The sequence below is a fragment of the Miscanthus floridulus genome, chromosome 10 (genome assembly GCF_019320115.1).
Source record: "Miscanthus floridulus cultivar M001 chromosome 10, ASM1932011v1, whole genome shotgun sequence".
Taxonomy (NCBI): Eukaryota; Viridiplantae; Streptophyta; class Magnoliopsida; order Poales; family Poaceae; genus Miscanthus; species Miscanthus floridulus.
Window position 1 is genome coordinate 26,731,628 of NC_089589.1, and position 71,808 is coordinate 26,803,435.

The window sequence follows — 71,808 nt, forward strand, 5'->3', positions numbered from 1 at the left end:
TCACAAATTCTTGAATCTCATATAGACTTTCTAAAACTATGTCACACACTTGTGAAATTTGAACTACATTTTGTTCAAACTTTCTCAAATGAAAAAATGGCCTATATAAGGATTGTAGATCCTGATGAGCTGAACAAACTTGGTATTCAAAACTTTTCAATTTGAGACAATCTAGGGTTCCGAAAACTAGTTTGTAGGCGTCGAAATTTAAAAATCACAAATTTGAACCATCCAAACTTTCTCAAATGGAAAGTTAACCAAAACAACAATTGTAGATCTTGATGATTTTAACAAACTTGGTATTCAAAACTTTTCAATTTGAAGTCATTTAGAGTTTATAATACTAGAGTCAAAGTGTTGTTTTTTCATTTGACCAAATTTGACTTGGTCAAACTTGCTCAAATGAGACACTAAATGACCTCAGATGAAAAAACTCTGAATACCAAGTTTGATCATCTCAGCAAGATCTACAATTTTTACATAGCTCATTTTCTCATTTGAGAAAGTTTTATCAAACAATAGTCATAAATTCTTGAATCTCATATAGACTTTCTGAAACTATGTCACACACTTGTGAAATTTGAAACATATATTAAACATATTACAATGTGAAGTCATAACATATTACATAATATCCGTCTCTAAAACATAATATATTAAACATGCATCGTTGTATCATGCGGGCACAACAGTGAATTTCTTCTTGACGTATGACCCTTGGTTATGATCTTGTCGTAACCATGGAGTGTCTTCATTATTTAACATGATGCTTGGATCTTTCTTCACTATGAAGGGTGGAATTCGGACATTTATTTCATAATATTCTGACATGTCTGACTTGTCTTCAATTCCCACTATATTTATTTTCCCAGAAAGAACTATGCGGCGCTTTGGCTCATTGATCATTGAGTTGATGTCTTCGTTTTTTCCTATCTTTGATTTTGTAGACATGTCTTTCACATAGAACACCTGACTCACATCAGCAGCAAGGACGAATGGTTCGTCTTTGTACCCAATATTGTTGAGGTCCACTGTTGTCATTCCATACTCTTTGTCGACTGTTACCCCTCCTCCGGTCAGCTTCACCCATTGGCACCGGAACAAAGGGACTTTAAAATTAGGTGCGTAGTCTAGTTCCCATATCTCTTCTATGCGGCCATAATATGTTTGTATATTCCCATTTGGATCTATGCCATCTATGCGAATGCCATAATTTTGATTGGTGCTCCTTTTATCTTGGGCAACTATGTAAAATGTATTCCTATTTATCTTGTACCCTTGGTATGTGAGGATATGCCACGATGGTTGCCTAGACAACAAATACAGTTGCTCATCAATATTGTCATCGCCTTGACTTTCTTTTCGCAACCAACCACTGAAACTTTCCATGTGCTGACGCCTAATCCAAGCTTCAGTCTTCCCTGGAAACTTAGATCGTAAGAACTCCTTATGTATCTCGATGTACGGATGCACCAATGACGAGTTCTGAAGAACTGTGTAGTGTGCTTTATTGAAATAATCGTCTTCCATGCCGATATATGTTTCCTTCCCTAAAGTTCCTTTACCACTGAGTCTCCCCTCGTGTCGTGATTCGGGAACGCCAATCGGGGAAAGGTCAGGAATAAAGTCAACACATAACTCAATGACCTCCTCTGTTCCATAGCCCTAGGCGATGCTTCTTTCAGGCTTAGAACGGACTTTCACATATTTCTTCAAGACTCCCATAAACCTCTCGAAGGGGAACATGTTATGTAAGAACACAGGTCCAAGAATACTAATCTCCTTCACCAAATGATCTAGGAGGTGTGTCATGATATTAAAGAAGGATGGAGGGAACACCAACTCAAAGCTGACAAGACATTGAACCACATCATTCTGTAGAGTAGCTAGTTCCACTGGATTGATTGCCTTATGAGAAATTGCATTGAGGAATGCACATAGCTTCACGGTGGCTAGACATACATGTGGAGGTAGAATTCCTCTTAAAGCAACTGGAAGTAATTGCGTCATAAGCACGTAGCAGTCGTGGGACTTTAAGTTTAGGAATTTCTTCTCTGGCACATTTATTATACCCTTTATATTGGAGGAGAATCCCGATGGGACCTTGATGCTGCTTAGACATTTGAACATGTTGTCCCTCTCTTCTTTGCTAAGCGTGTAGCTAGCAGGACTTAAGTAATGACGTCCATCATCTATCTTCTCTGGGTGAAGGTTGTCTCGTTCTTTCATGCCCTGCAAGTCCTGGCATGCTTCAAGTGAATCATTTGGCTTCCCGTACACACCCATGAATCCTAACAGGTTCACACAAAGATTCTTTGTCAGGTGCATCACGTCGATTGCGTTGCGGACCTCTAGGACTTGCCAATAGGGTAGCTCCCAAAAGATGGACTTCTTCTTCCACATGGGTGCGTGTCCCTTAGCATCTTTGGGAATAGATTTGCTGCCTTGTCCCTTTCCAAATACTACTTTCACATCCTTGACCATTGCGAGTACATCTTCCCTAGTTCGGTTATGAGGCTTCTTCCGGTGGTCTGGCTTACCTTTAAAATGCTTCCCTTTCTTTCTTACTTGGTGATTCAAAGGGAGGAATCGACGATGGCCAAGGTACATGACCTTTCGACATCTTTTCAAATATATACTGTCAAGGTCATCAAAACAATGTGTGCATGCATTATATCCTTTGTTTGTCTGACCTGAAAGATTACTTAAAGCAGGCCAATCATTGATTGTTATGAACAACATTGCTCGTAGGTCAAAGTGTTCTTGTTTATACTCATCTCAGACACGTACACTTGGTTTGTTCCATAAAACTAGAAGTTCTTCAACTAATGGCTTCAGATAGACATCAATGTCGTTGCCAGGTTGCCTCGGACCTTGGATGAGGATCGGCATCATAATGAACTTCCGCTTCATGCATAACCATGGAGGAAGGTTGTAGATACATAGAGTAACTGGCCAAGTGCTATGACTAGTGCTCTGCTCCACAAAAGGATTCATACCATCTATACTTAAGGCGAACCTTAAGTTTCTAGCCTCATTTGCAAACTCTAGAAATTCCCTATCTATCGCTCTCCACTGGGACCCATCAGCTGGGTGTCTCAGCATATTGTCTATCTTACGGTCTTCTTTATGCCACCGCAACAACTTTGCATGGTCTTTATTTCTGAACAAACGTTTTAAGCGTGGTATTATAGGAGCATACCACAACCTTGGCAGGGATTTTCTTTCTAGGACGTTGTTCACCCTCGACGTCACCAGGATCATCGCGCCTGATCTTATACCGCGATGCTTTACATACCGGGCATTCATCCAAATTCTCATATTCATTGCCATGGTAGAGGATGCAGTCATTAGGACATGCATGTATCTTCTGGATTTTTAATCCCAAAGGGCAGACAGCCTTTTTTGCTTTGTACGTAGTGGTGGGCAATTCATTTGGCTTCGGAAGCATCTTCTTTATGAGGTTCAATAAATTCCCAAATGCCTTGTCGGATACACCATTCTTTGCCTTCCACTGTAGCAATTCCAGTGTTGTACCCAGCTTTTTTTGCCCCTCTTCGGCCATCGGGTATAGCAACTTCCTATGATCCTCAAGCATGCGCTCGAACTTAACTTTCTCTTTTTCACTTTCGCATTCTTGTTGTGCATCACGAATGGCATCGCCAAGAGCATCACCGAGATCATCTTCCGTCGCTACCTCTTCTTCATCTCCCCCCATTGTAGTATCATCAAAGGCACCATACTGAGCAATAATGTCATCAATGTCTAAATCTTCTCCTTCACCTTCTTCCATCATGACCCCGCTTTCTCCATGCTTAGTCCAACATATATAGTTTGACATGAAACCTGACTTAAGCAAATGTGAATGAAGACTCATTGAGCTTGAATATTCCTTTAAATTCTTACATAGGGCACATGGACAGCATATGAAACCATCCCGCTTATTTGCCTCGGCCACACCTAAGAAATAGTGCACGCCCTCAATAAAGTCTTGGGAGCGGCGATTGGCATTGTACATCCAATGGTGTGACATAATCTGCATTACACGATAAATTATGAAAACCTTGAACATAATTAAGTATTTTATTACACAATATAGATGACACACACACGGTTGATTAATTAACTAAGCCTGGCTACAACGTAAGCAATCCCAACTATCACTAAACAAACTAAAACTACAATGCACTTCAATAACATAATTATTTCGTGACCGTACACAACTAAAACAGACAAATCATTCGTCTGTTGAATATCAATAAGCTTCTCCTGCTGGCTCACTGCCTCATCAGCAGCAGCCGCTACCTCAAGCGCACCTGAATTCTACACGTATGTAGCATAATCTTCCTCCCAGTACCAACCATCGCATCCATTGCCCTCCCACTGAAATTAAAGCAAAAAAATATTTAGTCAAAAATATTCAAGAAAAGCAGGTCAATTAGCCATAATAATCAAATACGTAAGAAACTCACATCGCGATCCGGGCACTTGTAGAAAACACGATCCTTGTTGGTCCCTGTCTCTTGACTCGGTACTCCATCACAATCTTCTGCTTACACTTACCGCAGATAATGAGAGGGAGTTCTGGCCTCAGTCGTTTCGCAACCGAACGAGAGGCCGAGGATCCAGTACCAGTTGTCATCTACTTTCTATACTTATTTTTGCAAACTAGTGTAAATTTCACATTTTCTAAAAGAATATATTTAAACAAAACTAAAATTATTTATTTATCTAACTAAACCATGAAATATGTACTATGTATAATAGTAAAATACCAAACTATCAAGTGATTTTACTATTGTAAATCATCATGTGATTTTGAGCTAAAAATGACATAGAAATCATAATCAAATCCACCATATCAAGTTACTTTCTATACTTATTTTTGCAAACTATTGTAAATTTCTCATTTCTAAAGTAATATATTAAAAAAAATAAAAATATTTATTTATCTAACTAAACCATGAAATGTACTACATATACTAGCAATACTAAACTATCAAGTGATTTTGATGAATTAATTTAACTTTTGTTTATCTAAACATATATGCAAATCATCATGTGATTTTGAGCTAAAAATGACATAAAATCATAATAAAGTCCAACATATAAAGTTACACATGCATCTACATTGCAAAATGAGATAAGCTACTGATAAAACATAAGAGGGGGAGAGAGCAAGAACAACAGCAAGCTGAAGAATAGAGGCAGTAAGTTTGAATGGAATGGCTCGGGCTCGAGGAGGAAGAAATGAGCTGGTCTATAGGCCGGGATAATTAGTCCCGATTAGGGGGCCAAACCGGGACTAAAGATTAATCTTTATTCTCGGGGCATCACCCAAACCGGGACTAAAAGCTTTAGTCCCGGCTGGTATTACCAACCGGGACTAAAGGTCCCTGCCCCACGGACGACCGTTGGGTAGGAACCTTTAGTCCCGGGGGCAAAAAATGCCGAGGCTAATGCTAAATTGGGACATCATTCTAAAGTCTGTTATCTAGTAGTGTATGCTTCTAGATCAGCATATAAGTGCAGGTTTATATGGCGACACGTGACATGGATCGATTCATGCACGTGCAGGTTTTGAAGTGTGGGTTGAATGGATTGTAGAAGTTTCAAGGGATGTAGTGGAAGGGAGTATAGACACCAGATGTTTGTAGTTGCAACTGAAGTAATTTGGTTGGTTGGGGCTACAGGTGGTGTGTAAGACGTCAGGCGAGCCTGTCAACGGAAACGAAAAAGCAAGACTAATATGGCAATTTCTATATGTGACAGATAGGAGCTATGAGGTTGCAAATGTCAAGATCAAGTACTCCCTCCGTTTCAAATTATAAGATGCTTTGGCTTTTATAGATACATTGCTTTTGTTATGTATCTACACATAGTATATATATAAGTGCATAGCAAAAACTATGTATTTAAAAAAGCCAAAATGTCTTATAATTTGGAACGTAGGGAGTATCATATTGGATTCAGTTCCCTTGTGTGATACCTAAAAAACAGTCATATGTCAGGGTCGGAGAAGAATATATTTTTGCTTTTACAGAGACTGTTAAAAAAGAGAAGGATGCACAACCGCAAGTGGAGCATAGAGTTGCAGGGATAGTAGAAGCTCTTGTTCTAGTGGGGTCTGCAATGAGACTCATCAGAAAGCTCTTGTGGAGCAGCCAAAGCAACAACTCAAATCTAGTGGACATGAAGATTTACAAATGACAACTTCTAGCTGGAAACATATTCGTCAAGCTAGAGTTTATTAGATATGTGGCGAATATTATGCACGAGCCCAATTACATTTGGACTTTAAGTTCTATCTAGCAGTATAGGGTAGAGTTGGATTTGGACTCTTGTAACCTAGTCTCCACATAAATATGAGTGTCGGTGTTTTCGGACGACCGACGAGTAAATTTGTATTTGCGCGTCTGGCTCGAATGGTGTGCTCAGAGGACACAAGAGTTTATACTGATTCGGGCGGAACGTCCCTACGTCCAGTTTGCTGCTGCTTGTGTTACCGACACTTGGTTTGCAGTAGGGGTTACAAACAGGCGAGAGAGGGAAAGGATCACAAGTCTCTAGTGAAAGTAGTGAACGAGTGCTGAGAGCTCGATTGCTGCTCAGCCGTGTACTCGCGTCATGCTCTTGTGTTTTTATCTCGTGGTTCGGTCTCGTGCGGATCTAGATCCCCCTTTATGGGGCGGCCTGCTTCTCCTTTTATAAGCGAAGAGAAAGCGCGGGTTACAGCGGAGGAAAAGGAGAAGAACCAGAGAGAGAAGAAGGCTTCCAGGATCGCCGGGTCCTTCTTCTCCTTCATGCGGGTCCCGCCGATCCTGTAGATGTCAATAGGGACGGCTCCACGTCGTGGCCCTGTTCGTCACTGACGCCATGTGTAGGCGTCATCTGCCAATCATGGCGTTCCATTCTGTCCCAGTGGATGTGTGGTGAACTGACGCGCCTGTCAGCATTCGTACGAGGGTTAGGCAAAACAGCACCGGCACGCCCGACGCTGTTCTTGATGTGAATTCTCAGGTATGGCCCATCATGGCCACGGGTTACATCGAGGCATGCTAGTCTCTTCCCTGGTGTTAGAGTTTTGACCCAGGCCTATATGCTTGGACCTGGAGTGGTTGGCGGTGGTATGGGTCCCCGTCGGGCGAGACGGAGCCCGTGGCCTTGGGGTCAGGCGAGACAGAGTATGAACACAAGGGGTCGGGCGAGACAGAGCATGAACCCAAGGGGTCAGGCGAGATGGAGCCCATGGCCTCAAAGTCAGGCGAGACAGAGCACGAACCCAAGGGGTCAGGCGAGATGGAAACCGCGTCCTCAAGGTCGGGCGAGACGGAGCCCGCGGCGTCGAGGTCGGGCGAGACGGAGCGCGCGGCCTTGGGCAAGACCCCCGCGGCCTCGAGGTCAGGCGAGGCGGAGCCCGTGGCCTTGGGGTCGGGCGAGACTTTTTAATTCGTCTTGTTCCATCCGGGGAAGTCAGCGTGGGCGCTAACTTCTTTGCTTTGGGTATCCCTAATATCGATACCATGGGGGAGGCCGACGCCATGTTCCCGACCCGGGGCATCCCGTGATGCGGTCGGATGCGGGCTTCATCGAGCTACCGGTGGGGTTAGTATTTTGGGACTCCATCGCACTGCTGCCAGAGCATGCGGCCGTGAGGGCGGCAAATCATGCCACGGATGAACAATGGAAGAAGAAGGATGACGAGGAGAAGAAACGGTGGTTGAAGCAGCGAGCGAAGCTGCAGCGAGCGAAGCTACAGCGAGGGAAGCGGCATCAAGGCTCGTTCGAAGAAGAGGAGGAGGAAGAAGAGGAGGAGGAGGATGATGGCTCCATGTAACCCATCCCGTGGGATGATCTAGCCACCAGGGATGAGGACCCGCCTTCACCGTAGGCAAGGCCCTTCCCGTGGCATGTCGCGAGGCAGGAGGGGGAGGATGCGCCCTCAGAGCCGGCGGAGACGAACCACCCCGCCGCATCCGAACCTTCGACGGCGGCCTAAGAACCGGTGGAGCCAGGCCGCCTTGTCTCGCCTAGGCCTTCGATGGCGGCCTTGGAGCCAGCGGAAACAAGTCACCCACTCCGTTCGAGCCCTTGACGATGCCTGCAGAGGCGATGGGAGGCAGCCATTTTGATTCGTCCGAGCCCTCCGAGCCGAGGGAGGGCTCGAAGCGGCAACGTGCCGACGAGGAGTAGCCAGGGTCGGGCTCATGCATAATTTTTGTCATCCTTTTATCCTAACGAATTTCTACCATGAACTGACCGACATGTCCCTTGCAGCGTCGGAGGATGTGGGACTCTCACGTGGCTCGCTCCGAAAAAGATCCTCCTTGGGAAAATGCGCCAGGAGCCGGCTAGCGCCGTGTCGGTGGTGGCCACGGCGTCGACCGAGGAGGCACAGCTGATGGCTACATCGGGGGAGGGCGCCCGTGGCGGGCGTGGCGCGACCGATCGTGTCCTCAACGTTGTAGGTGGAGGCTGCGCGGCCAGAGCCGTTGTCCATGTAGGTGGCCGTGTCCGCGGCGGGGTAGACAGAAGGGGGTGCACCTGAGTCATCCTTCATGGATGTGGCGACAGGGAAGGCATCTGTGTCCACGTCACTCGCCCCCTCCATCGCCAGAGGAGCCGCTCTAGAGGAGCTGCCACCACCAGAGAGGTCGGCGTCGCTTGAGGTCGGCGCGAAGACGTCTCAGTCTCTAGTCCGGGTGGCTGCCCTTGATGAAGCGGCAGAGGAGAGGGAATGGGGGAGCGTCCACACGGAGATTGGGGACATGGTTCGTGCCCTGACCACCATGCTGAGCTCGATGCGCGACATTGTCGTCCTGGTTGGCCAGGTATGATATGACCTTGTTTCTGACCCTTATGTTCTCCTTCCGTGCCTCTAAGTCTTGTCTTCTTCATAGATCCTTATGGCCCGTAGCTGGGAGAAGTCCTAGTTTCTTGCTGAGGAGACGCAGCGGAGTGAGGGGCTGGCTGCACAGCTCGCTGTCGCCCGTCAGGAGGTGGCCGAGCTTGCCCCTACCGCCCGGGAGGTGGCCGACCTCTGAGTCAGGGAGAAGGATGCCCACGACAATGCCCATGAGGCCGAGGAGAAGCTCGCGGCCCTGATCGAGAGGGCACGCACGAACATCGTGGAGGCTGAATGGCTACGGAAGGAGCGAGATGATTTGCTCCAGGTCATGGAGGAGCTATGCACGGGGACTGAGCTGGCTCACCAGGAGCGCACCGTCGCTCAGCAGCGGATCGGCCACCTAGAGAATGAGCTTCGAAGGGAGAGGGACCTGAAGGTTGTAGCCGAGGGCGTGTCCATCGAGCTTGCCACTAAGGTTGGGTAGCGCCAAGAAGAGGTCTAGTGCCTAGAGGCTGAGGTGACCCGGCAGCGCGATGAGGTGCGCAAGCTTCAGGCAGATGTGGATGGAAAGTCCCCGGTTTCCCTTGTTGTCTTTCTTCCTAGAATCCGTGGTAAGCCTTTTGACACGGTCGGTACGTGACTTGGGTAGGTCTCGATGACAAGCTTAGGGCAGAGGTGGTGAAGAGCCATGACCTGAAGAAGGAGCTCGGCAAGGTGAAGGGCACCCTCCAGAAGGAGAGCAATGAATATGACAACCTGTGCGTCGCCGTCCAGTTGGTCTACGATGAGCTCAAGCTAGCCCCAGAGTAGGAGACATGCTCACTCGTCATTCATGCTATCCAGATCACGGACTAGGCATGTGATATGGCAAGGAGCGTGCTTCGCTTTGGTGTTCATCGATCGTTCGGAATCGCCCATTCTCATTACGAGAACATAGATCTAGTGACGATGAGCCAAGGCTTCACTCCCATCTATACCGACACTGAGCTAGATGACATCGAGAAGGAGGTGCCCCCCTAGTGTATGACCTTTTCGCCAAGATAGAGGATGAGATCATCCCACTGAGGGTCTAGTTTAGTCAGATAGGTCCGGTGGTGCACTTGTAATAAGCGGACAACTTCCGACCCTTCTATTTTGTCTAAACAAGCTTGTTTTTACGTTTGAACAAATTTGTTCTTTCTCCCTTTTTATGTGTAAAAGGGGTTAATGTGTTCTGACCTTCCTGTTGTTAAGACCATAGAGCTCGAGGTGTGGGCGGGAAACTCTAGTAACACTGGTAAGCAAGAGTGTTGTAGCCGCTGGGGCATAGGTTTCTTACAGTCCGACTAGTTTTTCTTTGGCGTTTGTTTCCGCAAAACCTTGCCTCTAGTTCTTTAACATGAGAAAGGGTCAGGCACGGCGACTGTTTCAGAAAGGGTATATGTATACCCTTATCAGCCCTCGAGTGAGACCTGACCCCTTGCCATTGCTGGGGTCGGGCTTCACTAAAGATTGATGAGACGATAGCAAAACTGGTAGGGGAAAGCATTTTTTTGTTTTAGAAACATTATTCTTAGTTTTTGTGCGTATCCCCTCCCTAGGATCCAAGCCATCATTCTACGACCATGTGTTTGGTCTTCTTGTGAGTCCAACTTCCCTCGGGCCCCCGTGCATTGTAGGGGTCCAGTCGAGGGGTCAGCTCATCTTTGTGATTGTCACCCCGTCTGCGGTTTTCGCAACCGGAGGGATTGAGCTAACGTCACTTACCTCGATGGCTCGAGTGTCGCGCTCGGTGAGCTCGCTAACGGGCATGTCCGAGTGGAATCTAGGTCCGTCGTTCGTAATGGGGTCGGCATAGCCCTCATGTGGCATTCCACTGCTCCTTAACCCGCCTCCCGGCAGATGCCTAAGTTGTTCTGAAGATCGATTCAGGTGGCCCACGGGCCTCTCCTCGATGGAGATTCTGTGGGCAAGGCTCGAGGTTAGGATCAAACGAGAAGGTCGAGATGACCCTGTCCGCTTTTGAGCAGGTCAGGCAAAGGCCGCTGGAGCTCATCTACGTTTTCTCCCCTAGCTCTGTTTGACGCGAGGCAGCCTCGATCCCTTTGTGGGTCGGCCTTCGAACCCCGGTCGGTTGTCGCTCATGTTGAATGAGATGACTGTTGCTTTGTGTCACGACATGAAGCGTTGTGATGCAATAATTGTATATGTGATGCTTGGATGTATGAGAATGGATGAAATGAATGCTCATGCACTGGAAAAGTAAAATGGGGGTTGGTAAAGTTACTTTGATAGCTCGAGTGATGGGTTCGGGGAGCTCTTATCAGATATGTTCGAGTAGAATCCGGGTTCATCTTTCATGACGGAGTCAGCATAACCCACATGGGGCATCCTACTGCTCCTTACCCATCTCTCGATAACGGCCTGAGCCATCTGATCGACTTAGGTGACCCGCTGGCATAGGACTTACCTCGATGGCTCGAGTGACGGGTTCGGGGAGCTCTTACCGGATATGTCCGAGTGGAATTCAGGTCCGCTGTTCATGACGGAGTCAGCATAACCCGCATGGGGCATTCTACTGCTCCTTACCCATCTTTCGATAGTGGCCCGAGCCGTTCGATCGACTTGGGTGACCCGCTGGCATAGGACTTACCTACGGAGATAGAGGATGAGATCACCCCCAAGAAATTAGTTAGGTAGATAAGCCAGGCGGCGAGCACATAATAAGTGGACAAGCTTTTAAATTTTGTTATGGCCAAACAGAGTTTTAGCCCTTCTCCCCTTTTTGTATAAAAAAGGTAATGTGTTTGACCCTTTTTGTTGTTAAGGCTGTAAAGCTCGGGGTGCAGGTGAACAAACTCTTATCACGCTGGTGAGCAAAAATGCCATAGCCATTGGGGGGTAGGTTTCTTGTAGTCCGACAAGTTTTACTCAGCGTTCATTTTTGTAACCCTTGCTTCTAGATCTTATCGTGAGACAGGGTCGGGCACAGAGAATGTTTGCCAGGTGGATATACTCTTAAATGCGTCCCGACTCTTTCCACAATTAAGGCTTAAGAAGCTTGGGGTATGGAAAAAACTCTGATCACACTAATGAGAAAAAACATCATAGCCACTGGGGCGTATGTTTCTTGCAATCCGACCAGTTTTACTCAGCGTTTGTTTGCTCGACCCTCGCTTCTAGGTCTTAACGTGAGAAAGAGTCATGCATAGAGAATGTCTACTGGATAGATATACTCTTATCAGCCCCCGAGTGAGGCCCGACCCCCTGCTGTTGCTGGGGTCGGGTGTCAGTAAAGATCGAGGAGTTGATAGCGAAACTGATAAGAGAAAGCATACGTAAATTAAGGATAAAAGCAACATAGATGTTTGATGTTCCAGGCATTGATGAAGACTTTGCCATCGATGGTCCTGAGCTTGTAGGTGCCTGATCGGAGCACTTCTACAATGACATATGGTCCCTCCCATGGTGGAGAGAGCTTGTGGTGGTTCTTGTTGCTCTGGACGAGGTGGAGCACCAGGTCCCCGACGTTGAAGGCCCGACCCCGCACTCAACAGCTGTGGTACTAGCGCCACGCTTGCTGGTACTTGCCTAAGCGAAGAAGGGCAACATTGCGCGCTTCATCTAGTTGGTCCATGGCATCCTCGAGGGACGCCTCGGCTCCCTGTTCGTCATACGCCCTAACCCTCGGTGCTTCATAATCGAGGTCGTCCTTAGGCTCCAGAGCACCATAGAACCGTAGACCACGAAGAATGGCGTGTAGCCGGTGGCCCGACTAGAGGTCGTCCTCAGGCTCCAGAGCACCACGGGAAGCTCCGTGACCCATCGATGGCCAAACTTGTTCAACCGGTTGAAGATCCTAGGCTTGAGCCTTGTAGGACCATGCTGTTTGTGCACTCGACCTGCCCGTTCATGCGGGGGTGTGCCACGACGGCCCAATCAACGCGGATGTTGTATTCATCGCAGAATCGGAGGAACTTCTTCTCGGTGAATTGCGTGTCGTTGTCCGTGATGATGGAGTTTAGGACCCTAAAGCGATGGATGATGTCAAGGAAGAACAGCACGGCTTGCTCAGACTTGATCGTGGAGATCGGACGAGCTTCTATACACTTTGTAAACTTGTCTACGACGACAAGCAAGTGCGTATAGCCCTCGGGTGCCCTCTTGAGAGGTCTGACCAGATCAAGCCCCTAGACCATGAACGGCCACGTGATGGGGATCGTTTGGAGTGCTTGGGCTAGTAGGTGGGTCTACCGAGCATAGTATTGACACTCTTGATAGGTGCGCACAATCTGTTCAGCATCGGCTACTACGGTCGGCCAGTAGAAGCCTTGTTGGAATGCGTTTCTGACTAGGGTCCTAGGTGTGGCATGGTGCTCGTAGGCCCTACCATGGATATCACTCATCAACTACTTCCCTCATTCAATGGGGATGTAGCGTTGTAGGATCCCGGTGTGGCTTCGCCTATAGAGCTTGCCCTCAATAAGGACAAAGGACTTGGCACGACGCGTGAGCCGCCGAGCCTCTGTTTTGTCTGTTGGCAGCGCCTCACAGAGGAGGTAGTCGAGGTAAGGCATCCTCCAGTCGGCTAGAGGGTCAGATGGAGCCACCGGCTGGTTAGCTCTCGAGCCTAGGGAAGGCGGCGCGTCATTGGTCTGTTCTGTCTCCTAGTAGCGGACTAAGGGCTTGTACTGATCACTGGCAAAGACGCCTGTCGGAACTGGCTCTAGGCCGGACGTTGTTTTTGCTAGTGCGTCGGCCACCTCGTTGAGATGCCTCAGGATATGATTGAGCTCGATACCATCGAACTTGTCCTCTAGCTGGTGGACTTCTCGACAATATGCAGCCATCTTGGCGTTGTGGCAGCTTGATTCCTTCATGACTTGGTCGATGACCAGCTGGGAGTCGCCTCGGACGTCGAGCCATCGGATACCCAACTCGATGGCAATGCGTAGGCCGTTGATGAGTGCCTCATACTCGGCCACATTGTTGGAGGAGGGAAAATGGATGCGAACCATGTACCTCATGCGTACCTCGAGGGGCAAAATGAAGACCAGCCCTGCGTCGGCGCCTTTCTTCATCAGCAATCCATCAAAGTACATTGTCCAGTACTCTTGGTCGATGACTGCTGGTGGCATTTGGACCTCGGTCCATTCTGCAATGAAATCAGCCAGCACTTGGGACTTGATGGCTGCCTGAGGGGCATATGAAATGCCTTGACCCATTAGCTCGAGTGCCCACTTCATGATTCTTCCTGTGGCATCCCGGTTTTCGATGACCTCTCCGAGAGGGAAGGACGTCACAACCGTCACTGGATGCGATTAAAAGTAGTGACGCAACTTCCTCTTAGCGATAAGGATGGCATATAGGAGTTTCTAGATTGGGGGTAGTGAGTCTTAGAATCGGACAAGACCTCGCTAATGAAGTACATGGGACGCTGCACTTTGAGGGCATGTCCCTCTTCTTCTCGCTCTACCACTAGGGCGGCGCTGACCACTTGTGTGGTGGCCGCAATATAGAGCAGAAGTGGTTCCCCGTTGGTCAGAGGGACTAGGATTAGGGCCTTCATCAGGAGTTGCCTAACCTTGTTAAGTGCCTCCTAGGCCTTGGGCATCCATTTGAAACGGTCGACCTTCTTCAGAAGCCAATAGAGGGGGAGACCTCATTCATCGAGGCGCGAGATAAAGCGTCTGAGCGCTACGAGGCACCCCGTAACTTGTTGTACCTCCTTTATGTTCTGAATCAGGCCCATTCTCGTGATGGCTGAGATCTTCTCTGAGATGGCTTTGATACCACGCTCGGAGACGATAAAACCCAGTAGCATACCCCTTGGAACACCGAAAATGCACTTCTCGGGGTTGAGCTTAATGTCGTTTGCTCAGAGTTTCACGAAGGTCTCCTCTAGGTCGGCCACGACCTGGTCAGACCATTTGGACTTGACCACGATGTCATCTATGTAGGCCTCAACAGTTCACCCGATGAGATTCCCTAAACACTTGAGCATGCAGCGTTGGTACGTAGCCCCCACATTCTTTAGACCGAACGGCATTGTGATGTAGCAGAATGATCCAAACAGGGTGATGAAAGACGTCGCGAGCTGGTCAGACTCTTTCATCGTGATTTAATAGTACTTGGAGTACGCATCAAGGAAGCAAAGGATTTCGCACCCCGATGTCGAGTCGACTACTTGGTCTATGCGTGGCAAAAGAAACGGATCCTTTGGACACGCTTTGTTGAGACCCGTGTAGTCAACACACATTCTCCATTTCCTACTCTTTTTTCGTACAAGAATGGGATTGGCTAACCACTCAGGGTGGTATACTTCCTTGATGAACCCGGCCGCCAAAAGCTTCACAATCTCTTCGCTGATCACCCTGTGTTTCTCCTTGTCAAAGCGACGTAGGCGCTGCTTTACCGGCTTGGAGCCTGGCCTAATCTTCAAGGCGTGCTCGGCGACTTCTCTCGGAATGCCTGGCATGTCCGAAGGTCTCCACGCAAAGATGTCTCTGTTGGCACGGAGGAAGTCGGCGAGCGTGCTTTCCTATTTGGAGGAAAGCATGGTACCAATACGCACCACTTTGCCCTTGGGGTCGCTGGGGTCTATGAGGTCCTCCTTGGTGCCCTTTACTAGCTCGAAAGACCCGGCCGACCGCTTGGGGTTGGGTGCTTCTTTGACAACCACCACCCTGATGGCCGCAAGCTCTTTGGAGGTGACAATTGCTATGGCATGTTCACAGCACTCGACCTCGCACTCATAGGCACGCTAGAAGGAGGTGCCGATGGTGATGACCCCGCATGGACCCGACATCTTCAACTTTAGATAGGTGTAGTTGGGGACAACCATGAACTTTGCGTAGCATAGACGTCCTAGGATGACATGGTAGGTTCCATGGAACCCAACCACCTTGAAGGTAAGGGTCTCCATCCTGTAATTGGTCGAATCCCCGAAGGTGATGGGCAGATCGATCTGCCCAAGTGGCATGGCCTGCTTTCCTGGCACGACGTCATGGAAAGGCACCCTAGTCAGCCGGATGCGTGCTCGGTCGAGGCCCATGGCGTCGAGCGTTTTAGTGTACATGATGTTGAGGCCGCTGCCTCCATCCATTAGCACCTTGGTGAGTCACTTCGTGTCGATGATCGGGTCAACCACGAACGGATATCTTCCTAGCTGTGGGACGCTTTTTGGGTGGTTGGTCCGATCAAAGGTTATGGCGAACTCCGACCATTGGAGGAAGGTAGGTGTGGCCAGCTTGGCTGTATAGACCTCGCGGCACGCAAGCTTCTGGCGACACTTGGAGTCATAGGCTGCCGACCCTTTGAATATCATGAGGCAGCCATCCAGCATCGGAAAGCCGCCATCCTTCCCCTCAGCGTCATCTACGGTCGGCTTGGGCTCCTTCCTATGCCCCCCCTTGTTGGAGCCTCTAGACAAGAACCGCTTCATAAGGACGTAGTCCTTATATAGGTGCTTGACGGGGAAAGCATGGTTCGGGCATGGCCCTTCGAGCAGCTTCTCAAAGTGGTCCGAGGTACCCTTGGCAGGCTTCCGACCCTCCTTGCGGTCGGCGGTGGCCATGAGCGAGCCCTCACGCCGCTGCTTATTCTTCTTCTTGTTGGGACGATTGGAGGTGCCTTCGCCTTCGCCTACATCCTCATCCCGCTTTGCCTTGCCTTTGAGGCGGTCGAAAATTGCCCCGACCGCCTCTTCGCCCGAGGCGTGGCTACTGGTGATGTCGAGGAGCTCCTTACGTCCTAGCTTATGAACCAGGGACTCACAGGTGGTCCCAGATAGGAAAGCTCCTATGACATCGGCATCGGTGACGTTGGGCAGCTTGTTGCACTATCGGTGACGTTGGGCGTCGGTGACGTTGCGGATAATAAAATCATCATTATCCGCTCCACTGGCTTGGCAAGCAAGCCAATAATCCTTGAGCCACATTCTGGGGTTCGTTTCTCTAGAGTATTTTGGGATGTTGGTCGGCGGTCGGTACCGCGGTGGGAAGACGGCGTTGAGGATGTGTCGGCCAAAGGCTTGAGGTCCCGGCAAGTCAGGGTTCGGGCTTCGGTCCTCGCCCCTGTCGTAGCGTCTGCCATGATGAGGGTGGTAGCCGTGGCTAGCCTCCTCCCTTGCATCACCACAGGTACGCCTGCGGGCGTCGCGCTTGTCACCGTGGAGGCCGAGACACTCATGCACCGGGACCACAACATGTGGCCTGCCATCTTGCTGCGTTTGGTGGACTGACACGTCCCTGTTGGGTCGCTCTAAGGGCGTGCGCTAGCTGGCATCGAGCTCGCGTCGTTGGGACAGCGAGCTCTCAACCTGCTGGGCCACCGCACGCTCTCGCTATGGGCCCGTCGGTCCTCAGGTGTCGTGGGCCTCGGAAGCCCCCGGAGCAAGGCCACCGCAGCAGCGATGTTCTGGCTTGCCTGGGTGAAGTGTGGGAGGGATTCATCATCCTCGATGATCCTTCGATTCATGTCACGGGCCATGGCGCGCGCGCCCACCGTCTCCATGGCGCTTGATCTCTCGCTCGAGCTCCGCACGTTCTTGCTCGAGCTAGAGTCGTGCTTTCTCGATCTCTTGGTGCCGGGCCCTCAGCTACTCTACCCGTAGGCGAGGTGGGGCCCCTGCATCCCCCTCGACCTCGTCGTCGAGGTCATTTGTTGGGGTAGCCTCTCCCTCATGGATGCTTTCAACATATCCCTCGAGGGAACCTGCCATGAAACATTCACGCGAGGGGTGATGGCTCCCCCTGTTGGAGTCATAGTCGGAGGGCGACTCCGATTCTCCCGCGAGGAGGTCATGTAAAGATTCCATGACATATTCGGTCATCCCCACGAACACATCGTTCGTAGGGGATGAGGGCGTGCGTTGCGCCGCGAGGTGGCCAACAGTCTCCGTGGCGTTGCGTAGACCGAACAGGAGCGCTGTTGGGGCGCTCCGGATGAGGAATTCTAGGGAGAGCGGCTCTCCTCCAGCAAGCTACGTCATGACATTGGCGAACGAGAACGTGATGCGACCCAGGTCCTCCTAGGACGGTCGGCGTCCTAGGAAGACGCCGAGCTAGAGCTCTAGTCTGCCGTAATCGAAGCCGAGGAGCTAGTCGCTCTCGGGGGCGCGGGCCTCCGATGCGTGCATCTGCAGCTCCTCAAGTGCCTCGGCGATCGTGTCAAGGTTGGCGGAGTGGAGAGGTTGGACGTTGGCGGGAACCTACGCCAACTCTCTCTCCATCGTAACGACGAAGTCCAGGTTCCCGAAGCGCACGTGCGCGCCCAGGACCCTGCTGACACCGTGACTAGCCATCCGAGGCCTGATGTGGATGTCGAGACGCGCAAAAAGCCCCTTCCTGGCGCGCCATCTGTCGGTGTTTTCGGACCACCGACGAGTAAATTTGTATTTATGCGTCTGGCTCGGATGGCGTGTTCGGAGGACACAAGGGTTTATACTGGTTCGGGCGGAATATTTCTACGTCCAGTTTGCTGCTGCTCGTGTTACCGACACTTGGTTTGTAGTAGGGGTTATAGACAAGCGAGAGATGGAAAGGATCCCAAGTCTCTGGTGAAAGTAGTGAACAGGTGCCGAGAGCTCGATCGCTGCTCAGCCGTGTGCTCGTGTTGTGCTCTTGTGTTTTTATCTCGTGGTTTGGTCTCGTGCGGATCTGGATCCCCCTTCATGGGGCGCCCTACTTCCTCTTTTATAAGTGAAGGGAAAGCGCGGGTTACAGCAGAGGAAAAGGAGAAGAACTAGGGAGAGAAGAAGGCTTTCAGGATCACCGGGTCCTTCTTCTCCTTCATGCGGGTCCCGTCGATCCTGTAGATGTCAATAGGGACGACTCCACGTCGCGGCCATGTTCGTCACTGGCGCCATGCGCAGGCGTCATCTGCTGGTCATGGCGTTCCATTCCGTCCTAGCGGACGTCGTGGTGAACTGGCGCGCCTGTCAGCATTCGTATGAGGGTTAGACAGAACAACACTGGCACGCCCGACGCTGTTCTTGATGTGAATCCTCAGGTATGGCCCGTCATGACCACGGGTTACATCGAGGCGTGCCAGTCTCTTCCCTGGTGTCAGAGTTTTGACCTAGGCCCATACGCTTGGACCTGGAGTGATTGGCGGCGGTATGGGTCCCCATCGGGCAAGACGGAGCTCGCGGCCTTGGGGTCGGGCGAGACAGAGTATGAACCCAAGGGGTCGGGCGAGACGGAGCATGAACCCAAGGGGTCGGTCGAGACAGAGCCCGTGGCCTCGGGGTCGGACGAGATAGAGGCCGCGGCCTTGGTGTCGGGCGAGACGGTGCACGAACCCAAGGGGTTGGGCGAGACAGAGCACGAACCTAAGGGGTCGGGTGAGACGGAGCCTACGGCCTTGGGGTCGGGCGAGACGGGGCACGAACCCAAGGGGTCGGGCAAGACGAAAACCGCATCCTCGAGGTCGGGCGAGACGGAGCCCACGGCCTTGGGCAAGACCCCCGCGGCCTTGAGGTCGGACGAGACAAAGCCCGCGGCCTTGGAGTCAAGCGAGACGGAGCCAGCGGCCTTGGGGTCGTGCGAGACTTTTTAATTCGTCTTGCCCCATCCGGGAAAGTCAGCGTGGGCGTTAACTTCCTTGCTTTGGGTATCCCTAATATCGATACCCGACAATGAGAGTACTACTACTGTTGTAACCATAATAACATAGTAACATGCTCATAGGAGAGAAACAACATGTTCCCAGGACCTTGGAGCGGCCGATGTCATGGTATTGAGGAGGAGCGCCTGTAATCACTTAGGCCTCGGTTGAATCTCATCAGTCATCAACAAATGTCGTGCCTATGGTGTCGCGATCTTACATGTTCATCTTTGTAGATTCAATCGATGCTTGTGCACGTGGAGAATAGTTGACAACTTGAAGCTGTGAGGGCTAATTTCCAACGCACTACTTTTGGAACAAGAGAGTATTACTACTTTGTTTTTCCTCGATTAGTACCATGCCATTTGTCAACGAGGTCAATTTGTAATTCAGTGTGACAACAAGTTCTAGATTGAGCTTTTCTTTAATAACATTGAAGAGTTGCATATCATTTTATCATGAGAAGAAAAAGTAGGAGAGAATAATAAGCCAACTCCCAGCCAAACTGTAGATTACTTCAGTTTTATTCTAAATCAAATTTCTCTGACTTTGACTAAATTAAATTTCTCTAACTTTGACCAAGTATGTACAAAAATACACTAACACTAAAACATCAAATTAGTTTCACTAATCCTTCATACAATGTCTTGATAATGCATTTATTTGAACTTATAGTGTATGTTTTAAAAAACTTGATCAAATTTGAACTTCTACATATAATATACGCCACATATCTAATAAAATGACCTTAAAATTCAGAATTGAGAGAGTAGCATGGATCACATAATACAAGATGGCTAGCTGACTATAGTATTCTATTAGAAACAGTGATGGATTTTTATAGAAGTGCAGGATACGTGCTCACATGGACGGGAAAATGACTGAAAATAAGAAGCAAAATTAGGATCAGCATCCTTGAAGTGTATGAGAAGACACCATGTCGTGCCCAGTAATTGACAACTCGGTTGAAAGAGAATCCTCGGAAAACCCCGTACTCTTGAAAGCATGATTCTGTATATCGGTATTCTGCCTCTTTGGCTCATCAATGGACCCCGATTGTTGGTTCACTCGAATTTGAGTGTCAGTCTGTTCTATTGTTTCAACTGTCGAAGCAGAATTGTTTGCAGATTCAACTTTGGTTAGCTCTACTGGAACACAAACCGCCATAGGCTCACTTTCTGCATTACTAGCAGTTTTTGACAAATTGGTCAAGGGAGAAATCTCAAAAACTCCCATATGATTGAAAGAAGCATTCGTTCCGTCATCTGAACTTGCTTGGACTGCACAAATGCTATGTGTCTTCGGTAAAGCAGATGATTCTAATTCTTGGTTTACTGGCACACTAGTGAACTTGTCTTGTAAGGATCCTATTGACGTGACAGAATTTTCTGTGAACTCAATTTTGGGTGGCACCAAAACATCAGAATCTTCTCTGGGCTCCCATTTTGAAATTTCGGCTGTAGGATTCCTTTTTGAAGTTTCAGCTGTTTCGGATGGCAAAACCTTTGGCTTATTTGGATGTTCCTTCGCAGCCTCTTCCCATTTTACCCATGTATGTGGATCAACTCCATCATGAAGAATAACCTCCTTAAGGAGTTTCATATATTCTATTTTGATACCACAAAGTCCATGTAGATCCTTACAGACCAACTGAAGTGTCTTGAGGTGTTTCATAGATCCTTCTTGAATTGTTGGAAATGTTGGATGTTGCAGCACAAAACAAAGACGCAGCAAGCTGGGGAATGCCTTAGCTTTTATGGTGAACTTCTCAAGGTCGTCAGCAATCAGTTTTAAATATTTCAAGTCACTCAACTGAGTCAAAGCTTCAAGAAAGCCAGTTGTAAACTTAACAGATGAAAGACATAACTCCTTGAGACCACGGAGTGAAATAACAAACTGGGGCAATGCATCCAATTCACCATGTAATTTCAATGAGCTCAGGTAACAGGGTTCTTTTAGGCAATTTAGGGAGTTTTTAAAGGTTCTGTCAAAATGAAGTGATAGAGAACGATCACCAATATTTCTTACATTTTTATCCTGGATGAACCTCTGAATGGCTTCCTGAAGACTATTCCACTCAGTGCCACCAGCACCTGCTGATGACTCGCACCAAACCTTCACCTTTCTCAGTTTTATCATATGGTCCATAAGTTTTGAGTAACTTTGACTTCCGTTAGCGATAAATCCTGCTAGCGTCTGCAAGACACTTCTTCCTTGCTTTGGAAAATCTACTGCGTCAGGGAGCTTAAACTTTCCAAACAGATGAACTAAACAAGGCATATGGAAGACTTCTGCCCGAAGCTTAGCTACCATGGATGCCCTTAAATCAAGTGTCTCCAAAAGTGTCAGTTTTGAAATATCCTTTGGAAGTTTGGTAACATTTTTTCCAAGGCTCAGATATTTCAGTAGCAACAGACAACATATGTTTTTGACATGATTATCGTTCAAGTCATCACACCTTTCTAGATCCAAGACTCGCAGAAGGCGATACTTGCTGAAGTCCAAAATACCTTCACTAGGCTTCTCAAAAACTGTCAGAGATCGAACGAGAGATAAAACATTGGTGTCCAAATTATTTCCATCTATAGCAGCACTTTTATGGAGAGAAAGACGTCGAACACATTTGTGTTCGGTCATCTCATCACAAAGCAATGTGACAAAGTTCTGAGAAACTGACATGTGCAAAATAAACTCATGCATCATGCTGTAAGTTTGGCACGTCTTCACATTTTCATTGTTGCTTATACAAACGGGCTCAATGATGTTCCGATCCTTGAGCATATCAAAAGCAGTTGCAGAATCCGGGGTGGTAGTTGAAGGTTGTAATTCAACAAATCCCTCAGCTAACCATAGTCTCAACAGACTTTTTCTCTTGATCTGATAATCACTTGGGAACATACCAAAATATAGCAAGCAGGCTTTCAGAGCATGATTTGGCAGACTGGTGTAATTGTGGATCAGCACCCGTCGCATGGCCTCAAAAGTTCTGTCATTCTCCAAATGATAATGTAACTTGTTGCAAATATCTTCGCATGAAGGTCCTATCGGCCAACCCTGTTTTTTCAAGAATTCACCTATGGTTACCAGAGCAAGTGGCTGGCCACCACATTTCTTCAAAATTGCTTCTGAATCCGGCTGCTTGTAACATGAATATTCCACTGGGCAAGTTTTAACGGTGAACAATTGTTTCGAGCATCCCTCGTCGAGTCTTCTCATTTTGTGCATATAGCTTTCAGCGGAGCTGCAGGCGATAGCTACTGGTTGAATAGTTGTTGTCACCAGTATTCTACTGGAAAAACCATTGTTGTCTGGGAAGGCTGAATTGATGTTTCCCCACATATCTTCTGTTTGAATGTCATCTATCACAATTAAATACCTAAAATAAGCAATCAAGAAAGGACTTAAATACATTCTATAAACAGCATAATTCGTTACTTCAGCAAAAAAAAAAAACCTTCCTTCACAATCTTGTGTTAAAGTCTGTTTTATTTACACCCTGAAAATTGACCTTGAACCACAGACTACACATATCACACTCTTGAAAAACTAAAATTTATCACTTTAATTAGTACCACAATAAGAACCAAACTACCCCATTCATTGATGTGGTATCCACATGTTGCAGCAGACTTCAACTTCAACATAAGGACATCCAGCCAGAAAATTAGGTAAAATGGTCACTACCTATTCTTGGCTTATATTCACCCTCAAAGATGAGGTGTCTGAGGTGCAGCAAGCGTCTCATGTGGCCTAACGCTCATAACAATCAAATGAGCCTATGCTATACTAACATAGTGCGTCTTGCACAAACCTAAAAATAGGGTTAATTCTACAAGATTACAACTATTTTAATATAACTATCAAGGAACAAGGAACTATAACTTCTTGGACAGATTCACACCTGCTAAAGTCTGTAGCCTCCAGGACCAATTGACGGTGTGTTGCCTCCACATGCTCCCTCATGTCCTCCAGCACACCTGCTAAAGTTGGCGATGACTAAGGCCCGATGGTGGCCGGTCACAGGCGAGCTGCTCCTTGCCCTTGGCACTTTTGGCGATGGTATCCATGCTCTCGCAGGGCTTTGTTGTAAAGTGTTGTCTGGATGCCACTGGACCAAGGGTAGGGAGTGCTATCCGAATGGAGATAGGAGAGAGGGGAAGGAGCTGAGATAGAGGGATGATATGCAGGCCCACACATGATGGAGTAGGGAAGGAGATGAGGGGGTGGGGCAACATGTGGTCCTCACATGCTAGGTGCACAGACAGCAGCCACGCAGGCGGTTTATCAGAAAGAATAATAATTTGCATCTCATGTGGTCTGATTAGCAAGGGGAACCTAGATCTGGAGATTTGGAAGTGACGGATCTAGATGGCACTGCCATGCAAGTTTAGAAGTTTAGGTACCTCATGTGACCCGTTTAACAAGTTTGGTGACCTCGATATGCAATGTTGCAACTTTGGGACTAAGATGACACCGCCGTGCAAGTTTAGGTACTGGACAGAACATGTTCGATCCATGTCAGCGTTGAGTCATCATGCCACGTTGGAGTATGGAGCAGGTCAAAAACCCATTATAGACCTGTGTTAGAGCCCGGGACAACTTTAGGGACCCAGAAATCAAAAATAAAGTTTGAGACTTAGATAACACAGACTCCCAAGTATAGGGACCGCTAGTGTATTCTTAAGCTAACATATCCATCAGTTTATATCGACAGAAAAGAAAATGAAAAATAGCCGACTGGTTTTTGGAACACTCTGCACTGCAGTCATTTGATTCCCAAGCTACTATGTCAGATTCTAGTTACTGAAAGTGTCTGTAAGAAGTGGTTAATGTAGTTTGTCGCCGGAGACAGAAATAAAACTCCCTTTCTGACACACATTCCTTGATTTCTAGAGAGATACACAACCCAAAATTACTGCCCTTCGAAACAAAGTGCAATTGCAGATAAACAACCAAATATTTCCTTTGTATAAATAAACTCAATAGAAAATATTGCAGTAACGGAAATGGTCTTAAATGCTGTTGATATAAAATGAATTAATAAACTAGCAAAATAAACGAGCGAAATTAAGAAGAAGAATTTGTTTTACCTCTTGTTATGCAACTGATTTCTTATATCTTCGCAAAGCTCCCTTGGCGTTCCCCTGGAAGAACCGGTATCGGCGTTGAGTTCGCTGAGCACGTCAGTGAGCAGCTCCGTTGGCCGCTTGCCGGCGGCACAAACCCACGCGTGTTTCTCGAATCTTCCGCCGTCGGTTTCCCTGTTGTACACTTGGGCTGCCACTGCAGTCTTCCCCAACCCGCAGAAGCCGACGATAGAGATCACCTTCATCTGACCTTTGGCATCAGCCAGCTGCTCCAGCAGCTCCGCCCGGAGCCCGTCGACGCCCACAAGATCCGTGTCACCGACGTTGCGCGGATGGAATACCGACGACGGCGGCTCACCCATCGGAGCCGAAGCAGCAGCAGCCGAGGGCTGTTGGTGTGCTGGGCCCGTGCTCGTGAATCTCTTCCTCCGCTCGTACGCCTCCGTCGTGAGATTCCTCAGCCGCCGCCGCTCGGCAGAGCCGGCGAACTGCAGGCGAGCGCGCAACATCTTGGGGAGCCGAACAATTTTCTGGAACGAGGCCGGCTGCTGCTTCCAGATTGTGTGGTACATGAGGCTGTCCAAGAAGTCCTCGATGCCGAAAGCCAGCTCGCGCAGGTCTTCAATCAGCAAGCCCGACAAGGCCCCGTGGTCCTCGCCCTGCACGGAGATCCCGTCGTCGATGGAGCCGACGATCAGGCGGAGCTCCTTCACGAGGAACTCGATGTCGCTCTTGACGCTCTTTTGCAGCTTGTACCTCTCGTGACCCAGCGAGATGAGCTTCGGCACGATGGCTCTGATTAACCCGCCCAGAAGGGCGGCCTCCATCTTCGCCGCCTTGAGATCGATCATGCGCTGGATCAATTGAGCGCCAGCTTCGTCCCAGATCCCATATCCGAGTCCCTTTTTCGCAGTCGGGATCGGGAATCGCGGTTGACTGAGAAGGGGATCTCAGGCTCTCAGCTTGCGGGCATGGAGAAGACTTGGAACAGTATACTTCAAAGTCGTCTGGTTCGAGGGTAGATCCGTAAATGTAATAACGGGGCTAGAAACGACAAATTAGTGAGAGCTCGTGATTTTCTAGTTGGACAAGTCTTGACCGGCTGCATGTTCTCTTAACATTGGCATTTGGGTACTGACGTACCGTCGTGTTTCTGGCATTTATCTTTATTGAGCAACTTCCTGGAGGGCGGATACAAAAGCAAAAATGTCTTCCGGCGTGTTCATGCTGGAGACGTTGCACAACCCCCTCTCGCCCCGCGTCGCTCCCCAACGCTGGCGACACGGGCAGCCGCTCTCCCCCAAACTCTAGCAGACGCCCCTTCCCTCCCCTCCCCCTGCCATGCTGCCGTCGGAGCTGGCCGCCGGCATGGCCACGCGGCTCGCCGGGATGGCGGTGGCGGGGCTCCTCCTCTCCTCACGATTTGGTGGCACAGGTGACAGCGAGCTGGCGGCTCTCCTCCCACATGGGCTGCGTGGAGCCTGGTGGGGGTGTCCGCCGCGGCTGTTGGCGGCGCCGGCTTGTGTCCGACTGGCGCATGGGGACGGTGGTGGATCCCCTTCTCCCTTTCCAGTCCCTTCCTCCAGACTTGGCGGCGGCGGCGTTGGCCCGGATCGCTGGATCGAGTCCTGGGCGGCTGGATCCGGTGTCCAAGCGGACGGATTTGGAGCTCCGGCGCCTGGACCTGGCACTCTCTTGGAGGGCTGGCGAGGGCGATGGCTGCCAAGGCGGAGGCGGCGACGACAGCAAAGGGTGTCGACAGCGGCCCGCTGAGGCGTTGGTCGTGCGGCGGTGTTTCGCGAGCAGCGGAGTCAGGTCCAGCTCCGCGTTGCCCTGCCGGAGGGGGTGACGGCCGACACAGCTATGTGGCTGCTGCGTGCAACCGGCGCGTCAAGGCCCCTCTGAAGGGGTTACTGTGGAGTGGCAGGACAACGGCGAAGGCATTGATGGATAGCAAGGGGCCTTGCTTCTTGGTTCGACGTTCGTGCTGGAGGACTCCTTGGGCAAAAGCCTAGCGATGGCGACACCTGTGGGTGCCGCTTTCCCTATTGGGGGCGTCGTGTATCCCCTCTAGCACTATCATCCAAGGGTGAAAGCCTGGTCCACTTTGGACGTGCGACGGTGGCGCCATCGGCATCACTACCTTCCTAAAGGCGTCGCGTTTGGATTTCGTCGTGGCCTCGATGTCTCCTCGGTGATTGTTCTTCGCTTCTTGGTGCCTCGATGACGCGTGGAGGCGGGTCTTGCTGCGAGAAGTCGAAGCTGCTGCGTCAGGGACGTGGCTCGGCAACGATGACACGCGGCAAGCCCCCACCTTCATCGTAGGCCGGGGTCTGCTAGGGGTCAGCAAGCGTTGTAGGTGAGGCGTGTGGCCGTGATTGGAAGTCGGAGCTGCTGTTTGCGGGGTGCTTATGCTTGACAAGCTGCTTGCTTCGGGCTCGTTGGTGGGTGGCTTGTATGTGGACTGCCATGAGAAGTCGGAGCTGCTGGCGTCTTCAGCCATGCTCGGCAACGATAACCCATAGTAGTGTGTTGTGTTAGTGCTCAGCTACGTCGTGTGGGTTGATTAGGCTATCGGGTGCTTTTTTTTTTGACATCCCATTGGCTAGCCCTCTTGTACATAAATTCTTTCGTCTTAATTGAGCGGCAGAGTTCAGCCTTTGTTTCAAAAAAAAAAATGTTCATGCTGGACGGCTACTAACCTCACCGTCAAGAGCTGGTCTCGAGAGCTGTGACAACCTTCTCTCTCCATCGTATTCTCCTGTGCCAACTTTCTTTTCCCACCGTGTTCTCCTTGTATTTTTTTTTTCAACGACACTACTCCGTGTAGGGCCCACCCATTTGCTGCCGCACACTTCCGTCAGTCACCGCTCACAGCATCACACCACTCTCTCTCTCTCTTTTCAAATGTTTTTAACTGTGCTCCTTTGGTAACAGCTTACACACGTATAAATATTTTCATCTTCTATTTCTTACCAATCACACCCCGAGGTCCAAATTGGTCCACAGATGCCTCTTCCATTTATAAAAGCATGAAACACAACCTGAAATCTCTTTCTTTCCTTTCTTCATTCCCTTCCTCCTGGTGGTTGGCGGCTAACAACTCAGTTGCGGTGGCGCACAACTTGATCTCGCATCCGGCTATCCGGCACCCCCATGTTGCTCTCCTATTCCCCTTCGTCATCTTCTCATGGAGCCATGGAGGTCTTAGCACTCAAATGGACACTAACTGTGTACAACATGCTGGGTGGCACCGCAGCAGCGCCGACGCCGGCGGTCAAGAAATCAGTAGCATCACTGATCACTCAGTCGAAGGACGTGCAGATTACCAACCGTACCCCAGATGGACGTGTTGGCCTTGGTGATGCTGCAGATGCCATGGTTATCAAATGCCATCAAATTTTGGTACAATTTCATCAAATTATGAGTTTTTGACTAGTCAACAGGTTGATTCCTGGGCTGAATTTGTCGAATTTTCCGAAATTTGTCGATCTCAGGAGACACCAAATTTTTTTTAGCTTTTGAATCCCAGAACCTTGGCTGCAACGTCAGCATCGTGTGAGCACCTAGTGCGTAGCGCACAAGCTCAACGGCATCATGCGAGCGGCAAGCGCGTGGTGCGAGAGCGCAGGACAACAGAGGTTGGATGTGGTGCGAGCCTGACGGCGGAAGTGTGGCGCAAGAGGCCCAGTGCTCACGTGAGTGAGCATGAGCATGGCACCACCATGCTGGAGATATCTTTGTTGTGGTGAAAGAGAATGGAGGTAGTGCAGACCTAGATTGCAGTCACACACCAACAAGAGCCGGATCGCCCAAGGCTGCACATAACCAAGACACCAACAAGAGCTTGATCGCACAACAAAGCCCATCATCAAGTCAACAATTCACTGCGGGATGATGATGATGGCGTAGTCCCTGAAGGTCCCGGCGGACGGGCACCGTATTCGCCGCGCGCGGTGCTCGATGTTGCAGATGACGGTGCCTTCGAAGGTCCCGCGACGCGGTGGGATGTTGCTGATGGAGGGCGTGGTGCGGCGGTCGCAGTAGACGAACTGGCCCGTGTACATGCCCGGATGTTGCCGATGGAGAGCTAGGCGCGGCGGCCGCAGTAGACGAACTGGCCCGTGTACATGCCCGGACGTTGCCGATGGAGAGCTCGGCGCGGCGGCCGCAGTAGTACTCGTAGTAAAGCTAAGCAGAGAATGTAATTGAATAAGTTTGGGGGAGCCCCTGAGTGAACAGTCCTTTGGATTTTTAGGAGTACACTAGTCTTTTGCGTGATGAAACCATTTTGTAAGTGGTTAATTTGTGCAAAAATGAACAAATTTTCATCTTTTGTTTAGGGCAAACAGCTTTTCAGTTTTCTCTTCTTGTAGAAGAGGTTTCGATGCCCTCCAACCCTTCCCATGGCCCAAGTTGTAAGAAACTAGGAGTGCGGGTGAATTAATTCTGATCACGTTGGTGAGCAAAGAGGTTGTAGCCGCTGGGGCGTGGGTCTCCCGCAGTCCTACCAGTTGTACTCGGAATTTGTTCCCAAAATCTTAGTCCTTAGGACTTGTTTACGAGAAGATCAGACAACTTAGATAAAGTTTTCAAAGATAATGGAGGAAGTGTTTGCAAGATAAACGTACTTGTACTTGTATCAGCCCCCGAGTGAGGTCCGACCCCTCACAATTTGCAGGGGTCGGATGTCACTAAAGATCGGGGTTTTGTAAAGACAAAGACTGATAAAAAGAAACATGCGTTCATTTAAGGGTAAAAACGACGTAGCTGCTCAATGTTCCAGGCGTTGGTGAAGACCTCGCCGTTAATGGTTTTCAACTTGTAGGCGCCCGGGCAAAGTACTTCCGCGATGACGTAGGGCCCCTCCCAGGGCGGGGAGAGTTTGTGGCGGTCCTTGTTGCTCTGCACAAGGCGGAGGACGAGGTCTCCGACGTTGAAGGCTCGACCCCACACCCGTCGGCTGTGGTACCGTCGCAACGCCTACTGGTACTTAGCTGAACAGAGGAGGGCGATGTCGCGGGCTTCATCTAGCTGATCCATGGCGTCTTGGTGGGATGCCTCGGCCCCTGTTCGTCATATGCTCTGGTCCTTGGTGCTCCATAGTCAAGGTCCGTTGGGAGAACGACCTCAGAGCCGTAGACCATGAAGAAGGGTGTGTAGCCGGTGGCCCGGCTAGCAGTTGTCCTTAGGCTCCAGAGCATGGCTGGAAGCTCAGCGAGCCAGTGCGCGCCGAACTTGTTCAACCGGTTGAAAATTCTGGGTTTAAGGCCTTGCAGGAGCATGCCGTTTGCGCGCTCAACCTGCCCGTTCGTCCGGGGGTGCGCGACGGCTGCCCAATAGATCCGGATGTGCTGTTCATCGCAGAATCGAATGAATTTTCTGCCGGTGAACTATGTGCTGTTGTCTGTGATGATGGATTTCGGTACTCTGAAGCGATGGATGATATCAAGGAAGAATAGCACAGCTTGCTCGGATTTGATCGTGGAGATCGATCGAGCTTCAATCCATTTTGTAAACTTGTCTATGGTGACAAGCAAGTGGGTGAAGCCCCCAGGCGCCTTTTTGAGTGGCCCAACCAGGTCGAGCCCCCAGACCACGAAGGGCCACGTGATGGGGATCATCTGGAGCGCCTAGGCTAGAAGGTGAATCTGCCGAGCGTAGTACTGACACCCTTCGTAGGTGCGTACAATTTGCTCGGCGTCGGCTACTGCGGTGGGCCAGTAGAAGCCCTGTCGGAATGCGTTCCCAACCAAGGTCCTTGGTGCGGCATGGTGACCGCATACCCCACCGTGGATATCGCTTAGCAAAAGTTTTCCCTATTCGCCCGGGATACAGAGCTGTAGGATCCCCGTATGGCTCCGTTTGTAGAGTTCGCCTTCTACAAGAACGAAGGACTTGGCGCGACGTGCGAGCCATCAGGCTTCCGTCTTGTCTGCTGGTAGTTTGTTGCGGAGGAGGTAGTCGAGGTAAAGCATTCTCTAGTTGTCGGGAGGGTCGGACTCTGCTGCTGGGTCCTCTTCAAGCTCCATGACCTTGGGGTCGGGCGAAGCAGTTGGGGGATCGGCCCCTAGGGTCGGACTAGATGGGCCATCGTTGGCCTGTTCCAACCCCGCATAGCGTACCGAAGGTTTATGTTGATCGCTGGCGAAGACACCTGCCGGGACTGGCTCTCGGCCGGATGCTGCTTTCGCGAGCGTGTCGGTTGCTTCGTTGAGACGCCTTGGGATGTGGTTGAGTTCGAGGCCATCAAATCTGTCCTCCAGTCGTCGGACTTCTTGGCAGTATGCCTCCATCTTGGCGTCGTGGCAGCATGACTTCTTCATGACCTGGTTGACGACCAGCTGGGAGTCACCCCTAACGTCGAGGCATCGGATGCCCAGCTCGATGGTGATTCGTAGGCCATTGATGAGCACTTCGTATTCTGTGATATTGTTTGATGAGGGGAAATGGAGCCGAACCATATACCTCATGTGGACCCCGAGGGGAGATACGAAGACTAGTCCCACGCCGGCGCCCTTCTTCATCAGCGATCCGTCGAAGTACATCGTCCAGTACTCTTGATCGACGATTGCTAGTGGCATCTGGACCTCGGTCCACTCCACGATGAAGTCAGCCAGCACCTAGGATTTGATCGCTGTTTGGGGGGCATAAGTAATGCCCTGATCCATCAGCTCGAGTGCCCACTTTGCGGTTCTTCCTGTAGCGTCCTGGCTATGGACGACCTCGTCGAGGGGGAACGACGCCACGACTGTCACAGGGTGTGACTCGAAGTAGTGGCGTAGCTTCCTCTTGGTGATGAGGACGGTGTAGAGGAGTTTCTAGATTTGGGAGTAGCAGGTTTTGGAGTCGGATAACACTTCGCTGATGAAATATACAGGGCGCTGCACCTTGAAGGCGTGCCCCTCTTCTTCCCGCTCTACCACTAAGGCGGCGCTAACCACTTGCATGGTGGCCGCTATGTACAGGAGGAGGGATTCTCCGTTGCTTGGAGGAACCAGGATCGAGGGTTTAGTTAGAAATTGCTTAACCATGTCAAGCGCTTCCTGGGCCTCGGTTGTCCACTCGAAGCGGTCGGACTTCTTCAAAAGTCGATAAAGGGGGAGTCCTCGTTCACCGAGGCGCGAAATAAATCAGCTGAGGGTGGCAAGGCACCCTGTGATCCGCTGAACCCCCTTTATGTTTTGGATCAGGCCCATCCTTGTGATGGCTGAGATCTTCTCCGGGTTGGCTTCGATACCGCGCTCGGAGACAATGAAGCCGAGCAGCATGCCCCTTGGGACCCCAAAAACACATTTTTCAGGATTGAGTTTGATGCCATTTGCTCGGAGTTTCGCAAAGGTTTGTTCGAGGTCGGTGACAAGGTGGTCAGCCCGTTTAGACTTAACTACGATGTCATCGACGTAGGCCTCAACGGTCCGCCCGATGAGGTCCCCGAAGCAGTTGAGCATACAGCGCTGGTAAGTTGCCCCTGCGTTCTTCAGACCGAACGACATCGAAATGTAGCAGAACGATCCGAAGGGTGTGATAAAAGACATCGCGAGCTGGTCGGACTCCTTCATCGCGATCTGGTGGTAGCCGGAGTATGCGTCAAGGAAGCAGAGGGTTTTGCACCCTGAGGTGGAATCGACTATTTGGTCTATTCGTGGCAAAGGAAATGGATCCTTTGGACATGCCTTGTTGAGGCCTGTGTAATCGACACACATTCTCCATTTCCCGCTCTTTTTTCGCACAAGAACAGGATTTGCTAACCACTCTGGGTGGTGTACTTCCCTGATGAACCCAGCAGCCAACAGTTTTGCTATCTCTTCACCGATGGCTCTGTGTTTTTCCTCATCGAAGTGGCACAGGCGTTGCTTCACCGGTTTGGAGCCTGGGAGGATTTTCAGGGTATGCTCGGCGACCTCCCTCGGGATGCCTGGCATATCCGAGGGTTTCCACGCAAAGATGTCTTTGTTATCGTGGAGGAAGTCGACTAGCGCGCTTTCCTATTCGGAGGAGAGCGCGGTCCCGATGCGGACTTTTTTGCCCTCGGAGCTGCTGGGGTCCACGAGGACCTCCTTGGACCCTTCCGTCGATTCGAACGACCCAGACGACTTCTTCGCATTGGGTGCTTCTTCAATGACCTCCTCCCTGATGGTGGCGAGCTCTTCGGAGGCGATGAGTGCTGTGGCGTGGCCGCAGCATTCAACTTCACACTCATAAGCGCGACGAAAGGAGGTGCCGATGGTGATGACCCCGCGGGGGCCCGACATCTTCAGCTTAAGGTATGTATAGTTGGGGATGGCCATGAACTTCGCATAGCATGGACGTCCCAGGATGGTGTGGAAGGTTTCGGGGAACCCTACCACGTTGAAGGTAAGGGTCTCAGTCCTGTAATTGGACCGATCCCCGAAAGTGACGGGCAGATCGATTTGCCCCAGCGGCACGGCCTGTCTGCCAGATACGATGCCGTGGAAGGGTGCTCAGATGGGGTGGAGGTTCATTCAGTCGACGCCCATCTCGTCGAGTGTCTTGGCGTACATGATGTTGAGGCCGCTGCCTCCGTCCATCAGTACTTTTGTGAGCCGCTTTGGTCGACGATTGGGTCGACGACAAGCGGGTACCTTCCCGGGTGTGGGATGACATCCAGATGGTCGGTCCGGTTGAAGGTTATGGTGGATTCTGACCACCGTAGGAAGGCAGGCGTGGCCGGTCCGGCCGTATAGACCTCGCGACGTGCGACCTTCTAGCGGCGCTTGGAGTCGTAGGCCATTGATCCTTCGAAGATCATGAGGGCACCATTCGGCGTTGGGAAGGTGTCGTCCTTCTCCTCGGCATCGTCGGTGGGGGCAGGTTCCTTCCCCTACTCCTCCTTGTTGAGGCCCTCGAACAAGTATTTGCGCATGAGGCCACAATCCTTGTATAGATGCTTGGCCGGGAAAGCATGGTTTGGGCATGGCCCTCGAGCATTTTCTCAAAGTGGTTCGGAGCGCCCTCCGTGGGCTTCCGGCCACCCTTGTGGTTGGCTGCGGCCACGAGCGAGTTGTCGCGCCGTTGCTTCTTATTCTTTCTTTTGGCGGGACGATTGGAAGCACCTTCGTCGGCGTCCTCGTCTCGCCTCGCCTTGCCATCGGAGCGGTCGAAGATGGCTCCAACCGCCTCCTCTCCTGAGGCATGGCTAGTGGCGATGTCCAGGAGCTCCTTGGTGGTCCGTGGGCCCCTGCGCCCTAGCTTGTGAACCAGAGACTCGCAGGTTGTCCCAGATAGGAAGGCTCCTATCATGTCGGCGTCGACGACGTTAGGGAGCTCGTTGGACTGCCAAGAGAAGCGCCGGATGTACCCACGGAGGGTTTCATCGGCCTTCTGGCGGCAGTTCTTGAGGTCCCATGGGTTTTCGGGGTGTTTGTACATGCCCTAGAAGTTCCCCACGAAGATCTCTATAAGATCCGCCCAACTTTGAATGGCGTTGGACGGTAGGTGCTCCAACCATGCTCGTGCCGAATCGGCCAAGAATAGTGGGAGATTGCGAATAATGAAATCGTCATCACTCGCACCACCGGCCTAACATGCAAGCCGATAGTCTTTGAGCCAAAGCCCAGGGTTTGTTTCCCTAGAATATTTAGGGATGTTGGTAGGCGATCGATACCTTAGTGGGAACGCAGCGTTGAGGATGTGTCGACCGAAGGCCTGGCAGGCCCGGGCTCGGGCTTCGGTCCTCGCCGCTGTCGTAGCGTCCGCCACGTCGGGGATGGTTGCCGCGGTGGGCTGCCTCTCCTACGTCGCCGTGGGTGCGCCTGCAAGCGTCGATGGTGCTGCGTACGTCGCGGTCATGGCCGAGGCGTTGATGCACCGGGACGGCGGAGGGCTGCCTGCCGCCTGGCGGTGTCTGGTGAACGGACGCGTCCTTGGTGGGGCGCACCGAGGGCGTGCGCTGGCTGGCGTCGGGCTCACGTCGTCGAGACAACGAGCTTTCTGCCTGCTGCGCCGCCGCACGCTCGAGCAACGTGCAAATTTCTCGACGGGCGCGGCGATCCTCGGACGTCGCGGCCTCCGGAAGGCCGTGCAGCAAGGCCATCGCTGCGGCGATGTTTTGGCTTGCCCGAGCAAAGTGAGGAAGGCCCTTGTCGTCGGTGAGGATCCTCTGGTGTACGGTGTGGGCCATGGCGTGTGCGCGCCCACCGCCTTCGCCGCGTTCAATCTCGCGATTGATGTCCGCGTATTCCCGGACGAGCCCTTGTCCGGCCTCATCGATCTCCAGCTTGCGAGCTCTCAGTTGCTCCATCCCCAAGCGACATGGGGCTGTTGCCTCCCCCCGAACTTGCTGTCAGGGTCGCTTGTCGGGGTAGCCTCTTCCCCGGAGACGTCCTCGACGTGCCCCTCGGGGGTCCACGCCATGAAGCACTCCCGGGAAGGGTGATGGTTCCCTCTGCTGGAGAGTCTCCATATTAGGTTCCTCCGTGAGGAGACTATGGAGAGTCTCCGTATCAGGTTCAATTGTCCCCATGAACTCGCTGTCCGTGGGTGGCTAAACCATGCGTAGTGCCAGAAGGTGGCCAGCGGTCGCCGCGGCGTTGCGGAGACCGAATGGAAACACTGTCGGGGCGCTTCGTACGGGGCCTTCCGGAAATAGGGTGATGCTGCGTGGGGCCTCCCTGGATAACTGGGGTCCAAGGGAGTCACCCAGCTAGCCCTCAAGCCTCAGGTGGCTGGGGTTGATGGAAGTGAGAGACTGTGCGGCCATGTGGGCCAGTGCCAGCTCTCCTCCTAGTGTGACGATGAAATCTAGGTCGCCGAAACGCACGTGTGTGCCCGGGACCCAGCTGATTGCGTGGGTAGCCATCCGAGGCCTGATTTGGAACGCGCAAAGTACCCTACCTAGCGCACCAACTGTCGGTGTTTCGTACAAGCACCGACAAGTAGATTTATAGTAATATGCGTTAGGCTCGGATGGTGCGCTAAAGGACACAAGATTTATACTGGTTCGGGCTGAATGTCCCTACGTCTAGTTTGTTGCTGCTCGTGTTATTAGCACCGAAAACGGTTCATAGTAGGAGGTACAAACGATCGAGAGAGGGACTGGTCCCAAGTCTCTGATGGAAGGGTCGAAAGGAGGCCAAGAGCTTGATAGCAGCTTGACTGTGTGTGTGTGTGTGTTGTGCGTTTTGCCGTAAAAAGTCCGTCCCTCTGTTGGAGGAAGCGCATCCCCTTTTATAGATGAAGGAGACGGCTTTACAAGTGTGAGGGCTAGGATGCGTACTCTACCTAGCCTTGTGGCTCACATCTACCCAGCCTAGTTTCCCATTCTGATGGGTGCGAAAGGATGATAAGCGCCTACAATACTGTCGATGCCTCTGTAGAATGTCAGGATGGTTACAGAGCACTGCCCCTCGCAGGGTATGGACTGTAATACAGTGGCTTTGACTTATGAGCCTTACCCAGTCTTGCTCCGCACGCCTTCTGGTTCCTATGAATCTTTGTCGGAGGGACACGGGGTCGAGGTCCAAAGTAGCGCTGTGGGCAAGGTCTTCTGAGCGGAGAGGGCGTCCGGAGGCTAAAGCGTGTGCTCCGATCCGGTGAACCCGAGGGGGCGGGAGCGGGCGCCGCTCCCTTGGGACCATAACGTGGTGATGGCATATCCGTCATTTGTGGAGATCGCAAATCCTTTTCTAGAGCGTAGTGGTTGTCGTATATCTTCGTCGGGTTCTGTGTCCCAGAGCTGAAGGCGGCACCTACAACTCTACAGGGCGAGGAGCATGCACCTGCAATACTTTTCAGGCTCTGCTACGCCCGGAAGGGTCTAAAGCACCCGTCCCGTCGTTCTCTGGCAGTACCTTTCCTGTCGGGGCATGGGGTATGGTCCTGGAAGCCGTGGTTGACCCGAACGTCTTGTCTTGCCCTGTACCCATCATCATGAGGGAACGGGGAGAAGTTGTCAGGCAAGACGAAACCAGTCCTTAGACATCGGGTGGGGCAAGGTTCGTCCTCGGTCGTCGGGCGAGGCGGAGACCAGTCCTTATCCCTTGGGCGAGACCGAGCCCGCCCCTCGGGGGTCGGGTGAGGCGGAGTCTATCCCTCAGCCCTCGGGTGAGGCGGAGCTGGCCCAAAGGCGTCGGGCGAGGCGAGGCTGGCCCAAAGGCGTCGGGCGAGGCGGAGACTAGCCCTTAGCCCTCGGGCGAGGCGGAGCTGTCCCAAAGGCGTCGGGCGAGGCGGAGCTAGCCCAAAGGCGTCGGGCGAGGCGAAGACTAGCCCTTAGCCCTCGGGCGAGGCGGGGCTGGCCCAAAGGCGTCGGGCAAGGCGGAGCTGTCCCAAAGGCGTCGGGCGAGGCTGAGACTAGCCCTTAGCCCTCGGGCGTGGCGAGGCTGGCCCAAAGGCGTTGGACGAGGTGGAGACTAGCCCTTAGTCCTCAGGCGAGGCGGGGCTGGCCCAAAGGCGTCGGGCGAGGCGGAGCTGTCCCAAAGGCGTCGGGCGAGGCTGAGACTAGCCCTTAGCCCTCGGGCAAGGCTAGGCTGGCCCAAAGGCGTCGGGCGAGGCGGAACCAAACTCCCGTCATTCGGGCAAGGAACGTAACGGCGCCCTTGTCCGTCCAGAAGTTTTTAACGTTTGATGGTTATTGGTTCCACCTTCTGAGGTACCCCGGTATTAGGTCCCCGACAAGTAGTATCATGAGTGCTACCGTCCGGTCATGGCCTAAACCGGCAACGACACTCAACATATCATTGCCAATTCATGGTCCAATCCGCCAATGCTAGCCATGCACTATGCCACTAACGATTTGTAGGAGCGGTTTTTTAGGGTTTGTAGGGGCAGTTTGGCCAACTGCCCCTAAGCAACCGTGGCTACAAATGCCCGGTTTGTAGGGACGGTTGGCCGCTGCCCTACAAACCAATTTGTAGGGACGACTAACGATTTGTAGGGGCGGCTGGATATTGAGCCGCCCCTACAAATTAATTTCTAAAAATCACAAAAAAGGCTAAAAATAGCAGATTTTTTTAATCCGGAGATGCCACATATTAGAAAGAGAAATCAGAGTTCTTCAACAATTTCAAAATTGAATTTCAAACATCATTTTGAAGTAGTAAATGATTTTAAATAAAAAAATTATAAACAGCAAAGTTTCATAACTATTCGAGATCTACAACTTTTATTTTGGTCATTTCTCCATCTAAGGTTGTTTGAAAAAATTCGAATTTTAGTGCTTCATTTTTATTATTCGGCGTCTATTTGTAGGAGCGGCTTAATATTAAGCCGTCCCTACAAATCGCATTTGTAGAGGCGGCTGGATATAGAGCCGCCCCTACAAATCAAGCCATTTGTAGGGGTGGCTCATAACACCAGCAGCCCGTATAAATGGATTCATAGGGGCGGCTCATTTGGGCACCATTTGAAGGGACGGCTCTATATTGAGTCGTCTCTAAAAAAGGGGGGCGTTGCTAAAAATCATTTTAATCCTTTTTATTGAGCCGTCCCTAAAAAAAGGTGGCGTTGCTAAAAATCCTTTTTGTAGTAGTGATGGGTACTGCTTGTTGATGTTTTGACCCGACAGTGATAGCCTATTATCATTGCCAAGTTGTTGAACTGGTAGTGATTGGCCACCCACATCATTTCTGATTAATCTCTACCGGTATGAATTTTGGCAGTGATGTATGAGGGTTCCGACCCAGCAGTGATTATTAGTTCTGATGTAGTGCAACATAACTGAGTTTTAAGGTGTAGTTGGCACCCACTCCCGATCCTCCTTCATGGGCCTGTTTAGGATTGCTCCGTCCATACTTTCTCATATAGCTCTACGAACTTTGCTCTAAAGAAAAAAGATAGAGTTGTGAGAGCATCTAAAGAGATGCTCCAAAAACTTTAGTTTTTTTTGTGAAGCTGCTCTATAATGGAGTTTATGGAGCATAGCGGTGGGGGCCCTACCACCGCACAAAACAAGATAAGTGGTCCAATAATGTCCACAAAGTCAACTTCGATTGTTTATTTCTTCTCGGTGAACAAAAACAACTGGGCCACAAAGTCCAACCAAACTGCTAGTGAACGAAAACAAACAATCAAGATCTCCAGTCCGGCCCCCAAAGACGTCCAAACTGTTTGCACTGTGAACTCAAAAGCTTGCTCCTTCCACTGACTGCTGCGTAAACGCGGTTTCTTCTTCTCGGGAAGGCAGCAGCCAAGCCTTCGTGCGTGCAGGCCGGCTCCAATCCGGCCATCTTCTTCCAGGTTAGTGATCAGTAGTTATCCTCTTGAGTCCTATGATTCTATCACCTATGGAGTACTGCTTTAGCTAGCTAAGCAACTGCTTCTCAATCGAAGCCTTTCCGTTGTTATAGTCAGTAGTAGTTTCTTTATCCATTTGTGGGCGATCGATGCTTTTCACTAGGTGGCGGCGGCTTCTCATGGAAGAATTGAAGCCGCCGCCGGCTGCCTGCAGTCCTGTCGCACATCGGCGAGATGAACTAACATTAAAATAATCAATGGGGAATTTGATGGGTTTCGTTTACAGAACTTGTTGGCGCTTGGCGTACTGTAATTTATCCCGTCGCAGATCGGCGAGATGAACAAACATTGGAATAATCTTCTGGAGTCAACAGTTAACGGAATCATAACTATAAATTGTTGGGGCTGCAATGCAAGTGCACTGTACCGAGCCCAGTGCTCTTCAGCATGTACGTGATAACTGTGTGTGTGCCAAATACAGCTTTAATAAACTAGACAAAGAACACCAATAACAAATGGCCGGCCCTGTTCACTTGTCTTATACACCGTACTTTTCAGCTTGTTTTTTTTTTCAGTCGGAACAGTATTTTTCTCTTATAACAAATAAACCAGAACAGTGTTTTAGTTTATTTTTTCAGCGAAGCGAACGTGCCTAAATTGGCCAGGAGAGTAGTAAGAATAGAGTGGGAAGGGAAGAACACGAAGGGAATCCGTGATATTTGGGGGAGAATGACAACGGTTCAGAATTACTGATGTTTCCAGGGTTCCACCATCAAAGCTGCCCACAAAACCAAAGGCCACCCTGCCTATTGCAGCAACAACCACCGAGGGATTCACTAAGCGATGCCTCCATCGAGGAAACGATATCCGTAGACGCCATCAAAACCAACCCAAATACCAGCACAAGTTTCTCAACTAGGAAAAGAACCCAGGGTAGAGCAGGGAATGGGATGAGAGCGCACGACAATGTCTCCATCGAGGTCCACGATACCCATAGGCATCGTCATTGTCAGCATCAGCATAGCCGAGCAAGGATTTCTCCCAATGCCCCACACCCAACCACAAGCACAAAGCATGGGTCTAACCGAAGTGAGCCGCCACCACTGAGTTGTCGCAGCCACATCAGATGAGTCACTGGCAAGCGTGGTTTGTCAGTGTGACGCTAGCCTCATAGCCGCTGCCAGCTCGCCAAGCACCAAAACATCTCGGGTCACCACACCAAGTTGCTACATGGGCCAAGACAGTCCTGTGATGCCACACATAGGACGCCGAAGCACCGTTCCCTTGTTCGTGTCTGCCAAGAGTTGTCTTCTTCAAGTTGTCGCTGTCACAACAATGGGCCACTGGCATGCATGGACAGCCGCCATGAGGCCGGTTAAAGATAACCACAACCAACCTGATGTCGCCAACCTCAGCAAAATGCCTCGTGAAGGTGCCCGACTACCGCATCATGTGCGCATCAAAGATGCCACCACCGTAATTTTAATCAAACTCCAAGATGGTCGTCATCAATGCCATCACCACATAGATGCCGCACTGGTCTTGCAGATTGCAAACATGTCACAATTGGCGCTAGCGCCATCAACCGATGCTGTCCTGCACTGCACTAGCCGCTACCAAGCAAGTCTAGGCGCCACAATCTGCTGCTAGCAACCAAGCCACCATGCCTGTAGCAAGCCCATGATGCAGAAACCACCATCGCCAGCGGTGAGGCGAGAGAGGGAGGGGCGAGAGGTGGGTGTGGTGGCGCGATGGGTTCGCCGCCCGTGTCACCTCGGACTCGAGAACGACGCGGGGGCTGGGTGGGCTTCAGTTTCGTGAATTGCTGGCTCTGGCTCCCACTTCAATTTCGGACCTTGTTCAGACAGAGATTCTTTTATTCTTCTCCCTCCCCCTCTCGCCGGAGCTCCGGCATGGCCATGCGTACCCTGCCGTGTCCTGGCTTGGCCTGGCTGCTTCCACCGTCGTCAGAACCCTAACGCCATCCTCCCGCCGTCCCCACCGCCTGGCCGGCCTGCCTCCCCCCCGAACCCCCTTCGAAGCCTAGCGGAGATGAAGAAGAGAGGGAGAGTCGGCGAGCTCATCGTCTCCGACGCTGGCGACCCTCCTCGCTGGAGCCTTGGGCGCCTTTTTCTTCCTCTACGGCGTGGGCATGGGTGCGGGTGTGAGCGCGTGGGAGCGGGTTGCGCCTTCGCACTGGAGCACGACAGTCGCGTATTGGTGTTTCCCATAGGAAATAGGTAGCTCCTACTCAAGCAAGTAGGGGTTTGAATAAGGGGTACTATTAGAGATGCTCTTACATAGGTACATAGTAATACAAAAGGAATCCCAATACCTCATGCATGTTGCGGTTTGTGTGCTATGGCACCAGACGTTAAACCGACCCTAAGTTCATGATGGCTCCATCATCTAGGAATTAGACAAGTTCTACAGATGATTTTATCTTCCCTGATTACTTAAAATTGGTGCAGTTCGATTGGTACAGTTATATGTTAATATAAATGGATCGCGAAGCCAATGTACAAATTCTCTTGGAGCGCATGCTACATGATGCAAGTGTAGAGCCGACAAACCTTCCTATATCACTTCTGAAGTCCATCACGCATAATTTCTCTCATGATCAGCAAATTGGCAGTGATGGGTTTGCAGTTGTTTACAAGGTATCTAAACTCTCGACTCCCCCCAGTCTTGATCAATATAGTACATCGTGCACTGCAGGGACTACTCGGAAATGGTACAGTAGCTGTGAAGAAACTGTACCGATCGTCTGAGTTTGACGAAAGGAAATTTATCCAAGAGGTTGATACTCTGATGAGGGTTAAGCATAAAAATATTGTACGATTCCTGGGGTACTGTGCTGACACGCAAGGGAAAATGTGCAAATATGATGGGAAGAATGTCATGGCAGAGGAACGACAAAGGTTGCTCTGCTTTGAGTTTCTAGCAAAAGGAAGTCTTGCTCAATATATCACTGGTATGTTTATTTCCATGCATCTTATGTATTTAAACGGACAAATTCATATATGTTTTCACATGAGAGGAAGATCTATTCCCCTCTCAGATGCATCCCAGGGACTTGAATGGAAGATACGGTATCAAATAATCAAGATCTCAAACCTGCAAATATACTGTTGACTGATAGTATGTTGCCAAAAATTGCTGATTTTGGTCTCTTGAGGTGCTTTGATGAGAAAAATATGACTGTCTTCAAAATTGTTTGGAACACCGTAAGCTAGCTAAGCATCTCGAAATTTTTGAGTTGGTATAACCGTGGTTTCCATTACATTGCACCCACTGTGTTTTTTATTACTCATAGCACGTAATTTTTCCATGCAGGGGATATGCGGCACCAGAATTCTATAGCAGAGTAGTCACATTCAAGTTAGACATATATAGTCTTGGTGTCACAATATTAGAAATCATGACTGGGCAAAAGGGGTACACTGCAGTCGAGAATGTGAGAACAATCTTATACCAAACCATTACAGATAATTTATGGGTCCATACTGAACTTAACTCTGGCTGATCATCCTAATTCCTAAGCAATATGGTTGTGAAGAAACTCACAATGCAACTAAGCCTAATTAAATGTATTTTGACAAATCAACAGTTCCAAAGTTTGTAGATTAGTATTATAGTTGTAGTTATAGCCATAATTAACTGGCATCGTTATAATTTCACAGCACCACAGTGAATAGTTTGCAGCTATAATTCTTCTTTCTCAGTTTATGATTTTTTTCTGGATTTTTTAGTAGCATGAAGTGTCTCCAGACAACATAAGTGCTTGCATTATTATGTCTGGGAATCGCGATGAAAGTCACAAATTGACAGAAGTAAATTGACCCAATTTCTTCATAACACCAGCGAATTCCAAAGTTAATTTCAATTTTTGAACGATTACGAATGATAAAAAATAGAACAGAAGTTGATAATTGATATTGCACTTTGCGGTCAGCGAAAGTGAAATTGTTTTTGTCCTTACTAAGATTAAAGGTGGAAATAATGCACGTCACATAATGTTACATAGAATGTGTGTTCATTGTACACTCCTTAATGTTTGTTACAGGTTTTATTGTACCTTTGATGTCAATATTGAACTCGTTTGCACATCACCATCAATTAAGTTGTTTATGTGTACTATGCTCAATGATTTGTACTCCATTCGTTCCAAATTATAAGACGTTTTGGTTTTTTTAGATTCACAACTTTTGCTACGCATCTAGATATATATATTATGTCTAGATTGATAGTAAAAGCTATGAATTTAGAAAAGCCAAAATGTCTTATAATTTGGGACGGAGGGAGTAGTTGGCATCTAAATTCTCACTCGTGGATTGCAATTCCGTAGGTACTTGAAAGTTGGAAAGGTAGGATCACAACGTCACAGGCACACGCACAGTGTATTGATCCTGACCCAGCTAAGAGACCAGATCCACAGCGCATAATTGTGACGCTTGAAGAAATGGAACACGCAAGTGGCTTCATTGGAACTGACCTACATGTAAGTTGATTTATCATGATACATGCATGTGCAACAGTTTTTCTTAGAGTATTGCATAAGCAGCACTATTTTTACTTCCATGAATGGTGCACCATACGCAGTCACCACAATCCCAGCCACTGCAGAGAATAGTCAGTGTACCCAAAGGACCAGGAGAGACAAGCACTGAGGTGAGTTAGTTAATAGTGCTATCTCCAAAATAGGTCTGGAATAAAAAAATAGGTTGGCGTTTCCCCTACGGACTTCGGTCAAAATAGTACTACCTCCAAACATTCATTTATTCAATACATGGCTGTGTTCTGTATAGAGTGGATGGAAATCCAACATAAAAGTGGTTTTTGCCTGCAGATACGCTACATTGGATCCTCTGAGACAAGGAAGCTGCTGGACATCCACCCTCTTGAGCTCCACTTCCCCTTGGATCCAGACAAGAGTATCATGTGCCCGATGACCCTCACCGACCGGACGAACCATTACGTTGGTGCTTGGATTACACCCGCCGACCATCGTTTTCCAAATTCCATGGACAGCAATCTCCGGCAATTGAGATATATATATAATGCATTGTCTTCTGGTCATCAAAGTGCTGCTCGCCGTCCTCTTCTTCCAGTTTCTTGGGAGGACGCATGCTCATCTGTTTTCGAAATGATGGAACCACATTCCACGGTGGCTGTAACTATTACAATATTCGAGCAACAGCGATGGGGACGACCGCCGCCACCACAGGGGACAGTAAAGTTTGAGGTGCTGATGATCGTACTTAGGTCGAAGGAGCACCCCGAAATGTTGAAGGCAACTAGTGGTAGCAAGCTGATCATGGACATAGACTGTCTGATGGGAGTTGAGGAGTTGGGGGGTGAGGTACACCAGGCAGTGCTGACGGCTGACATCTGTGATCCAGCGACCTCCCAGGAAGTGAACCTTTACCAGTGTCGTGTAATCCTGGTATAAGAAGGCCAGCATTAGAGGAGGTCTCATGCTTAGATGCACACCCCAGTGAGACAAGGTGATCATCAGTATAGTAGATGGTCTGAATGGCACCCTTTTTGCATGTTTGGACACTAGCTAGTATTTTCGTCCTAATTCTAACTAATATAAATAGTATATTATATCACATATATAAATTTCCTCTTTAATTGGAGCACATGCATTATCGCAGGATCTTGGTGGGTCATAATGGAGGGTATATTTCCATGTGGAACTACAAGACGTAGGTATCAGTACTACTTGTGCTCTCTATCATCTACTTAGTAGCTTTTACGACTGCTTTATCAGTGTGTGTACTATACATAGGTTTACTAAGTTGTTCAGTGTCGTGCAGAAAAGAGTGATTGTTGGGACACTCTTATGTATGAGCCGCGGAGGCTGAGCATCGCCCAAACTAGGAAAAACTAACATTATAATCGCATGACAAACAATCTGCAGGGATCATCCCGGGAGCCTTCGCCCAGGCCGCCCGGACAAGTGGAGGCCCGAAGACGGAGGCGGAGGCCAACAAGGCGGAGGAGCTTCAAGGGACCTTCACCGGGAGCCTTTGCCCATGCCCCCCCGCCGAGTGGAGGTTCGAGGATGGTGGCGATGGCTAGCAAGATGGAGGCGCACAAGATGGCTTGATGGGCGGAGGAGCTTACGAGAGCCTCCGCTGGCTAAAGGAGGGCATCCTATGAAACTTGGATCCTGAAGGGCAAATGGGCCTTCAACCGGCTAGGTGCTAAGGCCCATGAAGCAAAGGCGGTGGAGAAAGAGAAGACCCAAGATGGCCTTGGAACCACTTGTGTGTACGAGCATATTCCTATGATATGCCTTAGCTGTCATAGGGCAGAATTGTAAAGTATCTTCCCTGTGTATAGTGACCTATAAAAGGGGGAAGCAAACCCCATGTAAAAGAGAGAGACCTTTGAGTAAATGAAACCCTAATTGTGTTGAGGACCCACTTGATTGTGTTGAGGACCCGCCTGTGATCATCTCCATCTTAGGCCTTCGCCAGGGCGAAGGCTCTCTACCTACTCTACCCTGCTGGGAAGCGCTTTCCCAACATTGGTGCCCACCGCGTGTAGGCCAAGCAAAACCCACAATGGCGAGGGAAAGAGCAGCCTCCGCCAGTGCACCGGCAGAGACATCAACTAGGGGTAGGCCTAGGCATAACACTCGCAGCACATACACCGCTGCATCAGGAACCCAAGTTAACGACGAAGACCACCCCATTCCAAACCCAACCCCAGAACAAGTGCTCCAGAGTCTACAAGCCGAATTGCAAACTGCGCAACAAGGGAGGGATAGATTGGCAGCAACCTTCGTAGCAAATCAAAGGGCACTGCAAGCAGCGGAGGTCAGACAACAGTTAGCCATCCTGCAAGCCGAGATACAAAGCATGCAGCCAAACCAACCACTCTCCAATAACTCTAATCAGACCCAACTGTCGATGCGGGACCCATAGGATACCCCGCAAAGGACAGAGAAGATCTAGTCTAACTAGGATTCTTCCCCTGTAATCTTAGTAGTATAACTATTAAGCAATCCTACTAGGATATCTCATTATAAACCGACTAGGACTCTGGCCTCCTGACTATATAAAGGAGGGCAGGGCTCCTAAGACAGAGAGAACAATTGTACAACACAACACTTGAGAATCAATCCAACGCAAAGGCTAAGGCCGACTGGACGTAAGGTTATTACTCGATCTACGATCGAGGGCCTGAACCAGGATAAATCGACTGTGCCTTGCGTTAACCATCGTGTTCGGCATACGCCGAAGCCCGAACATACTGCCCCGGGTACCCCCGTGGCAGGCTATCGGTGATAAAACATCGACAGCTGGCGCGCCAGGTAGGGGACTTCGGCGACTTTGCATCCAAGAATTCGATGGACCTCGACAACATAATCTTCCCGACGGAATCAACTTTCATCTTCGGCTCATGGATCTGCGAGGCAGACAACAACGGCAAGCTTCAGGGCCATCTCCTCAAAGATCCAGATCATCATAAAGAATTTCATATTTCACCAAATACAACGGATCAGCTCACCAGAAGATTCGCACAGCTCACAGTATCCGATTCAAATCAGATTTCACGGCCACTCGTATCCGATTCGAATTCAAACATCAAGGCGAAGTTTTATCCGAGTGCTTTCAAGAATCCGAGTTCTTTTTTGGCAAGATTCCAGAGCACATCCCAAAACAACTCGGATTACCCTCAGAATTCTTCCAAAAAGTCGAGTTCTTTTCCATTTGGGCTCGACAACATGGCAAAATCCTATCAAGAACAGTTCGAAAGATCTTTCAATCCAAGGTGCGGGATACCACTGACAGGAGCTCAGGAGGGCCTCGTGCTAACAATAACATCCCAAGACTGCATCATCCATTGGCCAGGTTCTGTTCCTGAGGACAGCAATACCCAACTAGTCGGCACGACGACGACAACAATTCTACCCTACCAAGAAGGAGACTCGATCTACGACACCGAGGCATCCACTAAAGTCATTAGCAACTCTGACAGCATGAAAGCTAACACCAATAACAGAGCGACTCATGCGCGAGAAGTGCTCATGGTTCGACGACCGCGGTCACCACTAAATCCCCCAGAAGCACCCGATGTCAGATCATCAGATGAATCAGAATCCAACATATCACCTTTTGCCCAAGGCTACGACGGAGAAACAGATAGTCAGAAACAAGCTAGAGAAAGAAAAAACAAGTTAAAGCAAGGGCGTCAACACCGTGCTAGGCAGCGCAAGGAAGCTTGGATCAGATACGAGTCAGATTTGGCTGAGTACGACAAAAGAAAATCGCAACGAGAAGTAGAGGGGAGACACATGGCGAATACACCTTATGATAAGATTCGAGAAGCATTAGAAGAACTCGAAAAAACTTCACACCCCAGTGACAAGTATGAACAGCTCCAGAACTTGCTCCGACCAACGATCCCGAAAACGCATGAAGAGAGAGCTCGATCAAGACTACCCGCAAGATCAACAACCCACAGGCAAGAAGATCAAAATCAAAGGAAATCCGCTTTCGAAAGACTTGGGCCGAGTAGAAGCCATGACGAAGGAAGTAGGAAGGAACATAATCAGAGTCACCGATTTGAACAACCAAGGAAGACTAGGAGTAGGGTACCTACCCAGACAATCTCGCAAGATTATTCCCGTCAGAACGACAGCTGGCCAGAAGAAGGTGCCGAATCCGAATTCAGAGAAACCAAGACACACGACAGATTCCCCTGTTTCGCGAACAGGCTTGCAATGGCACGATTACCTCACAAATTCAAACCGTCTAACCACTCCAAGTATGATGGCAAAACTGAACCAAGGCAATGGCTCAGAATATATTCACAATCAATCGAACTAGCCGGAGGAGATGACGATATCAAAACCCTGTTCTTTCCCATGGCACTGGAAGCCATGCCTCTCCAATGGTTCGACAAACTGAACCCAGGATCTATCAGAAATTGGGAGGATTTGCAAAGAGCTTTTTGTGAAAATTTTGCAGGAATCATTACACATCCAATCACCCATGCAGAATTAAAAGGACTCAAGCAAAAGGGAGGTGAAAGTCTCAGAAATTATTATCGACGATTCGGCGAACTACGAGCCCAAGTGCATGACATAACCGAACGAGAAGTAATTGAAGCTTTCTCTCACGGAATCATGGCTAGGTGGCAATTTCAAGACTTCTGCAAAGAAAATCCGAGAAACAATGAAGAATTCAGACGAACAGTAGAAAAGATGATTACTGCAGAAGAAAAAACCCGAGAAAGGTTCCCGGACAGAAACAACCAGGACAACTCGGACAAGCAAAATCATCGAAATAGCAGACATCAAGAAAGAAAACGTAGACCAGACAATACTGTGGCAATGGCCGACAAATCAAAGAAGTTTACCAAACCCAGAAGATATGATGACATTGAAAACATACGTTGCCCATTGCACCCTAACGGGAGACACACCATTGGAAATTGCTATACTTTCAAAGATCAATACACAAGAAAAAATAAGGAAGACACCAAAGAGGACAATCAGAAAAGAGAAGAAGACGACCACGAGGACAAAGGATTCCAAAAACCTAGGGGAACGGTAGCAGTGATTTTCTCAGGGGCTCCGGATTGCAGAAGCAAACATCAAGAAAAACTAGCACTGCGGACCATTATGACAGCAGAACCGGCTACACCAAGATACCTCAATTGGTCACAGTATCCTATCCAATTTACCAGGGAAGACCAATGGACTAGCGTGGGAAACGCAGGCCATTATCCATTGGTTCTGGATCCGACTATAGCTGGTATGACTGTCACCAAAGTACTAATCGATGGAGGAGCTGGGCTTAACATCATCTTTTCAGAAACTCTAAGAAAAATGGGACTACAACTCGCCGGGATGATTACACCAACAAGCACACCTTTTTACGGAATAGTACCCGGCAAAGCAGCCATGCCACTCGGACAAATTACTTTACCTGTTACCTTTGGAACTCCTTCAAACTACCGAACAGAGTTTATCAAATTCGAAGTCGCCGATTTCGATTCATCATATCATGCAATCCTAGGACGTCCAGCACTGGCCAAATTCATGGCAATACCACATTATCCGTACTTACTACTTAAGATGCCGGGACCCCACGGTATCCTTTCTCTTCGAAGCGATTTAAAGCGCGCTTTTGACTGCGACGTTCAGGCAATCCAAATTGCAGCCAAAGCACAAGCTGACAATGGAAGAAAAGAAATAGCCACAATCGCGGCAGAAACAAGCCAAGAAGAATTAGAAATACCAGCCAAAAAACCCAGTATCATCGCACCACCAAAAGAAGCCGACGTCAAGTAAATCGACTTAGGCACGGGCGACACCTCCAAGACAGCAACTATCAGTGCTCACCTCTTGGAAAAATAGGAACTCGCGCTCACCAATTTTCTTCGGGACAACAAAGATATCTTCGCTTGGAAGCCAGCCGACATGCCAGGGGTCCCAAGAGAGTTGGCTGAGCACAGAATTGATGTCAACAAAAGCTCCAAACCTGTAAAACAACGGCTACGACGATTCTCACCCGACAAGAAGGCGGCAATTAAAAAGGAAATAACAAAACTGATGGCAGCCGGGTTCATCAAGGAGATCCTACATCCAGACTGGCTAGCAAACCCGGTCCTTGTACAGAAGAAAAACACGGACGAGTGGCGTATGTGCGTCGATTACACAGATCTCAACAAACATTGCCCAAAAGATCCGTTCGGGCTACCACGCATTGACCAGATAGTCGACTCGACAGCAGGATCTGCGTTATTATCTTTTCTCGATTGCTATTCAGGATATCACCAGATCGCACTAAAAGAAGAAGACCAGATCAAGACATCTTTCATCACCCCGTTTGGTGCCTACTGCTACAAGACCATGTCATTTGGACTAAAAAACGCTGGCGCCACGTACAAAAGGGCTATCCAGACTTGCCTGGGGAATCAAATCGGTGAAAATGTGGAGGCATACGTAGACGATGTGGTGGTGAAAACAAAAAACCCAGACACTCTAATTGAAGATTTAAGGCAAACTTTCGAAAACTTGAAGAAATGGAGATGGAAATTGAATCCAAATAAATGTGTATTTGGAGTTCCCTCAGGACAACTACTCGGATTTTTGGTCAGTCAGCGCGGGATCGAAGCCAGCACCAAGCAAATTCGAGCTATAACAGAAATGGGCCCACCTAGAAATGTCAAAGATGTGCAGAAACTAACAGGATGCATGGCGGCCCTCAACCGTTTCATATCAAGACTCGGCGAAAAGGGGTTACCTTTCTTTAAACTACTAAAGAAGACAGACAAGTTCGAGTGGACAATAGAAGCCGACGAAGCTTTCAAAAAACTTAAAGAATACCTCACTTCATCGCCTATCCTGACACCTCCAAAGAAAGATGAAGATATGATGCTATATATCGCGGCCACTCCCACCGTAATCAGCACAGCAATAGTCGTAGAAAGAGAAGAACAAGGGTGCGCGTATAAAGTGCAATGTCCAGTATACTACATCAGCGAAGTGCTGTCAGAATCCAAAATCCGGTACCCACATGTACAAAAACTACTCTACGCTCTACTCATTACCTCTCGGAAGCTTCGCCACTATTTCGAAAGCCACAAGATTACCGTAGCGACAGATTTTCCACTCGGAGACATCCTACACAATAAAGACGCCACAGGGCGCATATCCAAATGGGCAGTTGAAATTGGAGCTCTGGACATCAATTTCACCCCACGGAAAGCAATCAAATCTCAAGCCCTCGCCGATTTCGTGGCCGAATGGACAGAGATTCAACAGCCCTTATCAGATACCATCCTCGACCATTGGAAGATGTACTTTGATGGATCACTCAAACTAGGCGGGGCCGGTGCAGGCGTTCTCCTCATTTCTCCAGAGGGAAAACAACTCAAGTACGTCCTTCAGATATTATGGCAAGCTACAAATAACGAAGCAGAATATGAAGCCCTCATCCACGGGCTACGAGTCGCGATTACCCTCGGAATAAAAAGATTACTCGTATACGGCGACTCAGCAGTGGTCATCAACCAAGTCAACAAAGATTGGGACTGCACCAAAGAAAACATGGGTGCTTATTGTGCTGAAATACGGAAACTTGAAAAACACTTCCAAGGATTAGAAATTTTACACGTTTTACGCGATTCCAACATTGCAGCAGATGTCCTTGCCAAGCTCGGATCAGACAGAGCAAAGGTTCCACCCGGCGTGTTCATAGAAGAGCTATCAGTTCCCTCTATCAAACAACCCGGTGAAACAACACATGAAATTCAGGCTAAAGGCGTTCAGATATTGATAATCAACACTTCATGGACTCAAGTTTTCATTGACTATATCAAAGAAAACAAATTACCAGCAGATAAGGCAGAAGCCACCCAAGTTGTTCGCAGAAGCAAAAACTACGTTCTAGTAGGAGATAAACTTTACAGAAGAGCAGCATCATCAGGAGTACTCCTAAAATGTGTTTCGTTTCAAGAAGGAAAAGAGATCCTAGACGAAATACACTCAGGTTGCTGTGGAAATCATGCCGCTTCAAGAACACTGGTTGGCAAAGCATTTCGCACCGGATTCTACTGGCCAACCGCTTTGAAAGACGCAGAAGAGCTTGTCAGAAAATGCAAAGGTTGCCAAATGTTTGCAAGACAAGCCCACGTACCAGCTCACAATCTTATCTGCATCCCACCCGCTTGGCCTTTTTCCTGCTGGGGGCTAGATCAAGTAGGACCCTTGAAAAAGGCAAAAGGCGGTTTCGAGTACATCTTTGTGGCGGTTGACAAGTTTACCAAGTGGATTGAATACAAACCACTCGCGAAATACAGCGCAACCAAAGCAGTCGAGTTCATCCAAGACATTATGCACCGTTTCGGCATGCCAAATCGAATCATCACAGATCTAGGCTCCCCCTTCACAGCTACAGAATTTAAAAGCTGGGCACAAGACTGTGGTTTCAGTATAGACTATGCGTCTGTTGCACATCCAGAAGCCAACGGACAAATAGAAAGAGCTAATGGACTCATACTAGCCGGATTAAAACCAAGGTTATACGAAGAACTAATGGACTATGGGTCCAAATGGATTGAAGAACTACCGAAAGTAGTATGGGGGCTACGAACTCAAATAAGCAGAGCAACAGGCCACTCACCTTTCTTCCTAGTTTACGGGTCAGAGGCCGTACTACCCGCCGACTTGATCTGGACATCCCCAAGAATAGAACAATATGATGAAGGAGAAGCAGAACAAACAAGAAGATTAGAACTCGACAGCTCAGAAGAAGTCAGAATAAACGCTACCCTTCAATCAGCTAGATACCTACAAGGATTAAGACGGCACTACAACAAAAGTACCCAACCTCGATCACTACAAGTCGGAGACTTAGTGCTAAGAAGGATACAAAAGACTGATGGACGACATAAGCTACTCAGTCCTTGGGAAGGCCCGTTCATTGTCACAAAAGTCACCGGACCCGGCACATACAAGTTAATGACCGAAGATGGAAAAGAAGTCAGCAATACATGGCACATCAGCCAGCTAAGAAGATTCCATGCGTAAAAACAACTCAGGGAAAAGCAGACATGCAAGCCACAAAGGACCTATGTTCACAATCAACGAAAGACAATACTCTTCAAAAACATATGTATTAGTTTATACTCATGATCAATAAAGATGATATTCATCCACAGCACGTCTTGTCATGACTTCCAACGAGTTGTTTTCACGAAACAAAAAAGCAAAATGGCTGAAAACATGCCTGAGCATCCCGGCCGAGAGCAAAATAGCTGAAAAGACGCTTGAGCCCGCCGATGAGGGTAGCTAAAAGCTAACACCCGAAACAAAAAGCAAAATGGCTGAAAACATGCCTGAGCATTCCGGCCGAGAGCAAAATAGCTGAAAAGACGCTTGAGCTCGCCGATGAGGGTAGCTAAAAGCTAACACCCGAAACAAAAAAGCAAAATGGCTGAAAACATGCCTGAGCATCCCGGCCGAGAGCAAAATAGCTGAAAAGACGCTTGAGCCCACCGATGAGGGTAGCTAAAAGCTAACACCCGAAACAAAAAGCAAAATGGCTGAAAACATGCCTGAGCATTCCGGCCGAGAGCAAAATAGCTGAAAAGATGCTTGAGCCCGCCGATGTGGGTAGCTAAAAGCTAACACCCGAAACAAAAAGCAAAATGGCTGAAAACATGCCTGAGCATCCCGGCCGAGAGCAAAATAGCTGAAAAGATGCTTGAGCCCGCCGATGAGGGTAGCTAAAAGCTAACACCCGAAACAAAAAGCAAAATGGCTGAAAACATGCCTGAGCATTCCGGCCGAGAGCAAAATAGCTGAAAAGACGCTTGAGCTCGCCGATGAGGGTAGCTAAAAAGCTAACACCCGAAACAAAAAGCAAATGAACCAAGCCAACAGAAATCTAACTTCAAAAGACCCTCCAGCACTTCGTTCCAAAAAGCAAGAGGCTCGGGGGCTACAACCAGATGGAGGTACTTCTTCTTCAAAAAAGCACAAGCACCACTCAAGAAAGCACTCGGATGCTGAAGTTTATCAAAGCTGCATTCTATACCGAGTCATTTTACATAGTGCGGGCGAAAGGTTGCTAACGCGAAGATCTACATCTAACAAAGTCATCACACGGACAAAGCACTCAACGAATCACAAAGGAACGATAAAAGAAAAGTACCCGACAAATCAAGGGGCCCCGTAAGAATAACACATAGAGCCGTTTTGCGGAGCAGAGATGGGAACAGAACAAGGTACTCAACAAGTCAAATAACTTCAACCGCACCCAAGCAAAGAATACATCAACAAGAATAAAGAATCTTCATTTAAAAAGGAGTTTAATATTACAAGGGGATGCTCAAGCGAGTCAGGCATTGTCATCAGAGAGGGAAATGTCAATATTTAAACCATCTACAATCCTACTGGCTAGATCTTCGACCTCGGGCTCCATCTTTTCAACGGCGTCAAGATATTCTTGGCTTTCAGCTTCTTCCGCTATCTTGGAGAGAGGCGCCTCCGGAGCAAGGACCCGGACCTGGGCCAGCACATTTTTGGTACATACTTGGGCGCACCTCTTCGCGAACTCTTGGAAACAAGTCGGAATCCGAGGAATGAACTGCGCCCAAGATTGCCCGTCATCCGCCGAAGTCCGGAGGACGTCGGCTACCGAACGAAAAGATTTCCACAAGGCATTCCAATTCTCGGTAGCCGTCGCCAGCTTCCCAGATAGGCCTTCAATGGTTTTTTGGGCCTGCACAAGATCTCTGTCAGCTCCACGCCTAATCAGCCTAGCAAGGGCGAGTTCTTCCTCAGCGTGAGTATTTACCTCCTCAGCTCTATTATGACTAGAACGGACAAGGGCCTTCATTTCATCAGTACTCTCCGAGAGCTTTTGTTTCTCAACCCGGAGAGCTAGAACAGAACACCAAAGAACAAGTCAGCAGAAAAAGAAGTCAAAATACAAGAAGAAACAGGCAGAACCCGCGGCACCTTTGCTTTCATTCTTCGCAGACTCCACCGCAGCATCTCTCTGTTTCTCCGTCTCCACAACCCGGGCGCGAAGGGCTTTCTCCTCCTTTTGGTGCAACTGGCGCTCCGTCTCCAACTCAGCCCGGAGAAGGTCAAGATCGGCTTTCAGAGCGTCTACCTCCGAAGACAACTTCCTCTCATTTTCAGATGAGAAAAAGAAGCCAGAATGATCACGAGAAAAAGACTGAGCAGAAAGAGGCAAAGAGAAACGGGGCGTAAGGATAGAAGAAAAACAAGCATGCAAAAGAAAAGTGGCAGAAAAATTTACCTGGAGCTTTTCACCAAAAGAAGTCGCGAGGGTCGACAAGCTCCCCCAGGCTGCGGTCAGCTCCGATAACCGATGAGTGGCATCGAATTGTTGCACCACATCATCGGACAGGGAAGGGCCGCTGGAGGCAAAAGAAGGGGAAAGAGAAGCCGGCTGGGGCGAAGCAGGAGCGACCAGAGCAACCTCCAGGGAAGCCGGAGCCAAATCCCCAGAAGAACCCGGCGCGACGGCCACAGTTACCTCCGGAGCGACCAAGCCCACAACTCCGCCAGGAAGCTCTGAAGCCCCCGCCGCGACTTCATCAACAGAATGATGTGAGTCTCGAGGCTCAGAACTCGTGGCATAGCGGGAAGCAGAGAAGAAGTCGGTGGAGAAGTTAGAGAAGACGAAGCACTGAAAAGTGATAAAAGGAAGCACCAATAAGAACCAGAGGAAGGAAGATAAAAGACAAAAAGACGAAGCAAGAATCTACTCACCCGACTACTTTTTTCCTTGCGAAGCCAAGAGAAGGCCTCGCAGGGGGAACCACGACGGCGAAGACGTCCCCGTCACCCAGCGACGGGAGCGGGACAGCCGACAACGGAGCCACGGAAGAAGCCGGAGCCGGAGCCGTGGAAGAACTCCGCACCAGAGGAGCAATACAGCTCGGGGCAGAAGAAACTAAAGAACTCGACCCCGGAGCTTCGGAAGAAGTCGGCGTGAGAGCATCGGAAAAACTCACACCCGACCTCCGATTACTTCAAAAAAGTTCAAGACTAAGATTAAAAACAAAGAGGAAAAATTCAATGCGACAAGAATATGAAAAACAACTCACCGCCGCGTGATAAGGGGAACTTCATCATCCTCTTCTTCCTCAGCCAGCGAAACCAGAGCACCCGCTGAAAAACAGATGAAAAGTACTCGGTTCAAGAGAGAAACATGAAAATAAAAGAACAAAGAAGTACTAAATGTGCTCACCTAAGAGCATGCTAGCAACAACTGGAGTACCTGAAGGAGTACTTGGTTTGCGAGGCTTCTTGGAGACAGGCAAGCCAGATGAAGACCCGTCCATCCGCCCCCTCTTCGGGACGCTGCGAGGTCCGCGAGGGACTAGACGAGGAACATACTCTTCATATAGATCATCAGATCCGAAAGATACCCCAGGAAGGGCTGTAAAAGTTTGAGACTTACTAATTACAGAAGTACCGGCTAGATGATCCCCGGCCTCCGCCACAGCAGGGAGAACATCAAGGCGGATCGGATCAATGAAGTTCCGACCAAGCACCTACGAAAAAAGACAAAACACCAAGACAAAGAAAAACTAAGCAAGAACGGACGCACAAAGAGTACATAAAGAACTCAAATAAAAGAAAAAGGAGGATAGACAACTCACAGCTGGGGGCGGGTTGTTGGCCGAGTACTCAGGGACGGCAGGAGGAATGACGCTCACTCCTTTCAGCATTTTCTGAAGACGCTCGAGTACCTCCTCACCGGTCAGCTCAAGAGCTGGGACCATGCGCGAAGAATCCTCGGCCCCAGAATACTCAAAGCCGAGATGTCCCCGCTCTTTCAAGGGCTGAACCCGACGACGAAGAAAACTTGAGACAATACCAAAGCCGGTCAATCCTTGCTGTTTCAGCGTACTAATCCTATCAAGGAGAGGTTGAATCGCCTGAATTTCAGTAGGAGACTCAAGCTTTTTGTCCCACCGGTCGTTCGCCACAGGACCGGATCCGGAGTGGACAACAAGAGAAGGGATCAAATTGGCAGCGTAAAACCACTCGGCGCGCCAATCCTTGACAGAATCGACCTGGTCATAATCAAAAAACTTGATTTTGAGACCCTGGCGAAACTGAATCCCGCAACCGCCAAGGACACTGGTCTCCTCGCGGCGGGGTTAAGGTTTCAGGCGAAAGAAAAAACGAAAAAGAGATAGAGAAGGAGGAATCCCAAGGAAGGCTTCACAAAGATGGACAAAAACAGAAAGATGGAGAACGGCATTGGGGGTTAGATGGTTCAAACTAACCCCGAAATACCCAAGAAACTGATGAAGGAAGACAGAAGCAGGGAGACAGAGACCAGCGCGGACAAAAGAGACAAAAAGGACAATCTCACCAGGACCCAGGGCCGGAACCCGATGCTCGCCCGGAACTCTCCATTCAGCGATGACTTTGTTCTGGATCAAGCCATCACTAACGAGCTCGCGCAGCTGGTCTTCGCTGGTTGTTGGAGCCGGCCAAACCTTCTGAGCTGCCCTCATGGCCACAAACTCCTAGTTTTCGATCAAAGAAAGCGACGACTCCTCGTCCACAAAGGTCGCCTGAGATTTGCTTGCGGTCTTCTTTTTTCCCATGAATTGGCGGAAGCAACTAAGGCGCTAAGGAGGATGAAGCTAGAACGATGAAGCTCGGGCGATAACGACAATGACGGCGGCGGTTTTCTGAGAACTAGGGTTTAAAGGAAAGAGCTGGGTGACAAGGGAAAGAAGATAAAAGGTCTTTAAATAGATTTCTCAGTGATACAAACGGCCCATATGGCCCATTAAAGCACATCGTGGGAAAACAACGGTCCATTTACCGACGCAGCTAAAACGACGGAGGGCACGAATCCACACAACGGTACGAACCAACGGGCAGATTTCAGACTTATCCGCGCAGCAACACAGCAGGGTTATCAGATGACCACAGGAACAACTCGTTGAACCAAGAAGAAAGAAAGGGCTACCTCACGAGTAACAAAAGAACCCGGTTATGTAAGAAAGAACTCGGTAGTCCCATGAATGACAGGGATCACAATAGAAGAGTCAAAGACAACTCAGAAGACAAGATTCGTTACATTACAAGCAACTTCAAAAATAGAAGATTACAAACCCTACAAGACCCAACGAACTCGGCACCACGAAAAGCAAAGTAGCAAAGAGGAACACGGACACGACTAGGCTCTGGAACGACTACGTGTCCCAAATTGCTACTCGGAAGGACAGACCGCCATCAGCTACACTGTTTTCTTCAAAGGACGAACGCAGTGCATCCAAGGCGGAAATCGGCAGCACGGCAGGGCAACATGGAGCAGAGAAGGCCGGCGGGCATCTGTCTACCCAAGACCGATGTGATGCTGGATATGATGTTGATCTGCACCGGACGGTCTCAAGACAGGCGACGAGGATCAACCCGGAACTGCCGGATGAAGGAACGAAGCCCACATCACAAGACTTCCTCCAACTACCACCACGTACATCCTGGCACAATGCTGTCGCGGGATTAGCCTACCTCTAATCCCTATCACAAGACTTCCTCCAGCTACGACAAGACACACAGGAACTACAAAATACGCCCGGGGGCTGCTCTACTTCACAAACTACCATGTTCACAACCAAGAAGGTTTCAACAGAATGTCCAATGGATGAAAACAAGCACTCCGGGACGGTATTTATAGGCCAAAGGATCGGCGCACATGGACCAGGAGCACTAACGAAATAAGCCCAACAAAGGACACAGTGAAAAGACAGGACTCAATAATGGATGACTCAGGCGAGAAGAAACAGTACTCGAAGACGGGCATATTCGGAAGAATATACTAGCACAGTACAACCCGTGAACAAAAGGCATTTACGCTCAACCACCACAATACAACTACATCTGGCAACAGCAGACTATCAAAGAATACGCCAAGACCTCGCATCCGAGTTCTTCCTGAAACAAAAAGAACCCGGACATAAGCTCGGAGGCTACATGCCGCGAAACTACTCGGATAACGAAATAATCCAAGTCTCGGGGACTACTTCAGAACACAAATTCTTCAAACAACATAAAAGATCAAGACCCTCCAACTTTTTGTTCCAAATAGCAAGAGGATCGGGGGCTACACTCAGTGAGTGCACTTTTTCCACGAAAAAGCGCACGTCACCAAAAGATTTCCTCAACGCAGACCACTTCAAGACATTACGACAAAAAGAACCCGGAACGATCCATATTCGAGCTCTTTTTAAAAACTTCAACGAACAATCAGAGCAACTTCAAGACAAGATCCTCCAGCTCCTTGTTCCAAATAGCAAGAGGCTCGGGGGCTACAACTAGATGGATGTATTTTTTCTTCAAAAAGCACTCGCGACTCAAAGATCCCAAGAAGCGCTACAAGGTTTCACTCCAGAAAGCACTCGGATGACATTTTGTTCCTACTCAACAAGACTTGAAGGAGCAGAGCGAGACTTTCAGAGCTCAACCATGAAGTGCTCGGGGGCTTGTCGATGCGGGACCCATAGGATACCCCACAAAGGACAGAGAAGATCTAGTCTAACTAGGATTCTTCCCCTGTAATCTTAGTAGTATAACTATTAAGCAATCCTACTAGGATATCTCATTATAAACCGACTAGGACTCTGGCCTCCTGACTATATAAAGGAGGGTAGGGCTCCTAAGACAGAGAGAACAATTGTACAACACAACACTTGAGAATCAATCCAACGCAAAGGCTAAGGCCGACTGGACGTAAGGTTATTACTCGATCTACGATCGAGGGCCTGAACCAGGATAAATCGACTGTGCCTTGCGTTAACCATCGTGTTCGGCATACGCCGAAGCCCGAACATACTGCCCCGGGTACCCCCGTGGCAGGCTATCGGTGATAAAACATCGACACCAACCCGCAGCTTAGAGCCAGTCTAATCCTCCGCCAATTGCATCACCTCAGCCAGCCTTCGGCACACCACATGCCAATCCACAAAACTACAGATCCATAGACTCCAAGTCCCCATTGTACGAAGGACTTCAGGCTTCCCCATGGCCCACTTCTTACAAACCCATCACCTTACCCAAATTCAATGGAAAGACAGATCCACGCTAGTTCATCATGAGTTTTGAAGCAGCAGTAGCCTCCGCTGGCGGAAATGACAAAGTCCTTTGTCATCGCCGCCGAAGGCGACGCCCTGGCGTGGCACTCTATGTTGAGACCCAGTTCAGCGTACTCCTAGGAGGACCTCCACGATAAGATCAAAGCCAACTTCAAAGGGTTTCAGAGCGAGTCTCTAATATCAATGGACCTCTTCCAGTGCAGGCAAAACCAAGGAGAAGCTCAAAGGGAATATTTCCAGAAGTTTGTGCAGCTCAAGGCCAAGGTGCCAAAGGTCCCCGAAGATGTAGCCATTGAAGCAGCAATCAAAGGTCTCCGAATCGGAGCCTTTGCTGGTCACCTTGCTAGGGAAAAGCCCAAGACTCTTGAGTAGTTATACAATGAGTTTGAAAAGTATTGCAGATCTGATACTGACCTCCGCAGAAGGCTAGAAGAGCAAGGTCAGTTAAAGCAAACTCAGGGCAATGGCAGGAATGCGCAAAGAAACAATAGAAGTCAATTTCAACAGCAACAACAACGAGGGCCTGATCAGCAAGTCTTCAACATAGACCACCAGGGGAACAATCAACAAAGTCAGTATGCGCCGAAGACCACTCAAAATACTAAATCATAGGGACAGCAGGACAACAGAAGAAACAATCAGAACAGAAGCTGGAGCAAGAATCAAAGCCAGAAGCAGCAGAGGCAGTACTGTTTCTTTCATGGGGAAAACAAGGGCCATATCACAAGGGATTGCCCAGATGCCAAGAAAACGCAGGAAAGGATAAAGGATAGAGAAAATCCGCAGCCCCCGTAGCAACAACTTGCAAGAGAGGTAAACCATGCCTTCGTCGTACCTCCCCAACAACAGCATTACTGCCTAATAGATCCAAGCTTAAACTCCACCCAAATACACCCATCCACCTTAGTAGCTTCATACTACCCCAGCTTCTTGCCGGCATGGTGGCCAAGCACGCAGCAGCAAGGGCAACCAAGCAACAAGCGCGTGAAGGCCAACCTCACCTACATAAACCCAAGGCCTCCGCACATCACATTCGTTGAGACAAGCCAGCCTGCGCAAGTTCATAACAGGCAGCTTGAAGCACTCCCACCACCTCCACCACCAGCACAACTAGCTACCCCCAAGAATGAACCCAATCCTAAAAGCCAGCTCAACCCTCATACACCTCTACCAACCATCGGCATGATACTGCCAATAGCCGGAGGCTCGTCTCTAGAGTTTCAAACAAAGAAGCAGAAAAAGGACCACTTCAGACTTGTCAACAATGTAGCAGTGCAAGGGCCAGTACGATACACAGACTGGACGAAGACACCCCTGACCTTCTCTGAATAGGACCTCAATCCAGAAAGTTACCCCCATGCAGATGCAATGGTGATCAAGGCCAACATTACAGCTTGGGAAATCAGCAAAATCCTAGTGGACTCAGGGAGCTCCACCGACATAATCTTTGTCAGTCAACACTTTTGATCAGATGAAGTTGAGCAGAACACAATTGCAGCCTTCGAAATCACCACTGGTAGGTTTCGGAGGCAAGAGAATTGATGCCTTGGGTAAAATCTCCTTACCAGTGTCCTTTGGGGACTAGCAGAATGCAAGAACAGAATACATGACCTTCAATGTTGTCGACCTCTACTACCCATACAACGTCATCTTTGGTAGAGGTTTCGCCAACAAATTCAATGTGGCCATTCACATGGCCTATCTCTATATGAAAATGCCAGCACTTCGCGGAGTTATCACCATCCATGGCAGTCAGAAAGAGGCAAGAAACATAGAAAGAGCTATCTACAAGTCTCAATGCAACATCAACTCTGTTGAACCATCCAAGAGCAATGCTCAAGAACCTCCGGACATGCCCAAGGGGAAGACAGACCTCAAAGATCAAGAAGAAATAAAGTCAGTATCACTAGAGGATGCAATTCTAGGCAGAAAAGTCATCATCGGAGGCAACCTCTCCACCAAGAAAGAGGCAAAACTCATCGAGACACTCGTTGGAAACAAAGACGTCTTCACCTGGTCAGCCTCTGACTTGCAGGGAGTCAGCAGAGACATCATACATCACTCTCTAGATATCAACCCAAGGATGAAGCCCAAGAAGCAGAGACAAAGGAAGATGTTACAGGACAGAATCCTAGTTGCGAAGGCTGACGTGCAAAGATTACTAGATACAAACATGATCTACGAAGTCAAGTATTCAGAATGGCTGGCAAACGTGGTCTTAGTACCAAAAAAGAACGGAAAGATGAGGATGTGCATAGACTTCACAGACTTAAACAAGGCATGCAAGAAAGATCCATTCCCACTGCCAAGAATTGATGCTTCTGTCGACAAAGCTGTTGGCCGCAGGCGGTTCTCACTATTGGATTGTTTCTCAGGGTATCATCAGATCTGGTTAACCAAGGAAGACAAGGAAAAGACAAACTTTACTACACCCTTCGACACATATTGTTATGTCAGAATGCCTGAAGGACTAAAAAACACAGGCTCAACCTTCGCCAGAATGACCAAAGTGGTCCTTGGACCGCAACTGCCGAAGAATATCATAGCTTATGTCGATGACATTGTGGTAATGAGCAAGAATGAAGAAGACCACATTGTAGATCTCAAAGTGACCTTCATGAATCTCAGAGCAGCAGGGCTCAAGCTATACCTAGAAAAATGCGTCTTCGGCATAAGTAGAGGAAAGATGCTCGGATACATAATAGGACCCAAAGGTATAAGGGCAAACCCAGATAAGACAAAGGCCATAATTTCAATGGTAGAACCATCAACCAAAAAGGAGGTCCAGAGTCTCACAGAAAGGATAGCTGCCTTAAACAGATTTATTTCAAAATCAGCTGAGCGCAGTCTACCATTCTTCAAGGCACTAAAAAGTACAGACAAGGTGGAATGGGGACCTGAGTAGTCGAAGGCTTTCCAGTAGCTCAAAACTACCTAGCAAGCACCACCACTATTATAGTGCCAGATCCGGAGGCTCCCTTGCTGGTATATATCACAGCCTCCGACCATGCAGTTAGCGGCATTCTGGTTCAAGAGAAAGAAGTAGACTCGAAGGTCGTCCAGCAGCCTGTCTACTACATCTCAGAAGTACTATCCGGAGCAAAGTTGAATTATACAGAGATTGAGAAAATAGCGTATGCCGTCCTAACATCTTCAAGAAAGCTAAATCACTACTTTCAAGCACACGAGATCACAGTACCTTCATCCCAACCGCTCAACAACATATTTAGTAACAAAGACGCCTCAAAAAGGATCAGCAAGTGGGCAATAGAGTTATCCTAGTTCAGCTTGAACTATGTTCCAAGAACAAGAATAAAATCTCAAGCATTGATAGACTTTATGGCAGATTGGACACCTTCGGCACAATATAGCACACAGCCACCAGCCCAAGTTTGGACACTTTACACAGATGGAGCCTGGGGCCATCTGGGGGCTCGAGCCTCTGCTGTACTGATATCACCATCAGGCACACGCTCAAAGTATGCAGCTAGGCTTGCATTCGAGGCCACAAACAACATAGCAGAATACAAAGGCTTAATACTGGGACTAAATAAATTAAAAGCGCTTGGTGCCAAAACAATTTTAGCAAAGACAGATTCTCAGATAGTGGCAGGCCAAGTCGAGAAGGAATACACAGCACGGGAGCCAGAATTGGTCAAGTACGTAGCAATAGTAAGGGCCCTGGAGTGAAGGTTTCAAGGATTCACACTAAAGTATATACCAAGGGCAGAAAACGTGGAAGCAGACGAGCTGGCGAAGGCAACGACAAACAACTTGCCTGTGCCAGAAGGGATATTTTTTTCAAGAGCTACAAGCGCCAGCAATGGCAGTAACTCCGAAGGCATTCAAAGAAATTTTGGTCACTGAATCAGAGGATTGGAGGCAGTTGATCATTGATCAAATCAACAACAACTATAAACCACGAGATGAGCCCAGCGCAACAAGAATGGTAGCCAGAGCAAGAAGTTACACCTTGGTGGATGGAATCTTGTACAAAAAAGGAGTAGTGCAGCCACTACTAAAATGTTTAGCTCAAGGCGAAGGCAAAGAGCTCCTCCAGGAAATACACTCAGGAATGTGCAGATCCCATATCGGCCCTAGAGCACTGTCAGCGAAGGCCATCAAGCAAGGTTTCTACTGGCCCACCCATATCAGAGATGTAGAAAAAATTGTCAAGATATGTGAAGCATGTCAGAGCACCTCTCCACATCAGTCAAAGCTTTCAGCAGCAGTGCAGCTCATCCCACCCACTTGTCCGCTACAAAGATGGGGCATGGACCTCGTAGGGCCATTGCCACCTTCGCAAGGGGGGAACAAGTTTGCAGTTGTGGCAATTGAGTACTTCACAATATGGATTGAGGCAAAACCACTAGCAACCATCCCTTCAGAATCAGTGAAAAAGTTCTTCTGGCAGAACATAATTTATAGATTTGGAGTACCAAGAATGCTCACAGTAGACAATGGAAAATAGTTTGACTCAGACAACTTCAGAGACTTCTGTAGAAGCTTGGGAACAACAATAGCCTTCACATTAGTTTATCACCCAGAGTCTAATGGGGTTGTGGAAAGAGCGAACAGGGTGGTTTTCTCAGCAATCTCCAAAACACTATTCAGCCTTCGCAAAGGCAAATGGGTAGAAGAGCTACCAAAGGTCGTCTGGTCTCATAACACCTCAGCATCTAGAGCAACAGGTTTCACGCCCTTTAAGCTGTTATATGGAGAAGGAGCAATGCTACCCGAGGAAGCTAAGCATCAGAGCCTCTAGGTATTAAAACACACACTAGCACAAGATGAAGAATACTCCAAGGAAACAACGAAGGCTAAGGGCGGTGCAAAACATCAACAAATACCAAGAACAAACTAGGAACTGGAGAGACAGCCAAGTGGTCAGGAAACAAATACAAGACAGAGACCTAGTGTTAAGAAGGAAACCAAATGCAGCCAATATGGGGAAGTTACAGCCAAAATGGGAAGGCCCATACACGGCGAAGGCCGCAGGAAGACCAGGCTCATTCCACCTAATGGACGCTGAAGGTCAAACAACCACACACACCTGGAATATCGACAACTTGTGAAGGTTCTACATATAATTGTAAGAGGGGGCCTTCGCGAAAGTATAAGCGAAGGTCACCTCAAATCTTTTTCAGTAGTTTACTTTTCCTTTCTCCTTTACTTTCACATGCAAAAGGGCCTATACGCTTTTCCTCACAAACGGGGACTCCTAGTGGAGGTGACGTTTTTAACGAGGCAGGACCCATATAAAAACCCTCTAAAATATAAAGAGGAATTCCCCCAGAAAAACTATGAAAAAGCGAAGGTCGAAAGTGGCTAGCAACGAAGCCACAACATTCGACAACACTGTTACGATGAAGAGGACCTTCCGTTGCCTATGAGCCAAAGGCTACGAGGCACGGAATGACCTCTGCGACTAAAATAGCCTATAACCTTGTCAAAGACTTGTCCACCATCAGGCATCAAGGGACTAGAACTTGGCCAAAAGGCCACAAGCCCGACAAAGACTTGTCTTCGCCACAGGCATCGGGGCGAAGACCTGTCCATATCAGGCATCAGGTGACCACCATCAAATAGTGCCTAAAGTACAACAACATTAAAGAGCAAAGATATCGCAAGTACAAAAAAATCTATAAGCATTAATGCAAATCAAACCCATATCCAAAGACAACATCAACCAACAACCAAAATTTATGAAGCTCGCCAATCTAGGGCTATAAAATGGAGCATTCCCCCCCACACCAATTCTAGTAAGTACGACACAACAAAACCAGCGCGAGACACCCCCAAGAAGGAAGCCAAGGCCCAAAAACCCGGCATCCTTAAAAAAGTGAAAGCTAGCAGATACCGTGCGAAGACTCATAAGTCCAGCTGCTCGCGTAGCCCGACGAAGGCCACGGAGAGGTCGTATGCATCTACCACAGGGTGTTGTATAGCCTCAGCTCGATAGGAACCGGTTAGTATCAGAGTTGTAAAAGGATATCGCACGAAGACTCGTAACATCCCCCCGCAACCGAAGACGCCGACTAGTAGGGTCAGGCAGCAGCCAAGTTCGACGGGAGCGTAGCTGCTTCAGCAAGACCGGAGAACAAACTATCTACATCCAAGCGCAAGCGAAGACAATGCTCGAGCATGAGTTCAACAACTTCCGATGAATGCTCAAATTGCGCAAAAGCCTTCGCAAGAGCCACAAGATCGAAGACAAACACTTCAGCTTCCAAACACCGACGCGCTAGCACGCCTCTGACAACACAAGGAAAGGGAAGAAGCGGAGGCTAGCAGTAGAGACTTAGCGCCATCAGCTAAAACTCTTTGGTTCAAATAACAAATGTAGTAAGATTCAACAATCAAACAAGTTTATTGATCAAACAGTAAACATACAGTCGCATAGAAGATACAACAAGCGCGAAGGCGCATGTCTACCAAAAAAATATAAACAAAAAATTATTTTTACAATAACACGAAAAACTCAGCACAAGTCCTAACCGGGCGAGCGAGGCCCTTGCCAAGCAAGTGATCTAACAAATCCGCCGTGTTCGTCGTCAATGTCCATCATCACAAAAGCCCACATTTCGCACATCGAAGGCTGAGGAAAGGTGTCACACCAAAAATCCCACAACTCACCACTAACATAAACTCCGTCTTGCATAAGGGTCAAAGGAGTCACATCCTGCACAGGCCCCCGGGAGGCAACCTGTGCAGGACAATATTTACACAGTCCTAAGTGGCAAAGACGCCAACTAAAAATATAAAAACTACCAGGTACAATCAGCCTGTTCGCTTGCTCGTAAACGATCGTAAATTTCCAGCTGAGAACAGTGTTTTTCTCTCACATCAAATCAGCCAGCAGTAAATAATCCACGATACGATACAGCCTCCCGAACAGACTGAATGAGGGTGGAAAGTAGCAACCATCACCTCCTACTATCCCTAAAAATGATAAACTAAAAACCTAAAATTAGACCTCTGGAGCCTTCGGGGCGGAGGCTGCTCCCCCAGGCTTCTCGACATCGGCAGTGGGAGTGGTTTCCTTGTCGGCCGCCTTCTGAGATTGGGAATCCCGTGCCTCCGCCACAACACGTTGGGCCTCCGCCTTCTTTAATTAATCCTATATGCATAACACAAAAGGCATAGGCATAAAAGACTTAAAATAGGAAAAAACAAAAGAATAACTATAAAACAAAGCTGGAACAGGTAGCAAATGGTGAACCGCAGCCCGGCGAGCCTCCGCCAAAGAACGAGCATCCGCTCGGCCAAACTTAAGCCAGAAGGAACTCATGAAGCTCCTAACTGACTTAGCGAGGTTCCAGGAGGACTCCCCGAGCTCTGCTGGGCTCTCAAATTCCTTCCTCTCCTTTAGGCCTTCGACATGCGTACAGCCAGATCTCACCAAGATCTTGGAAAGGTTGGTAGCTGAGGAGAGTGCTCCAAAATCAACAGCACCGCCAACAAATCCCGGGAGCTTGGCGAAGTTGGACTTCATCCAAGCAAAGATGCCGTAAGCCGAAGGCTCAGAGGGCAAAGGAGACGCAAGCCCTCCAAACTCACCAAGCGCGCTGATGTATAGCTCGGCTGCAGAGAGCCCAACCGCCTTTGCCTCCTCCAAACGCTTTGTCAGCAAATCCACCTGAGCGCCTAGGGCAAGGCTGGACTGTCTCTCAGCGTCAGCTTCCTTGCAAAGGCCTTCGGCGGTGTCAATGGCTTTCCAAGCTTGCTTCAAAGCCAGCTGCTCAGCAGCCTTCGCACCCTCGAGCTCTATGCTAAGGGACTCCATCTTGGTTCTCAAATCTTCCAAATCCTTCTTAGCCGAGCGAACGCCAGCTACTTCCTCCTCGAGCTGCTTGTTCCCAGCCTCAACCCGGTCCACTTCAGCCTAGAGGGCCTCGATGGCCGCATCGCGATCCACGATCTCCTGTGTAGATTGTTCCTCGAGGGCCTCCGCCATATAGTGACTCTGCGAAGGCATAGGTCAGCTACAGAAAATAACAAAAAAGAAAACAAACCAAAAGGACTACATCGCTCACTAAACACGATTGCTCCAAGTTGTACCGCAGCAATTGGTGGTAGTTCACCTTTTTAACGTGGTAACGCGCCCGGCCTACCAAAAAACGAAGCATAAGCAACGTAAGACAAGAAACACAAAACAAAACAAAAGAGGTAAACAACCTCCTATCTCCTTATATAGAGCATTAAGGTGCTCCGCCCACCCACTTAGTGTGTCAGCAGAACTCCCTGCAGAGCTCGCAAAAGAAACACACATCAGCACTACAAAATAAACAGTGAAAAGTAAGTAAAGAATGGAAAAAACATACCTTCACCGTCGGCGTGGCCGGGCCCCAAAGGTCCGGTCCTCCCCAAAAGTAGTGTTGCCTTCGGCGGGGCACCCAAACCAGTACGGGCAGGATCCACCCCAGCGGGGACATGCACTTAAAGATGGCAACGGGATGTACCCGTCGGGTATCGCCGGAACGTTCTCTTCCCCGCTACAGAGAATTCATCCCGTCCCCGTCCCCGTTAATTGTCTCGGGTATAGATTCTTGCCCATCCCCGTACCCGTCGGGCATCGGTCGGGTAACAGATACCCGATGGGTACTGCATACCCGATAAACAAGGACACTTGGGGTCACAGCTTTGCAATCGGAGACGTTTCTTCTTCACCCGGGTATAAGTGTCGGAGTCTCGGAGATGCCGAGGAGAAGGAGTGAGGTTGCGAGGAGGACGAGCAAAGGTGGCAGAGAGACCGAACTGAGAAAACGAGGGGCACGAGTGCTTATAAGGCAGGCGTGCTTGTGCTGCTGGCGGAGATGGTGAGGAAAAATTGAACTAGGGTTCCTAGAACACACAAACTATATATATGATTGTTCAGATTTGGACCAAAATATCTATGTTGAGCTTCTTTGGGCCTAATACTCGCATGACAGCTCAAATAGTCGGGTTCCCCAACGGGTAACGGGGATGGATAAACAGGGAACGTTCCCGTACCCGCTATACCCATCGGGGATGGATTCTTGCCCATTTAGATGCCCGCGGGTAAAGATATGATCTCATCCCCGTCCCCTAATAGATCAAATACCCGTCGGGTATCGGGTATCGGGGCCCCGTTTACATGCACCTCCCCTTCCATGGGGACCCCCATGGCCTTCGTCAGGTCACCTGCGAAAGCGAAGGCAATCAAATCTTAGAGACAAGCAAAAAAGCAATATCACAGCATAGAACAAAGACACAAAGAAATACTTACTCAAGTATAAAATACCTTGAGCGGCATCCATCACCTCATCATCTTCGACACGACGTGCACTGACCGGAGGCACCGGGTCTTGAGGCTGCGCCGGAGGTGGCTGCTCCTTGGACTCCACCTCAGACTCCTCCACGAGGGGAGTCTTCGCAGACTGGCCGCACCGCCTAGGCACGACCTCCTTGCTACCGAACGTGCAGGCCATACCTGGGCCAGCGTCGTCCCCCTTAGAACTAGATGAGTCATCGCCTAGAACATTGAGCATGGGCTCAACCTCGGGGGCTTCAGCGATGGCAGTACCACTCAGCCCCTGCTAGGCAGCAGTAACAAAATCTTCATCTCCATGAGCGGTGGAGGCAGTCGACTGATCAGCCTCCGCGCTCGTCACCGCCGAAGCAGAGCCATCATGAACATTCTCTGCCACCTCCTCACCATAACCGGCAGAGGCAGCAGCGGTGGCGGCCCTAACCTTCTGCTTCTTGCTGACGGTCTTCACGTGGCCAGTACCTTTTCTCTTCTTCGCCTCGGCTGCCGCAGTTGTATTCTTTGCGGCGGCATTCCTTGCCTTGTCCTCAAACGATTTCAACACTTTGGCAGGAACCTTGTGTTCCTCATGATGTATCCCAAGCTCCTCGAAGACACAGTTGAGGCGGGGCATCGTGCCCGCGATGGCCCTCCTCGCTAGATACTCCTTGTCGGACATCTCACCGACAATCTCCCATGCCTCCTGCTCCACGATAGCAGTAAAGTCCTCAGCGGTTTTAGCCTCCGAGCACTTTATACCGAACCGAGGAAAGGGCACCCCGACACCTTCGCCAAAGACAGGGAGATTCACCATCTTAATACTCATAGCTGGCCTATTCCTGCCAAGGGGCCAGGACTAGGACACCACCATCTCCTCCACAAGATCCCAGCCTCTAGAGTATCGGCACGCCAAGGCGAAGGCCTTGTCACAAGTCTCATGGGCAGCATCAACCTCCAAGCTAGGAGGCACCTACATCGAAGGCCTCATAGGACTTATAACGGAGGCTAGCGGGTAACGGGTATTTTTCTTCCCATTCTCGAGCGTAGAAGTTAGGCCGCCGGTCCTAACATAAAACCAATACTGCATCCAATCTTTCGACCACTTGTTCTTCTGGCAAAAAAAATTTCCAATCTCGGGCCCTTTTGCTGTGTCTTCGGCATGAAGGCACAACTACCATATTGAGCAATAAGCTGGTCTTCGCCGACCCTCTTAGGTTGTCGCTGGAGCTCATAGTACTCGCAGAAAGTACCCAAATGTGGCTCCGCGCTGTAGGATAAGCAAGCCCAGCAAAACTTACTTAGAGTAAGAATCCCATTGGGAGTTAGATGATGAAGCTGCACCTAAAAGGCTTCCAACACCTCCCGAAGAAACCATGCAGTAGGGAAGCGAAGACCGCAAGCGAAGAAATCCTTAAAAACAACGGCATAAATAGCTTAGGGCTTGGGGATCGTCTCACCTTGCGGAAGCTTGGCTTTCCCTTGGTCGACATAACCCTCCCTCTCTAGCTCGAGAATCATCTCCTCAGTCATCAGCGAAGGCCCAAAATCCTATGTTCTCTTGACACCAGCCATGTCTTCGGCCTCCTCAACGTTGATAAGATCCGTGATAGAGGCTTCAACACTTGCGAGATCCTCCTCAAAATCCTGAGCCTCAGTGCTAGCCAGCATGTAATCCTCGAAACACTTAGACCAACCACTAGCCCTAACGCTGAGTAGGCGAGAGTATAGGCCGGAGAAGGAAGCCCAACGACAATGGGAGTCGACGGGGGAAGCCACCTCTAAGCGATAGGGAAATCGCAAACGAGAGAAGGCAAACCAAAGCTAAGCGAAGGCTAGAAGAAAGTGAGAGCTTAGAAAGCAACATCAGCAAAAGCGATGGCTCATGTGGGCTAGGGGGACCTTCACTGACCCCCTTTATATAGGCCACCAGTGGACGCCTCAGCTTCTCCCACCAATGGTCTCATCCGTTCGCATTCGCGTTGGTTCCAGAGCCACCGCGACAAACCATAGCATGACACGTCATGATGAACAGGGTCTAACACAGCGCATCCCAGGGGAAGGGGGAGGCCTCCGTGAGAGCCTCCATGACTAAATACCAGAGAAGAAATTGAGGGTCACGGCCCGCCTGCATGTGGCGGGTATAACTCTAGGTACCCACGGCAATGGACATGGGCCGCACTACCAGGGGAGGTCTAGCCCATAAGATCAAGGCCTATGGTGCTCGGCTCTGGTCGGCATGCACCACACGACAATCAGAAGACATCTTGGCGATGAAGGAAGATCTGTTCGGATATGATATATATAGCATTCCTTGTAAATACTTACCATATAGCCGAATAGATCTAGACCTAAACTGACCTATAACCCTACCCTCCAGACTATATAAGGCGGGTAGAGACCCCCTCTCCAATGCATCTCATATTCAATACAATCCACCAAAGACACGAGACATAGGGTATTACGTCGATCAGACGGTCTGAACCTGTCTAAATTGTTGTCTCTGCGCCCGTGTGAAAGGTCCTAATAAGGCTAGAGGGTAGGGTGAATAGCCTATTAAAAAATCTACAAACCAACTAGAGCAATTTGATTAGTATGACAAATAGCGATAAGCAAACTTGCTCTAACTCTACAAGGGTTGCAAGCCATCTATCCAATAATTCTAGTTGTTATGATCGCTAGGCACACAATCTACTAGGTCACTACTCACTAAGAGCTCTCACAATTGCTACACTAAAGAGCTCTACTAGATGAACTTAATCGACAAAGCAAGCTCTCAATTCTAACTACACTAAAGAGCTTGTTATAGCTAGTTTGCGGAAATGTAAATGAGTAAGTGAGGTGATTATACCGCCGCGTGGAGGAGTGAACCAATCACAAGATGAGTACTTTATCAATCACCGGGAGAATACCAAAGGGCAAGAGACAACCAATTTTCTCTCGAGGTTCACGTGCTTACCAACACGCTACGTCCCCGTTGTGTCGACCAACACTTGGTGGTTCGGCGGCTAAGAGGTGTTGCACAAACCTCGTCCACACACTTGGACACCGCAAGAACCTACCCACAAGTGAGGTAACTCGATGACATGAACAATCCACTACAGTTACCTTTCGTCGCTCCACCGGGGAAGGTACAAATCCCCTCACAATCACCGGAGATGGCCACGAACAATCACCAACTCGTGCCAATCCTCCTC

At 49.3% G+C, this 71,808-nt stretch overlaps 3 protein-coding genes and 1 pseudogene across 3 annotated transcripts; 1 reads left to right on the top strand and 3 right to left on the bottom strand.

Moving 5' to 3' along the window:
- Positions 1 to 15,590: 15,590 nt before the first annotated feature.
- On the bottom strand, positions 15,591 to 15,932 carry LOC136488281 (uncharacterized). The gene has a single exon (XM_066485269.1). It carries the CDS (start codon positions 15,930 to 15,932, stop codon positions 15,591 to 15,593), a length of 342 nt encoding a protein of 113 aa, XP_066341366.1.
- Positions 15,933 to 20,233: 4,301 nt separating this feature from the next.
- LOC136486402 (disease resistance protein RGA4-like) lies at positions 20,234 to 25,515 on the bottom strand. Its single transcript, XM_066483288.1, has 2 exons — positions 24,526 to 25,515; positions 20,234 to 22,811 (listed from the first exon to the last, which is right to left on the bottom strand). Exons 1-2 carry the CDS (start codon positions 25,371 to 25,373, stop codon positions 20,342 to 20,344), a joined length of 3,318 nt encoding a protein of 1,105 aa, XP_066339385.1. The 5' UTR covers positions 25,374 to 25,515; the 3' UTR covers positions 20,234 to 20,341.
- Positions 25,516 to 30,503: 4,988 nt separating this feature from the next.
- On the bottom strand, positions 30,504 to 30,848 carry LOC136488282 (uncharacterized). Its single transcript, XM_066485270.1, has one exon. It carries the CDS (start codon positions 30,846 to 30,848, stop codon positions 30,504 to 30,506), a length of 345 nt encoding a protein of 114 aa, XP_066341367.1.
- A 7,841-nt stretch (positions 30,849 to 38,689) lies between these two features.
- On the top strand, positions 38,690 to 44,802 carry LOC136488283 (probable serine/threonine-protein kinase PBL3; annotated as a pseudogene).
- The last annotated feature ends 27,006 nt before the right edge of the window (positions 44,803 to 71,808 follow it).

Excerpts from the sequence above, each read along its gene's own strand:
- LOC136488281 (XM_066485269.1), bottom strand. The coding sequence starts at position 15,932 with ATGGATGGAGGCAGCGGCCTCAACATCATGTACACTAAAACGCTCGAC.
- LOC136486402 (XM_066483288.1), bottom strand. The coding sequence starts at position 25,373 with ATGATCGATCTCAAGGCGGCGAAGATGGAGGCCGCCCTTCTGGGCGGG. Across the intron at positions 22,812-24,525 it reads AATCAGTTGCATAACAAGAG|GTATTTAATTGTGATAGATG; the intron begins GTAAAACAAATT and ends TGCTTATTTTAG.
- LOC136488282 (XM_066485270.1), bottom strand. The coding sequence starts at position 30,848 with ATGAAGAAGTCATGCTGCCACGACGCCAAGATGGAGGCATACTGCCAA.